This window comes from Sminthopsis crassicaudata, chromosome 6, assembly GCF_048593235.1.
Source record: "Sminthopsis crassicaudata isolate SCR6 chromosome 6, ASM4859323v1, whole genome shotgun sequence".
NCBI lineage: Eukaryota > Metazoa > Chordata > Mammalia > Dasyuromorphia > Dasyuridae > Sminthopsis > Sminthopsis crassicaudata.
In genome coordinates, this window is record NC_133622.1 from 160,703,862 (window position 1) to 160,775,950 (window position 72,089).

Consider the following 72,089-nt stretch of genomic DNA (forward strand, 5'->3'; position numbering starts at 1 on the left):
TAGAAATGGCAAGACTTGACAATTAATTAGATATGTAGGGTCAAAGAGAGTGAGGAGATAAAGACTGAGATTATGAACTAGGGAGACTGGAAGAATGATGATGTCTTCGGCAGAAATAAGGAAGTTTGATAGAAAAGCATAATTGAAAGGAAAGATCATGTTCTGGATAGGCTGAGCTTGAGATCCTTCTGTCATATCCAGTTAGAAGTGCCCAATGGGAATTTTATGATAGAGAGCTGGAAGTTGGGAGAAAAATCTGGAGATAATTATCTGTAAAGAGATGGTAAATATATAAGAACTGACGAGTGAGATAGTGCCAAAAATGAATGTATAGAGAAAGAAGAGGAAAAAAGATAGAATCTTGGGGTATATTCAGTGAGGTGGGATATGTGAAGAATGAGTCAGCAAAGTAGACTGAAGAGTTAGACCGTTAGATAGATAACAGGAGAATCAGGAAAGAATAATATCATGAAAACTCAGGGGAAAAGTGGTCAGCAGTCAAAAAAGTAAAGAGATCAAGAAGGATGAGAACTGAGAAAAAACTTCAGATTTACCAATTAAAACATGGAGAGAATGACTTAAGTTGAAAGACAACGTCAGAGCCAGATTGCCAATGGTTGAGGATTATGAGGAAAAAGTTATGAAGACAGTAATTATAAACCAAATACAGACAACTTCTTCAAGAAATTTGGCCCAGAAAGGACAATCAATTACTTGAGGATATTTTTTTAGGTTGGGAGAGAGTTGACTTGGAAGAGAGTAGGGCAGATTGGAGGAGACTGAAGATAAGAGAAAAGGGATTGTTAAGGAGATAACTTGTTGGAGGAGAGTTGGGATGGAGGAATATCACATCAAAGGGAAGGACTTCATCATTATCAAAGATTGGAGAAAAAGAGGAGAGAAAGGTTTTGTCAAAGGGTTTTGAGATGAAGAGAAACAGAAAAGAGAGCATTACTGTCAAATAACTGATTTTCTCAGTAAAATAGGAGTCAAAATGCTAAACTAAGAGAGGAAGGGAAAGGGAATTGGAGAATGCTTGAGAAGAGAAGAGGTTTGGAACAGCTTCTATGGAGAATAGGATAGGAAATGATTGAAGAAGGTAAGCAAACAGCTTATCTTTTTGCAATGAAGTCCCAGTTGAGATGAGATAACATAAATTTGTAATTCAGCTTGGTTTCATAATTCCCTCCAGCTCCTTTCTGCAACATGTGGAAAATTCAGACGTTTCCGTTCTAGTTCTAGTTGGGGTAGCTAAGTAGTGCACCAAATAGAGTGCCAGACCTAGAGTCAGGAAGACTTAACTTCATGAGTTCAAATCTAACTTCAGACAATTACTGTCTGTGTGACTGGGCAGGTCACTTAATTTCATTTATCTTGGAGAAGGGAATGGCAAACCACTCCAGTATCTTCACTTAAGAAAACCCCAAATAGATTCACAGAGAGTCGAATTGAAAAATGACCCAACAATTAAAAGTTCATTCCTCTGTGACTACTTATGGGACTTCTTTGGCCTTTGAGAGGGAGGGAGGGAGGGAGAGAGAGAGAGAGAAAGAGAGAGAGAGAGAGAGAGAGAGAGAGAGAGAGAGAGAGAGAGAGAGAGAGAGAGAGAGAGAGAGAGAGAGAGAGAGAGAGAGAGAGAGAGAGATTTGTGCTGTGGTTCCTTTCAGCTCTAAATTGAAGTTGCCATGATTTGGAAGAGAGAAGTTTCATGTTAGCTGTATTTATAAGAAAATGGATAATTAGATTTGTCTTTTTTGACTCGAGGTTTTAACTAGGAAAATACCAGTAGAAGTTGCAAAGAATTTCATCAAAATTCTATAGTAATTAAAACCTTCCTAACCATTTGAGGTATCCCAAAGTGGAAGAAGCTGCCTCTAAAGGTAATAAATTCCTTCTCATTGGAGGCCTTCCAACAGAGACTGTATCAGCACTTGTCAGGTTTGTCACTGTGAGGATCCCTTCTATATACTAAATGATTCAGAGCTTTTTTCCACCTCTCAAATTCTATGATTCTGTAAATTCTATGGGCCTGTTTGTTAAAATTCCAGAGAAGAAGAAATGACTAATAATAGACTGAATAAATATTTTTGAATTGATTTCCTAAAGAATAAATAACACAGAAAGAATTTCACACACACACACACACACACACACACACACACACACACACACACACACAAACACTGTGGCTCCCTATTATCTCCAGAATCAAATATAAAAATAAAATCATGTTTAATATTCAAGGACCCCTTTCTACCTTTCTAGTCTTCTAACCCCTTGCTGCTTTCCTAAACACACACACACACACACACACACACACACACACACACACACACACATGTACTTGTTGGTCCAGTGACAATGGTCTCCTTGCTGTTTCTACTCAGATGAGACATTCCATCTTGACTCCAGACATTTTCACTGGCTGTACCTCGTGCCTGGAATTCTCTCCCATCAAAAACACCATCATGATCAGTGTCTCAAGGGTTAAAGCTAGTTAGGATTAACAGAGGATAAAGGCTAAAACCCAGACTTTGACTATGGTGACAGATTTCTCTTCTTCTGATCTCTCCTCGTCTTCCTAAACAAAAAGGTATTGAATTCTAGGGTAGCTTTGCCTTGGGTCGGTGGACAAGAATGTGTTTATTTTCTCATCAGCATAACAACTCAGAGAGCAGTTAATCTGCCAGCTGGGTATCTCAAAGGTGCTATGTATTTCTGTATTTCTGTAATAGCTAACACTAGGGAGTTAAATACTTTGACAGGGGGGAAGCTGGATTGCCTTTTGAAAGATCCTTCTGCATCTTTGAAGTTTTCTCTCCATGAAAACATAAGCAATTATTTCTGGGATTAATACAGACTGGAATTCACCCACCTGTCCTATAGGTTCTTCCTAGAGATTGTTTGTTTGACAGGGAAGAGTAAATAAGTTTCTTAAAAGACTACAAAAAGAATTTGCTTCTTATTCCTCATTAAATTGAAGAAATTGGAGAAGCTGCATGGATCCAGAAAATACAGATTCAAATTCCCTTTCTGATCCTTTCTTGCAGTGCAGATTTTCTGGGAGTCTTTGTTTTCAGTTTTTTATTTATTTTATTTTTAATTTGTGGAATAAAACAAGCATTTCCTTAACAGTATAATTTTTTAAAAGATGACTGCACATGAAGCTGCAAATCTTTTATGTACAATTTGTTATTCCTTTTAAATATATAATCAAATTAGGTGATTTTTTTTTCTTTTTTAAAGAGTCTTTTAACCATTTAGCCATTTTTGGCCTGAGTTTCTCATATGTAAAATGAGGAAGTTGGAGTAGATGATCCCTAAGGTACCTTCCAGCCCAAAATTTATGATGATAATTTCCTGAGATTGAATCTCTGCATTGATTTTTTAATACTTTGCTGGAGATTTTAAATACCTAGAACTGGAGATTCACATACCAGAGAAGATCACTACAAGAAAGGAAACAGAAGAGAGAAAGGAAAAAGGAAAAAGAAATAAATTTTTAAAATACTAGAATAATGACAAATGTTTCCACTGCACACCAACAATTCCATGTCTGAACTCCTGGAAATCACCTAGGGAGTTCAAAAAATTCTTCAAAAAGTTTTAGAATTATAGAATCATAGCTGGAGAGTTCTTTTTTCCCCCTCTTCTTGATTATTGTGACAAACATTTCTTGTACTGATTTACTTAATTCTGATTTCTCTGCTCATTTTTATTGTTGTCATTCAGTCCTTATAGGCATGACTTCATTCAGGGTTTTCTTGGTAAAGAACCTAGAAAATTTTGCCATTTCTTTCAGCTCACTTTATAAATGAGAAAATTAAGGTAAAGAGGGTTTAAATGATAGGCCATGGGTCACAGAACTAATGTTTAAAGCTGGATTTGAACTCAGGAAGATGACTCTTTCTGACTTCAGGTTCAGCACTCTATCACTGTGCCACGTAACTGTCTGTTTTTACAATTTACTATTATAATGATAGGCCATATATTCTTCTTACTTTTAAATTTTTTATTGATAGCTTTTGTTTTTATATTCTTTATATTTCCCATTCTCTTTCTCTCATCCAGAAAGATATTCCTTGCAACAGAGAATTTAAAAAGAGAGAAGAGAAGACAATTTTCTTCTTTCCTTTCTCTCTTTGGTGTAGAGACTTAGTAATGATATCATGAGGTCAAAAGATATGCACTGTTAAATAGCTTTTTGGATATAATCCCAACCAAATTGCTTTGCAGAATGGTTGGAGTAGTTCACAGCTCTACCAACAGTGTATTAATATGCCTATTTTCTCACAACCCCTCCAGCACGTAATTTTCTATTTTTGTCAACTTTGACAATCTCACGAGTAAAATCTGAGTTGTTTTAATTTGCATATCCACTGATTTGCATATGTCTGATAATTGGTGATTTATGGCATTTTTAACATGATTACGGGTAGCTTAGATTGCTTTTTCCTCTGAACATGCCTATTCATGTAATTTGATTGATCATTTGTCAATTAAGAAATAGCTTATGAATTTGAATCAATTCCCTCTAAATCTTAGAGATGAGAGTTTTGTATATGAAGAAAACTTTCCACAAAGATTTGATCCAATTTAGCTATTTCTCTTCTAAGTTTATTGGAATTTGTTTTGTTTGTGCAGAAACATTTTTTATTATGTAATCAAAATCACCCATTTTACTTTCTTTGATCCTTTTTATCCCTTGTTTAGTCATAAACTCTTCTCCTATTCATAGATCTGACAAGTAATTTTTCCTTGCTCTATTAATTTTTTATGATGTCACCCTTTCATCTTTCTTAGTTGACATTTGTTTTATTTAGGGCTAATCTCTTCCTTAAAATGTTCTCCTTCTCCTTTCCCCGTTTTTTTTTTTTTTTCTCTCCCCTTCCTCTTCTGTTTTCCTATTTAGTAAAAGGTATTTCTGAGAGGGTATATGTGTATACATATACATACATGCATACATACATACTATATATAGATTTTCCTCCTTTTACCAGTTCAGATGGCAATGAAACCCTAGTGTGAACTTCTCTTACCATGTCCTCATTGTTTGTGTAATCTTCTTGTGCACCCCAATTATGTGAGATAACTTACTCCTTTTCTTCCTGTTTTCCTCTTCCCTCCCTTTTCATTCTTCTTTTAAAGTCATCAAAATGTAACAAAACCACTCCCAGTCCTTCCATCTAATTAGATTCACTCACTGACACTTAATAATAGTGTTTTGAAGGGACACGTGTATCATTTCTTCATATTAGAATGCAAACAGGTTATCCTTTAGTCCCTTGTAATTCTTAACTCATGTTTTATCTTTTTATGTTTTTCTTGACTCCTGTATTTATATTTCAAAGTTTCTACTCAGCTCTTTTCATCTGCTAAGAAATATTTTGTATTTTCTTTTCTGTTTTTTTATTCTTATAATTTTGTTTTAGAATTTCTTGTTGCCTCATGGAGTCACATTATTTTCTATTTGATCCATTCTAGTTTTCAGGGATTTTGCTTCTTAGATGAAGTTTTGTACTTCTTATTCCAAGCTATTAATTCCTCTTCCAATTTTTCTTCCACAGATCATTTTTTCCTCTAGTGCTCTTATTTAACTCTTCATTAATTCAATTCACTCTTTTTTTAAGGCTTTCCCTTAAATTTGTGCCCAATTATGCTCCTCTTTGAGGGGAGGAAAATGGGGGAAGGAACTCCTCTGTACTTTTTTTTCTGCCATTCCATCATCTTATATATATATATATATATATACACACATGTATGTGTGTGTGTTTCAATTTTATTTATCTGTCTGTTATATCTGTCCAAAATTAAGGAATATTAAAGCTTCCAACTATCATTATGTTTCTATATAGATCTCATGGAAATTTATGATTACATTAATTTTTTCTTTATGAATTTAATTAATTTGGTCTTTATGAGTTTAACATTAATATCAGTTTGTTGTCTATGGCCTCTTTCACCATAACATCTATTTCTTTTTAAAATTTCATTATGAATTTTTAAAATTTTCTTTGTCTGAGGGTATGATGCAACTCTTGCATCTCTGGATTTACCTGCCGCATAACAAGTTTTTCCTAGTCCTTTAATTTTTTTTTTTTTTGCATTATTCTACTGTTAATGTAATTGCCTTAGATATCTAAAACTTTTTATATCTCTGTTGTTGCTGTTGTGGTTCAGTCATTTTTCAGTTGTGATGTACTCTTTTTGACCTTATTTGTGATTTTCTTGGCAAAGATACTGAAGTAGTTTGCCATTTCCTTCTCCAACTCATTTTACAGATGATAAATTGAAGAAAAAAGAGTTAAGTGACTTGCTCAGAGCTACACAGCTAATAGGTGTCTGAGGATGGATTTGAACTCCTGACTCCAGGCCTGGAGTTCTACCCACTATGCCATCTAGTTGCCCTTTCCATCTCTAACAACCTATAATTTGAGGTGCCTTTTGCAGGCATCAAAAGTGTTTTATATTATGTTTATTCATAATGTTATGGTTAATTGACTATACAGACATTCTGGCTGTATAGCAGAAATAGCAATTGCCCATATGGCAAAATGAAAATCTTATTAACTGAACAGGTTTAAAAGTTCAGGCATTCAGACACATACCGCACTATAATTTAATTTAAGGAAATGATCCATTTTAAAAAGCTTACATCTCAACTTCAATTCTTTGTCATGAGGGCATGAAGGATCAGAGAGGAGGGGTGGAAATGGTGGAAGAAATTTCCTCTTGAAGCAGTTTGTTCTACTTTAAGATAGATTTGATTTTTAAAAGAATCTCTCCTGCACATCAAGTCATCCACTGATTCTAGTTCTACTCTCTGGAATGAATAGAAAAAAAATTTCCTCTTTCAGAAGCTAAGGATTAAATCATGGATTTTACTGAGAAATACAAGTCTCAGATGAAGAATGTCCCTCTATCAATGCAAGTTAGCACCTTATCTCCAACTTATGGTCCTAGAAGTTAAGTTCTTGCCTGGGTCATATAGTCCATGTCAAAATCAAGATTTGAATTCAGGTCTTTCCAGTTACCACATAACAGCTCTTTGTATACATAAAAATAACTATTGTGTCTTCCCTAAGTCTTTTATCAATTGAAGAAGGAAATAACAAACCACTCAAGTATTTTTGCCAAGAAAACCCCAAAGGTGCTCATGAAAAGTCAAACATGAATAAAAAGATTCAACAACAATAAAAAAGTTTTTTTTCTTTTCTTCTCTAGGACAAATATCCCCAGATACTTCTACTGAATCTCAAAGGACATGAAGTCAAGAACCTTCACCATTAAGGTGAATCCTCCTGATTAAGATGATAACCTTAATGGCTTCAGGACCTCTTTACCCTCTTAAAAATTGAGGATCCCAAAGACCTTTCATTTATATAGATTATATATATATATATATATATATATATATATATATATATATATATAGATAGATAGATAGATAGATAGATAGATAGATAGATAGATAGATATGTATATATATAAATATTTGTCATAGTAGAAATGAATGTCTTAAACTACTGTCCCTATTTCAAGAAATAAAGTATTTGAAGGCCTGTTATGTAGAAGGACCAACCATTGTTTTGCTTAGTCCCAGGGAGTAGAACTAGAAATCTGAACATGGAAAAGAAGCCAGTTTAGACTTGATGATGTCAGGGAAAACAATGAGAGCTGACCCAAAGGGATATGGGATGCTTGAAAAGGTAGTATTCTTTATCTCTCAGGAGGTCTTCAAACAAAGGCTGAGTGGACATTGAATAATGTGTATTGGCTAGTCTAAACAATTGTTCCAACTCTCAATTTCTATGAAATCTCTTTGGTGGTTTCATTTTTGGGAAAAGCATTTAATAGAAACTAAATGGCATCCAAATATTTCAAGCGAATTCACATTTTCAAATTACTTAAATCATAGATGAACTTCATTAAAATGGGAATAAACTGGTTAGGCATTTGCACAAACAAAAATCCTACTTACAGAACACAGAATTAGGGAAAAAATATTGATACCCTATTCTTTAGGAAATAAACTAGCCATGATCATTAAGATCAAGAAAAACTGGCCTTGTTGGCACATACTTTAAATTGGGAGTGATTGTCAATGACATATTCTGATAAAATATTCAGGACTCATAAGTATATACTAAACAAGTCATTGCTTAATTTCTAAATGTCAGGTCTTTCAAAAGAAGTATGAGGGGAAATTACTAGGAAGAGAAATTCAATGAAGCAAAAATTTTTTATTTAGTATTGATTGCCTTTTTTTCAATGTGCTGAAGATTTACAAATAAATTCCAGCCAAACACAAATTTACCTTTCTGTGCATTGATATAATAAACAGTTTTCGCATATTTTAAGGTCATTCCCAAACTCTTTGTCATTACAAAAAATTCAACTGGCACAATCAGTACAAATGTTTTGAATGCCATTTTGATGTTGGCAAGGGTATTTACCTCTCATCCTCGGTCCTCTTCCATAGGCTTTATCTGAATATGGTGAGCAATAATTTTTGCCAAATCCAAACATAAAAGGTCATCTCACAGAAAGGGCACCATCATATTAATGCAAATTATTGTGATTGATATATTGTCCTCGAATGCAAAGTCAGTGTGTCTGTGAATACAAATGCAGAGCTCCTAGATTTTTCAGGGGATATATGAAAACCCAAGAGACTGTTCACATTTTTAAAAAGTTGCCTTATTTTAAACTGGGGAAAACAAAATTCCACAGAAACAAAAACAGTGACACAAAATTACATGGATGCATGGAATGCACTTCCTGAGGTTGCCTTATAGTCTGTTCATCTCCTCAATGAGTCTGCCTAATGATTTCAAACAGATGGGCTTTAGTTCACTCCCAAGGTTTTAATATTGCCAAGATTATGGGCAGGAGGACATAGCCATTATCATTAAAGATATCATTTGTAATTTATACTTTTATATCATATTATATTTTAAATTATATTTATATTATATTCATTTATATTTATACTTTAAGATTTTCAAAGTGCTTTATAAATACTATCTCTTTCACTACTCATATCAATGGCTGGGAGAGAGTTACTATCATAATTCCCATTTCATAGATAAGGAAACTGAGAATGAGAATGTTTGCGGGACTTGCCTAAGATTACACAACTAGATAATAGCTGAGGCTGTGTTCAAATCCTACCTTAGATATTTTTCAGCTGGACGACCTTGTACAAGTTTTTTTAGCACCTACTTCATTTGATCATGATGATCAAATGAGACAATATTTGTAAGTGCTGTTTGCTAGTCTTAAAAACACTGTATAAATACTAGATATTATCACAGAAATTCTTTAAAATTTATTTTAAGGATGCAGATTTCAGTAATGTACTCTATTCTTTAACTAAATGTTCCTAATTCAGTTATCACAAAATATAGGTAATTTAGTGTGTCTATAAAAGACATGCCCTTGGAGTCATTCAATCCAAACAAAATATTCAGATATTAAATATTTAATTTTCCTTATGACTTCTGTAAAACTAAATTTCTAATAACTCCTGATCTGTATTGCTGAAATGCCTCCTCATCCATCATTCAGTATCTATGAGCTGTATTGCTGAAATGCCTCCTCATCCATCATTCAGTATCTATGAGCTATACTTTGGGAAAATCAATACTGCCCTTAGAGAACTTACATTCTACTTCTCATTTGTCATCATTATCATCATAAAAAATATTTTTAAGCACCATTTTATGTGTGACATCATGATGGCTTCATAACCAAATGAATTCAATGGACCTCATCAAATGCTACCAAAGGAATAAAAGCACTGAATTTATCATCAGAGGTTGGAATCATGGCTTTGCCATATAAACCACTGGGGTGACCTTGTCATATGATCATTTAAATTTCAATAAACATCAGTTTCTACATCTACAAAATTAGAAGAATGGATTTGCTAAGGTACCTTAATGGGTTAGGGAATGGTCTTGTAATTCCATTGATACAAAGAACACTTTATGAGGAAATTTCCTTTACCAAAGCAGATTAGCACTTTGTCTTGCAATTTATCTCCTTAGAGAGTTGCTTAGAGCATAGAGAGGAGAAGTGACTTTCCCAGATTCACTTAGTCTTTATGTGTTGGAGACCCAAGCTCCAAAGCCAAGCAGTTAGTCCAATCCATTTTCCTTTCTCTTTGTAAGGTACTTTACAATTCTGAATCTATGATCCCATTATGTCTTTCTTTAACAATCTCATTATTTAACATTGTGATTTAGCTCTCCAAGATCACATTTGCATCTGACAAAAGCCTGGCTTTTGGCAGGACTTTGAAACCCCTTTTCACCTGTCTCATCATAATGACTCTTGAATCCAATTTTCCAAATTACCTCCTTTTGTTATGGCTTGCTATACTTACTTTGATGACTGATTCATCTCAGAGATTTACTATTCAATAGATACTCTGTAGTCATTAAATGTCAAAAGAAATCTCCTAAAACAAGTTGGAACTACCCTATCCCTTAGTGGCAGCATGAGGAAATAGCTCAATAGAGTGAGTTGGTATTACCCAATATTACCTTTTGTGTTTTTCCTATTTTTGTAATAACCAGAGATTTTTGGCAAATTTTAGTAGGGAGTTGGGGAGAGCCCCTCAGGAATAAGGTGCTCCCTAAATCACTATATTCTTTTTCTAAAAGTCCTTCCTGTAATTCATCATTTAAGCCTCTTAATTTTTATTTCATGCTTGCTGGAGGATAGCAGGTGACCACAATATGATGTATCACATGAAAACTTGTCAGTCCTTTGGAGAAAAATTCATGGACTTCCCCACACTTTCCCACGATATAACATTGATATCTTCACTCAGCAGATATGAAGAGCTTGTCCTAGGTGTTAGGGACATTCAAAGATCATGACTGAGAAGTGGCTGGGGGTCCTACCCAAACTGAATTTACAATTCGATTTTCTTTTGAAGTTGCAGATCAGTTAACAACAAAAAAGATAGTAATTCTGTGAGTGGTCATTTTGGAATTTATTAATATTTAATTCAAGTGAGCAAGTAGTTATTAAATGCTAGGCCTAGTGCTAAGTAGCTTGAGGAACTAAAGATAAATATGACAGTGCATACTGTCATTCATTGATGAAAAAAACAGGCAGAATATTATAAATTCATAGAAAGGGTACAAGTTGTTACAAGAGTTCAGAAGAAGAAGGGATTACTTCTGGCTGGGGCTTGGGGGATAAAGAACGACTTCACCTGAGCTTTGAATGATGGAAAGGATTTTAAAAGCTTGGGGAAAAAATATGCAATCTTAATTCTCTTAAATTATGACTCTGTAGTCTCATACTAAGCCTCAGAGCTCATTTAAAAAAGAAACATGCTAAACTGGAACATAGTTCTATAGTATGAATAATATTAATATCTATAAATTTTAAATGCTATATTTTCAGGAAGGAAATGAACATTTATTATAAATTCTTAAGGAAGGAACAAGCATTTGTTAAGTGCCTACTATGTGCCAGGTACCAAGCTAAGTGCTTTACTATTATTTCATTTGATACTCTCAATAATCCTGGGAGATAGGTGCTGTTGAGAAAATTGAGGTGGACAGAAGTTAAGTAATTTGCTTAGATATAGCATTGTGAATGTCGTAGGTGAGATTGAAGGAATGAGCCATAAGCCAATCTATGTCTGGGAAGTCTTTTATACTGCTCTATTTAAATACAAAATAAGTTTGTGTGTGCACCTGGAGGGTCCATGTGTGTGCACAATTGGAAGTAGGGTTCACATCTTTAAAGGAAACCTTTCTTGACCCCTCTTTATTTCCTTTTTTTTGGGATTATGGCTTGCTTTGCATATATTTGTTTGCCCTAGATTGTGAGCTTTTTGAGGACAGGGACTGTTTTTTGCCTCTTTTTGTATCACTAGCTCTCCTCTATAACAGGAGCTGGAGAAGCCAATAGCAAACCACTCCAGTCTTCAATATTTATTGAATATGAATGAATTACTTTCTGGGAGGCTACTTGCAGGATGATGCACAGTTAAGTAAAAGACTATTCCACAATAATATATAGAAAATTAAGTGACTCTATAACCCGTAACTTTCATTTACATTTATATTACATAAGGTTCATAACATTCAATCACATTATCACATTCACCTTTAAAAGTCAGAAAATACTTTATGCTTTTGTTTTAAAAGATACTCTGGCATCTTAAATAAATGTTAGAGATATGGTTTTATAACCTTAGTTATAAAGTAATGATCTAGTCTGAGGCTGGAATTGAGTAGAGGTCAGAAGTCTTTAGTTGCAGTCTGAATTGACCCACTTTACTGGCCTGTGGGAAGAGTTCTCTCTTCATAAAGTGGAGATAAAAATATATCATCTTTTTTTTTTTCTGTTCTTTCTGCCTCACAGCAATATTATAAAAACAAATGAAAGAATAAATGTCCACATGCTTGGAACTACAAAGGCAGCCAGCTAAGTAGTATAGTGCATAAAGGGCTGGACTTGAAATTTGAAAAACTTAAACTCTAATCCCAACTCTGAAACTTATTTACTATATGACCTTGGCCAAATTACACAATCTTTGCTAAACTCAGTTTCCTTAGTCTGCAAAATAAGCATGCTAATAGTAGTGTGTTCCTCACAGGGTTGAGCATCAAATGAGTCATAAAATGCTGGCTCTCATTATTACTTAGCAAAATTACCAACATTTCCATCTGTGGAAAAACAAAGTTACATAAATTAATTCTTCCCTGAGCTTTTCAGAAATTTCTATAGGAATTCAATGACCTATATAGATCTATTTTTAAAATACAGGCTTTAGAGAAATATAGAAGAGCAAGTTACTTTAAATGAAGTCATAAAGAGTGATGATGAAATCTTTATCAGACAATAAACATTTATTAAGCATCTACACAATGCCAAGCATTGTTTATATAAAATAGAACACATACTGCATTATTATAGGGTATTTTTATTCTTTTGTTTAATAAAAATTGATACTGAAATTGAAGGAAGGAGGCAGCTAGGTAGCATCATGGATAAAGAGCTGCCCCTTAAATCAGAAAAATCTGAGTTCAAATGATGCCTCTAGTTACTTGTGATCCTGGCAAATCACTTACCCTATCTGCCTCAGTTTCCTCATTTGTTAAATGAGCTGGAGAAAGAAATAGCAAGCCACTCCAGTATCTTTGCCAAGAAAATCCCAGATGGAGTCATAGTCAGACAAGACTGAACTACTGAAATTAATGTTTGTTCTAATGTACTACCCTAAATTTATAAAATTCTTCTTTGATGAATGACAAAACACAATCCCTAAACTATTTCCTACATCTCAAGAGATCCCAGGGACCTACAGGAATGTAATTTTTATTAACTTTTTATTTCAACAAGATCTATAAGCAAACTTTCCATATTTGTGTTTAAAATTGTGTCTGGCCAAGTTTTAGTTAGTACTCTTTTGTCTGAATTTAGTAAACCTGTCTTTTATAGATTTAAGTGGTTAGGTCAGTCAAATTATAAGAGAAAAAAAAAGAATTGAAAGGAGTATGATTAAAAAAATTTAGAATTCTTTCTAAAACAAGTTATAGATTCGAAGAATTCCAAAACTGAAACAGCTTTTAGAGGAATTTTTCAATTTACAAGGGAGGAAATTATAGCCTGTAGAAGAGGAGTAGCTTAACAGGGGCAACAGTGGATAGAGCTCCAGACCTGGAGTCAGGAAGCCCACAGTTAAAATGTGAGACTTGGACACTTACTGGGTGTGATCCTGAACAAGTCAATTAATCCTGTTTACCTCAGTCTTTTGTAAAATGAGAAGAAAGAAATGGTTTTTCTGTATCATGCACCCCTTTAGCAATCTGCTCAATCCTATGGACCCCTTCTTAGAAAAAAAATTTTAAATAATTGATAGAAATGCTACATTTCAGATAGAGGTCAAAGAAAAAGAAGTATGGTATTCTTTTCCCCAAAGTTCACGAGGCCACATTGTGGGTAAGGTTTGTCCTCTCTGAACCCTCTCCATCAAGGTTAAGTAATTCAGGATTAGAGAGTCGCAGAATGAGAACTAGACAGAACATTTGAAGGCTAATTCATCAACATTTTTTGTTTAATTGTATTTCAGCCATATTCAACAGTTATGGGATTTTCTTGGCAAAGATACTAGGTTCACCATTTCATTCTCAACTCATTTTAACTGATGAAAAACAGTCAAACAGAATTGAGTGATTTGCCTAGAGTCACAGAGTTAGTAAGCATCTGAAATCAGATTTGAATTTAGGAAGATGAGCCTTCCTGGCATTCTATCCACTGGGCCACCCAGCTGCCCTCAATTCTATTTTACAGATGAGGAATTTGAGACTTAAAGCAGTGAAATGTTCAAGGTCACACATGTAGCAAATGGTGGAGCTATGATTTGAATATCGATCCATTAACTTAAATATAGCGATTTCTTCACCTACCTCCCAGGACTGTTTGGAGGCTCAGATGAGAAAATATTTGGCTTGGCATAGTGCCTGGCACATAGTAGGTGCTTAAGAAATGCTTGGCCTGGTCTGTGCTGTTCCTTCCCCTTTCCTTTTCTACACTTCTATACTCCTTGTGTAAGTTTATTTTAGTAGTGAGACCAAACCTAGAAGCCCAGCCTTCTGACTCACCCCTGTTCTCTTTCTAAGACACTACTACCTTCCAAACGGACACTTTCCAGGTTATCTAGGCTTAGGAAAAGATGTGCTCAGATCTGAATAGCAATTGAACTACCTCATATGTTAGTTTTGGCTTAAATTGTGATATTGATTTAAGTTATTTAGTGACTTATTTATTGACTTAGTGACCTGAAAGAAGCTATAGTGTTCTCTCCCTCCTCCAGAAAAGGGGGAGGAGAGAAAAAAGAAAAAGAAAAAAGAGTGAGAGAAGCCAAGAAATAGAGATCTTTAAATTGGTAAAGATAATAGGAAGTTTAGATTGGGGAATTTAGAGACAAATTAAAACTGGGCAAAATCTAAACTATCCTTATCCATACAGCAGAGGTCATTTTACACAGATGGTCAAGTAAGACCTACTAAGTGCAAGGCTCTAGGGATACAGATCAAAACATTTCTCAGAGAAGAGACAATTTTATATTGCTAAATATTCACAAAATAAATTCAAGATGAGTATTCTCTATAGAGAGCTGACATTGTAATTGATGGGGGAAACTGCTTTCAAGTCTGACCCCTGACACCCCTGCCTGTGTACCAGGCAAATCTTAGGACTATAACCTGCAGAGCAGGTGCCAACCTACATCGGTAGACAGCTGTTTCCTTATTGGGAGCTCTCCATAACAATGAAGTCACAGGTAAGGCCAAAATATAAAAAATAAAAGGGTCCGTTTCTCTGCCCCATTTTCCTTTCATTTATTCTTCATTTTAAGATTACGTTTGGAGTGGAAATAGCCCTTAAAGACCACCTACTTCACTCTTCTCTCATTCATAAATCAATCATAAGCAATTCAAGCCTATTAGGTACCAGGAATTGTGATAAGATTCTGAGAAGCTGAGGAAAGTAAGACCTAGGGAAGAAGTCTAGAACAAAGACTCTTCCCAAATGGGAAAAGTAATTTGAAAACGATCAGAGTGCTAATCGTCGTCTTTCATGTTCGTCTTCTAATTTAGAAGAGTGGTCTTTTTAGAAGTAGGGTTTTGCTTTTGTTTCTGAATGGTTTACAGAATGCAACCTTTCCGAGCTCTTAAGATCAAAGTATTATTAGCCATTAAAAGAGGAACTAAATCCGAAATCCTCTCCCCCAAACACACACACACACACACACACACACACACACACACACACACACACACACACACACTTATTTATTTTTTTATTTATTATTTATTATTGATTGATTGATTGATTGATTGATTTTTTAATTTATTTTGCTTTTTCGTTTGGAAAAGTACGAGTAAAGTAACTACATGGGGCCATAAGAAATGATGAAATGGACAATTTCAGAGGAAGGCCTTTATAAAATGATGCAAAGGGAAGTGAGCAAAACCGGAACAATTTTATACCGTGATAAAAATTGATGTATTGATGAGTAAAATTTTGAAACACTTTAGAATACTATCAATGCAAAAGAATGACGGGGAAATACGCCACTCCCCTCCTGACAGAGAAGTGATGAATTTAAAGAATGCAAAAAAGGTCATACATTTTTGGACACGGCTTATAGGGAAATCTGTTTTGCCAGACTATTTAAATACTTATCGTGGTTTATTATAAAATTATTGTTTGTTGGGGGGTAGGGGATATTGCGAGGGGCAGATTTATTTTTTTTAACTTGTTAAAAAAATCAATTAAAAAAGGAAAAAGTTACAGGCAAAGCTACCCTTTGGTTCCAAATTATGCTACTAGATACTGCATTACTCGTCTAGCAGGTCAGCTCGGAGAGTCTATACTCCTTTTCGGGTACACCCAGGCCAGCAACAACAGCCCGAGGCAGGTATATGGAAGAGGAAGTGCACACCTCCAGCAGCAAACCCGGCAGAAGAGGAGGTGCTTTCGGGACGCCGCAGCGGTCCAGCCCAGCCCTCAGCACCCCGGATGGAGCCCAGTCTCCCCGTCCGCTCCAAAGCGGGGCCGGGCAGCAGGCAGAAGGTTTAGGGGGTGGTGTGTGTTAGGGAGACGCTCCCTCCATTGGCTCGGCTCCGTCGAGGGGCGTGGAGGGGCGGAGGGAGCCGCGGACCTACCGGAAAGGGGGGGCGGGGTGCGCGCTCGGACTCCGCGGGGCTGGTGGACAGTCTGGCATCTGGCTCTTGGCCGCTCTCGGCGCGTCCGCCTCCGCGCATTGTTCTCGGGATCGGGGGCTCCGAGTGTCTGCGGCTAACCCTCACCGGGTGTCCGGGACCCGGTCCCTGTGGCGGTCATTCCCGGGGGAGAAGCGAAAGCAAGGACAGCCTGGGCTTCCGTGCTCCCTGCGCCCCGGCGGCCGGAGCGAATGGAGGGGCTTTGGGACCAGCTCCCTAAGATTACGGTCGCTTGACACTGCAGCCTGGGATTGAAACGGAGCAGCAGTGGCTCGAGAAAGGCGGAACGGAGAAGTAAACTGGTTTCTGCCTGGCGGAGAGCGTCACGCCCCCTCCCCCTAAGAAAATCCCACTCTAAAAAGAGCGCGCAGACTGCGGCGCGGGCTGCTCCTAGTGGGAAGGACTGAGGCATCTGCTCACCTGGCCTTTAAGGTTAGTTCAACTAGATTTGCTTTATTTCCCATCCCAACAGGTGCCAAGTGCTGCTGGCCTCGACCTAATAGGCAGAAAGCCGCTTTCGGGGGTCTCCCACTCTGATCTTCCGTCCTGCCCCACTTTGATAGACCGTCCCCCTTGGGTCCCCGGGACATCTGCACTGTTTTTGTTTCTGTTTTGGCACGACCTTCCCCTCCTCTCCCCCCTCCTCTCCCGCCCTCAGCGCAGCTGCCCACCTCTCTCCCTTCTTTCTCTTTGGTGGGTGGTTGTTTAGGTCCGGTTGCGGAAGACTCAAAGTGCCATTATCTGGCAGGACAAACAACAATGAAGATGGATAGGTAGTCCCGGAGAACCTTGGGAATTGGGGAGCTTCCACTCTGGCTAGTGCTCTGCCCAGGAATTAACTATATGGTCGATTGTTGGTGTTCGTTTTTGAATTCGGGTCGGGGGAGCAACCGATTTAGGGTGTCCACCTCTGACTATAACCCAGAATGGGCGTCTCAGGTGTCATGTGCCCCTAAGATGCCTCATAGTTCGGAGATCTGGAAAGGATCTCAGAGACCGGCTAGTTCTCCCCAACTCCGCCCCCCCCCAACACTCCTTACCCTTACACACACACACACACACACACACACACACACACACACACACACACAAGGTAACTCAATTCCTCAACCAAGGTCACCCAGGTAATAAACATTCTAGGTAGAACTAGAGCCAAGGTCATTCCTTTTAAACTCCAGAGCTAGCGCTCCTGCCACTGTGCCACACCAACTCCTATGTGCCTGCTGAAGAGTGGCCCGAATGCTAGTAGAAATCTGACTTAACTGTGCAAGCAAAGTAAACAATGGCTGGTACCAAACAGAGGTGAGGAATGAAGCCCAGGAACACATGGGGGATTCTTCCAAACTCTAAGCCCTAAGCTGGGTGAGTTCAGGTGAACTGCAACTCTGCCCTTCTTTTTTAAAAAGTCATTTCCACTAGATGCTCTTAAGTGCTGGAAGCAGGTCTCGAGAGTCCGAAGGAGAGGGCAGGGAGCTGAGTCATGCACTTACTACTCCTTATGTGTAACATGCCCATCTCCACGGACTCCACTGGCACCTGCACTAAACAGTGTACACATGTACTTACGTGCTCTGTATGTCTGTTCTGTGGAGTCCTAGTTTCCAAGGAGCTTATCTCGTGTGTGTACATAGAGATTCAGTGCTGGATGGGATGTAAAGTATGTGTGACCAGGGTGTTAAAAGGAAAGAAGTGGGGGGATGCTATTGTGTTCACCTTTGGATGGTGATATGTTAGATACATTATCAACAAGCAATTTTTCCTACCTCCACAAAAATAGTGCTTAGAGCAAAGCATGTGATGATCACATTTGTTCAGAAGCTAGGGGAAGTTAGACTGTGGTGCTATTTGTGTTCAGAGAAACAGGAAATATTCTCAATTGACAAATAAAAATATCGGAGAAAATGATTGTCATGATTTGGGAGGAAAATGACAAGCAAAAATGTGATTTACAAGTTCATGGAATCATAGAGTTGGAAGAGAGTCCAGAGGGTCACCCTGTGTATGAATTCCTTGGATATCCTGAACCACTTAGAGGCTAGGTTCTCCCTCTCTGAACCCCTACCTTAGAGGCAGCCTATTCATTACTGGAAAGTTCTATTTCAAAGTACTTCTACGGTGGACTTGAGTTTCAGAAGCACTTGCTGCTTCTGAGTTTATATTATAATATAAAAGAAGTTGAATCTGGAAGATTTTGAGGGGACATTATTATAAGGTGGATGATTGTGACCCGTGAAAAGGTACAGAGCAAATCTGAGTTCCTAACTATAAGCTCTGTGAAGGCTGGGACCTGCTTCTTATTTAAGGCACTCTATTTTTAGCAAGATGGTTGCAGGCACTGAGAATTTTTCTTTTAATTGAGTTAAGTAAATGTTTCCTTGCATGGTCTAATAACCTTTTCTTTAGATTATAAAGCAAAGATCAGGAAGGTAGTCATTGATCAGTACATTTCTTATTCTCTTATTTCCCTTGGATTTGGTGACATTTCTAGTCAGTAAATTTTGAAGCTTCATTGGATTTCTGTTAATTCAGGACTAATATTAACTTCTTGGCATTTACCTTTCACCACATTGCTTCCCATGTCCTTTCCTGTTTTAGTCGCTGATTCCATTAGAATGTCATGGTATGCATATTTCCATCATAATTATAAAAGGCATTTATTAAGCTTCATTGAGGTGACAGGTAGTATGTGTAACTTGGAAGAATGACACAAAGACACAAGATCTTATCTAATAATCTGTTCTATTTGAGACAATAAAAAAAAATACATTCATGTGACCAAAAAAAAAAAAAAAGGAAAAATGACATAACTTGAGAATACAATATTTTCAATATTTGACAACAGGAAAAATAGTACAGCCTGATGTACCTAGTATTCAATTCCAGTCTGTTGTCAGAGAAGATAGAAGAAAAAAGAATACTCTCATCTAATGAGATTTCTTATAAAAAAAAAAAATAGGATTTGAATGACAGATGTTGAGCAGAGGAGGATTTGTAGGAATTGAACCTTTGAGAAGAAATTAATAATTTTCTAATGACTCAACTTTTGTCTAGGTTTTTACATTTTACAAAGAACTTTCCTCACAATAATACTTTAAGGAGGAGGGTAGTTTCCACTTTAAAGTTGAAGACACTATGTGGGATATGTGTGATCAAAAAGCTCATAAGTGGCCCAGCTGCTAAGTGTCAGAGCTGTTTCTGCCCTGATCTGATTCCAAATTCAGTGCTCTTACCACTGGAGTGCAAAGTCTGAATGGTGTGCAAGTCCCCTGGTTGGAGGGCTTTAAGGCAGAGTAGGCAGGGTCTGTAACTTGATCCAGAGTACAATGAATGGAAGATATCAGTAGGATAGTTGGTTGCTTGATTAGTTTTTGGTAGGGTCTTAGGTTAAATGAACCCTGTCTTTTTAATTTGTTTTAAAATTTATGATCTTTCATATAATTAGTGGTTGAATCCAAGAGCTTTCTCTTTCCTTCTACTGTTCTCCCAAATATTTAAAGGATTAATATTCTCCAGTTTTGAAATTTTCAAAATGATAGATAAAATAATGATGATATCACGTGATATAGGAATGACAGACAAGAAGAGAAAACACCATACCCAGGCCATTTGACTTTAGGGCCTGGTCAATCAAGCAAACCCCCAAAAATATTTGCCATCCACTAATTGTGTGAGTAAATGACTGAACAACTACAAAAAAAACCTGTGTGAAGCTGGGCACAGATCACTTAACTTCTCTTCTTGTTGCTCCCTCTTCTCTTTGTGAAATGAGTTACTTTGGACTAAATTAGACCCTTCTGGCTTTGTGATCCTGGAATCCATTTTCCTTGCTGCCAACTCATACATTTAGAGGAGTTAGAGTGGGGGTCTTAGGGAACCTTGGTTTGTTCTGGAGAAAAGAGAGAAGGCAATAAATACTAAAAAATATAGTTGTCCAATGACTTTGTAGATGCATTATTTGTTTGGGTTTTTAAACTTATTGATTTTTTTTTATTTTTCAAATTTTATTTATCCATATGCATGTAAAGGTAGTTTTCAACATTCACTTTTGTAAAACTTTGTGTTCCAAATTTTTCTGCCTCCCTCCTTTATCTCCCCTTCCCAAAAACAGCAAACAATACAATAGAGTTTATATATGTGCAATTTTAAAAACATATTTCCATATTGGCCATGTTGTACAAGAAAAATCAGATCCAAAGGGGAAAAACTATGAGAAAAAAAATAAGCAAACATCATTTGTTTTGGTTTTAAATGAGTAGAAGAGAACAGAAAAAAGCAAATATGTTAATATTTTAATATGAAAGTTAAATATGTATCAATAATATGTAAAACTTTGGAAACATGCCTTCTTCTTAGCTGCCTTCCCTCCTCCTGAACCCCCATTTTTTATTCTGTAAATACATTTAAAAGAGCATCTCAAAGGTCAAGTTATTTGGAACCTAATTTTATTTTGGTTTGTGAGATGTTGAAAGCATTTAACTTGAGGTGCTCTTCAGAATACTAACCTAAATTCCTTATTCAGTGATCACTGTTGTTAAATTTAAATATGAAACATAATTTCAGTAATATAATTTATATATCTCCAATATTTGGATATTATTCAACTGTTCCATGTAGAAGGATTTTTTCTTAACATTAGATTATTTAAAATATGTCTTAAAATCATAATTCATTTGGCGAAGCATTACATTGCAGTGTTCTTTTAGAAAAGGAAAAATGTGTGATGTTTATAAATTTTTATAAAATGTGTGAGCATAAAATTTAAGGGAGAGTAAACAGGGACAATTAATCTTTAATTCAAGAACCTTCTTTGGAGAATGTATTTTAAACAGGTTTCTCTGTGTTCTGGCACTGTAGTAAGTGTTACATAATACAATGGAAATAGAAAATTCCACCTGCCACCAAGAGCCATTACTGACTTTTGTTTTCCTAGTATGATGAATAGTCTTTAGAGAAGAATTTGTTTTATCAAAGGGTGTCATCATTGTGTTATTTTTTTCCACATAACTATTCTGGCTTGAACCTTTCACTGACTTTAACTGTTGTCTGAAGTACTTGGACCCATTTTTAAAAATCAAAAGATAAGTTATTCTCCTGAGAGAATGGAATATTCCACTCTTGTAAAAGATGGATATCCAGTGAGAACAAAGGGTTAGTGACTGTCCTCACCCAGTGTACTTTCCAAACAATATATCATGTGACTTAATTCTTTCATAAATACTCCTTAAGGGCACAGAAGGCAATTTCCAGAACATTTGATAGTGAGATATGATTACTTGTTTTTGCTTTTCTAATTAGCATGTTGCAAGAGTGAAACTCAACATTTTGAAATGATGAGGAGGCAAAGATCCACCTAGTGAAGGAGCCTGGATACTGCAATGAATTTGAAATTGCTTAAGACATTTTAATAGTCTCTTAGAGTTTGTTAGTTGAACTGAAATAAAGGATTTACTCTTTCTTACATTGGTATGAGCAGTGGAAAGAGCAGTTATTATGCCTTTTCTACATATATAACTTTGCTTAACTCTTAATCATCAAACATTTACTAAAGCCCTACTATGTGCTAGGAGGCAGTTTGATAGTTCACTGGTCTAGAGTCGAGAAAACCTGCAAATTTGTCCTTCAGAGACTTACTAGCTGTGTATCAACTCACATTGCTTTAATCTACTGGATTACTACTTTAGTATCTTTGCCAAGAAAGCCCTGTGGACAGCATGCTCCCTAGGGTCATGAGGTGTTGGTCAGGAAGAATCAGACATGACTGATGACTGAACAACAAACAAATACTATGTGCTAATTCTTGAATTGAGGTTACAAATTACAAATACAAAGAATAAAGAAATTCCTACTCACAAGGAATAGGAGAAAACAATTACATATTGTTACATAAATATAGAATCAGTAAGAAAAGAACAAATAGATAAAAAGTAACCAGATACAGGGGTTTTGTGGATAAGAGTGCCAGGGCAAGAATCAGGAAAATCTAAATTTAAATATCCCCTCAAATACTTCCCAGTTGTGTGATCCTGGGCAAGTCACATAACTCTATTTGCCTCAGTTTCCTTATCTGTAAAATGGACTGGAAAAGGAAATGACAAACCATCCTTTGATAGAAATAAGAAAATATCTGTTTTTGCTATTGGTGACAATTGTTAATCCTATTGTGGTTGTTTTCTACTTGTATCACTAAAGAAAATTCTAAATGTCAGCAAAAGAGTTTAGTTAAATACTTTTTTTCCCTCTATCCAAGTTCATGAAACAGGGCTTTTTGGACTCATTACCTCTGATGTATGTCTCACTTGAGTTGTGTCTTGAAGAAAGAGTGAGACTGTGAGATGGAGAGGAGAAAATGAGTGTGTTCCAAGTCTGGAGGATAGCCAGCAGGGAACAGAATGATAAAAGGTAAAGGGTTGCATTTTGTGCAAGAGAGATCATTTGAGCTGGATTGCAGAGTAAGGGAGTGGAAATAATGTCTACTGAAGTTAGAAAGACTAGTTGGGGTCTAGTTGTGTGGGAACAGGTAACCAGTGAAGTTGAAATTAAATGGATTGCAAATTTATTTGTTGTTGTTGTTGTTTTTCGTATAATGGCTTGAGTTGAAAATTACACAACCTTTTAACATAAATCACCAAGAAAGAAATTAGACCTTCCTTAAAGACTGTAAAGTTTTTGACCCTTGATGGAAACTGCCAATATTATCTGGGAAGGGGGTGAAATTTCAGAAGACCCTCATAAATTTGGAGGAGTTCCCAGAAAGTCAGGCTTAAAAGTTGACCAATCAGTGTTATTTATGCTACTATCATGGTGCATTTCTTTCTTAGAAGATTGACAAGGTATTACATTTCTTCAGTGCACTATACCACTATATCATGGTAAAGGAAACGGGAAAATAGCATCTTTTAGAACTTCAGGTCTTCAAGGGACTGCATTTGGATTATGTTAGTCACTGCGTGTAGAGTGCTGGAAAGAATACTAGAGCTGGGCTAGATGATTGCCACCTACTACCTACTTACCCTTGTGAAACTTAGTTTATTTCCCTTAGCTTCAATTTCTTCCTGAAAAATTGGGGTTTTCAAATCCACCAGTAAGGTTCCTTCCCAAAATAACTCCTATAAAATGGTGGCAATCTATTAAAGAGTAATTTGACTTTCACTTTTTTTCCCCTGATGGAAATGTATAAGCAGTTAAAAAGTAGCATTCCTTAATATCCTTAATTAGGTATAAAGATGAACAGAGTAAAAAAAAAAAAAGAAAAGAAAAGAAAAAAGAGTGTAACTAGGAGAAAAATTACAAATTACCCAGCAAAATGGTTTGATACTTCAGCAGAAAAGTGATCTCACAATTTTCAGTCAATAAGCACCTACTAACAATTAACATACAAAGAAAAGAAAAGGGCATCCAAAGCTCCAAGGAGCTCACAGTTTATTTTTTTATTAAAACTTTTTATTTTCAAAACATATGCTTGGATAACTTTTCAACATTGACCCTTGCAAAATGTTCCAATTTCCCTCCCCTTCTCCCCATCCCCTCTCCTAGATGGCAAATAATCCAATATATGTTAAACATGGTAAAAAAAAAATAAATAAATATATATATATGCTAAATCCAATATATAAATATATATTTATACAGTTATCTTGCACCAAAAAATCAGATCAAAAAGGAAAAAAATGAGAAAGAAAATAAAATGCAAGCAAACAACAAAAAGAGTAAAAATGTTATGTTGTGAACCACACTCAATTCCCACAGTCCTCTCTCTGGGTGCAGATGGCTCTCTACATCACAAGACCATTGGAACTGTCCTGAATCATCTGAGAGCCAGGTCCATCAGATTTGATCATTATATAATCTTCTTGTTGCCACGTCCAATGAGCTCCTGGTTCTGCTCATTTCACTCAGCATCAATTCACGTTAAGTCTCTCCAGGCCTCTCTCAAATTATCCTGCTCATCATTTCTTATGGAATAATACTATTCCATAACATTCATATACCATAAATTATTCAGCCCTTCTCCAATTGATGGGCATACACTCCGTTTCCAGTTTCTGGCCACTACAAAGAGGGCTGCCACAAACATTTTTGTACATGTGGGTCTCTTTCCCTCCTTTAAAATCTCTTTGGGATATAAGCCCAGTAGAAACACTGCTGGGCTACTACTGGGATTATATCCCAAAGAAATACTAAAGAGCGGAAAGAGACATATATGTGCCAAAATGTTTGTGGCAGCTCTTTTTGTTGTAGCTAGAAACTGGAAGATGAATGGATGTCCATCAGTTGGAGAATGGTTGGGTAAATTGTGGTATATGAAGGTTATGGAATATTATTGCTCGGTAAGAAATGACCAGCAGGAGGAATATAGAGAGGCCTGGAGAGACTTAAATCAACTGTTGCTGAGTGAAATGAGCAGAACCAGGAGATCATTGTACACTTCAACAACAATACTGTATGAGGATGTATTCTGATGGAAGTGGAAATCTTCAACATAAAGAAGATCCAACTCACTTCCAGTTGATCAATGATGGACAGAGGTAGCTACACCCAGAGAAGAAACACTGGGAGGGGAATGAAAATTGTTAGCACTAATATCTGTCTGCCCAGGTTGCATGTACCTTCGGATTCTAATGTTTATTGTGCAACAAGAAAATGATATTCGCACACATGTATTGTACCTAGACTATATTGTAACACATGTAAAATGTATGGTATTGCCTGTCGTCGGGGGGAGGGAATAGAGGGAGGGGGGGTAATTTGGAAAAATGAATACAAGGGATAATATTATAAAATATATATATATATATAATAAAAAAAAAAAAAAAAAAAAAGAAACACTGCTGGATCAAAAGGGTATGCACAGTTTGATAACCCTTTGGACATAGTTCCAAATTGGAGCTCATAGTTTAATGAAGGAAGAACATGCAAACTGTAAAAAAAAAAAAAAAAGAAAAGAAAACTACAGATAAGATAAATTGGGAATGATCTCAGAAGGAAGGTACTAAGATTAATGACTGGGAAAAGTTTCTTGCAGAAGGTATGTCCATTGCAACCTATTTATGCCTTTTCAGCTACTATTGCCCTACCTTCCTCCTCCTATCAGTTTTCTACCATCTGACCCCAATGTCCAGGAAGGCCTGCTTTGGATCTGTTGGAATCATATCAACAGCATTGGATTATACACTAGTCTTCCCTGCCTCTGAGCACATGATCAACTCACCTTTCTGGTAATACATCTTTCTGACCTACTTTACGCTAATTCTATTCAAAATATTGCAGACTTCTTAGGTCTCTTATGTACCTCTCCATTGCCTTTTGGACAACCATCTACCCAAGGTAAATGTCTGAAAAAAAATTCCAAATACTGCTATAAAAGAAGAGTCCTCTCCTAAGCTATGCCCCCTTCCCCCCAGAGACACAGTCCTTTTGGAATCTAGCCAGGGAAGTAGAAGGTAGTAATTTCAGGATGTTAGGTAGGATTTCTTTCATAAAACAAATATACTTTCAAAGTTCAGACATGATATTGGAACTTTGTTCACTTTTTGTTTTATTCACCACTGTGACTCTTCTAGACCTTTTCCCACAAGTTCCCCCATCTCTTCATCTTTCCCTTCCTGTCTGCCCCCATATTTAAAGGCTGCTGTGTGGGGTAATGAGTGCCAGATTCAGTCTTTCCTCAGATGATCCCTTTCAACCTCAATTCTATCATCAGTCAAATAGAAATAATAAACACCTACCTTATAGGGTTGTAAGAATTAAGAATCAATATATCTAAAGTATTTTATAAATCTCAAAGTACTTACATAAGACTAAGTTAATATTGTTATTAGCTGATAACAGCCTCCTTTTTCACTGAGAAAATTAAGGCTTTCTTTAAAAAGTTCCTTCAACCCCCTTTCTCCAGACTTCGCATTACTTCATTTATTCTTTTGTCTTTGTCTTAGGGGAAGAGGTTTGCCTGCCCTTTGCTAATCTCTCTCTGCAGGTGCCCTCAATTCCTTGCTGTTTCCCTAGGACCTGGAACCAATAGTCTCAGCTCCTCTAATTCATGAATCTTCCATCTGGCCCTTCCTACTGGTTCCTTCTGATCTGCCTACAGATTTTCAGACATCTAATTCTGGAGGAGGTGGAGGAAGGCAGCAGGAAGAAGAGGTCCTCTTTCTCTCCTTTTCTCTTCTCCCCTTTGTGGCCATAATTCTTGAGAAAGTTGATTATGTTTCCTGCCTCAATTTCTTCTCTAATTGACTTTTGAGAAAAAATGAATGAGGAAAAACCACGTGTAAAACCCATCCAAAGGGCCAGATACAAAGATTTTCCTTAGGTAACAGAGCAGAAAATATAATGTCCATAGATGTCTCTTTGAAATCAATCTTTTCCCCTTGGGAGTGGGGAGGAATGGTAATCCACTCAGTTTTAGAACTCTGCCTGGAAAGAAGCGTTCCTAATTGGTGGATGAGGGAAAACTCACCTACCACTAAACCTCACTGAACCCAGACCATGCTTCATCTCCAAACCAGGTTTCATTTTTATCTTAGACATCACATAGGGAAAATGTTAGTATTTGGCCCTCGGTAGGCACTTGGTAACTGCTTTTTCCATTCATGTTTTCTCCAAGGTCATCAGTGGCCTTTTATTCCTCACATTCAAAACCTTTTTCATACCTCATTTTTCTTGACCCATAGTTGAAAAGGACTAAGATGTCCATAAGAAGGAAAATATTCATTAGTCATCTAATCCAAAGAGTCTTTTTTGATGAGTACTCAGTTTCTCACTGTGACATTAGCATTCTTAAGCATCCATGAAAGAAAGAGAGCAAAGGGAAAGAAATCATTCATCTTTTAAAATTTAGTCAGAAGGAATACTGTCATATAATTAGCATTTTATTTTCTACAGAATTTGACACTATTGACTACCTCTTTCTTTTTAGTAATCCCTTTTTCCTTAGCTTCAGACTTACCTTCATTCTGTTTTAGTTTATTTTTTATTTTATTTTATTTCTGCATGGTCCTTTATCTCTATCAATTTGCTGACTCCTTCCTGGTTCCCCCAAGATGCTCCTGATGGCTCCCCTTTTGCTCTCGTGGTTTGGTTTATTCCTACATTACCTAACCCTTCTGTGCAGTTTCCAAATCTCTATGTTTAACCTTGATCTCTTCTGGGTTCTTCTAGCTTTATGTAAAAAGCTATCTTGATAATACTCTAATATTTTTATTAGAAGCTCTTTTTAAAACCAAAAACTCTTTTAAGCAAAGACTTGAGTTGATGTTCACCAAGACTTTATAGGTAAATAAATTTTAAAAAGGGAAAGGATAGGCTAGATTAAAAAATTATGATAGTATTATATAATTAGGGGACATATAGTTATGAAGCACTTTGAGGTTTATAAAGGATATTCTTCAGCACACTTCTATAAAGTAGATAGAGTAAGTATTATCTTACAGTGTATAGTGTAGATGTACAGTGATTTGTCCATGTTCATACTTATTAGAAAGCTAATGTGGTGCAATGGATAGAATACTGGACCTAGAGTTAGGGAGATTTAGGAGTGTTTAGGCTAGCTGTATGACTCTAGCCAAGACACTTAACGTTGCCTCAGTTTGCTCATCTGGAAAATGACCTGGAGAAGGAAATGGCAAACCAATGTCATGAAAACCCCAAATGGAGTCACAAAGAATTGAAAATGACCAAAATGACTAAACAACAAAAATACATGTTTGAAACTGGTATTTAAACCCAGGTCTTTTTACTCCTGAAGTTCTTAATGCTGAACCCACCCTGGGCAAGCTTCTCATTAGAATAAATGCTCTCCCATATTCCTTCCAACACTGACTAGACTTTACATGATTTTAGAAAGTATGGACAGGATATTAAAATATACTTTGAATCGGCCCCCGTGTCTCTGTTTTACTCATTCTCTTTTGCAATTTGAATCGCCACCTGAAACCTCCTTTTCTTTCTCTACTGCACCTGCTTGATCATAAATAACATCTTAGCCAGTGATTTAGAAGAAGGGAGCTTTTCATCTTTGTTCTTCAGCTTGTCTGAAGCCATTAGGCATGGCTTTCACATCAATCTGTCCTTTGAACCACAAAAAAGTTTGCCTCCATCACTCCTGAATCAATCAGGCTGAACCTAGCAAAACAGGGTCCAGGAAGGGCATGATCTCTAGCGTAGGTGCCCTTCTGAGATATTGTTTTCTACTTAAGCAAGGAATTTCTCTCCTAAGCTTACCATATTGCTAATTAGAAGGAAACTTGTTTTTAGTTACCATAAGGAGAAAATTATAGAAAGATCAATAGGACCCTTAAAACTAGAAGAACTAGGCATGTCAATTTTTGCAAAACAAAAATCTATAATTTTACTCTGAAATACAAATCTTCATCCTTCTGTCTCTATTTTTCTTTGTCTCTTGGATTAAAAAAAAATGTATCAATTGACACAGAGGTCCTTAGGTATTCTTCAATTACACCCCTATTAGTATCTGGGGGCGGGGGTTCCTTTGTCACCCTATGAATTTTAGTATTTGAAAACATGATTCTGAGGAGTCCATAGGCTTCCCTAGCCTGCCAAAGGAGATTCTATGATAGCAGAAGTCTAATACAAATAAATGTGTAAGTTTAATACCTTTGTCTAAAAGACAGTCAATTTAGTGTTTCCCCTTTTTTGAACTCTATTCAAAAAACCTTTCAACCTGGATTCTTGGATGTCTCTTTGTTGGAAACTGACATGTCTTGGCGCCATGGATTTTAATGGATTCATTAACATTTCCTTTAACATCCCACCTTACAAATGCCCTGGAAATGTCAAGAGTCAGTATTCAGTTTTGCTGGGGCTCTATCTCCTGCCAAAGCCCGGAAAATAAGCATCCTCTGAACCTTTGGATATGGTATCTTCCTTTTCTGTTAATGAAGGTAATCTTTGAACTTGGATTGGGAGGGGGGAGAAAAATGGGAAGGGAAAAGATGTTTTTCTGTTTCTCTTTCCCTCATGAAAACTAACTATAAACAGGCTTTTAATAGCTTAAAACTACACTGCAACTTTCGGGACATTGTGTATTAACAACAATGATGTTTGACTAAATTATATGTTACATATATAAGCTTTTGTGAAATGATCTGTGAAGTTAAAAACCATTTAGCTGTGGTAAAAAATGGGCTCTGGGTTTTAAGTTGTTTACAAACTTTTGAAATACAATCCATTTGTTTGGGGACTAAATATACAAGAATAGCCTCTAGAGTAGTCACTTTGAAAGTAAACCAAATGAAAGATTATCTTTGATTTTTGTATAGTACAAATTCTCACTTTCTCCAGGAAAGATTGTGTTGAACCATTGTGGAAAGTGAGTATTTAACTTGATATTTTGATCCTGTCAAAGAGATCAGGAGTTCTTAACCTGAGATCCACAGACTGCTTGGGGGTTCATAAATATATTTCAGAAAAATTCATGAACTTGGAACTTTTAATATGTTAATAAATATATTTAAATATAATTCTTTCCTCTGTAATGCTATTGTTTTATTTTATTTTGCTTAAAAACATTATTCTAAGAAGGCCTTCTTAGATTTCACCAGATTAACAAGGGTGTCCCATGACCCAGAAAAAGTTAGGAATCACTGATTTAATCAGAAAGGTTAGATTGTTTTTTTTACTCTAGGGAAAAAAAAAAAACAGTATTAAAGATAGACTGGGATAGGGAGGGATAGATATTAAAAAGTTAGAAATGGAGAATAAAGCATTTTGAAGGATGAAGAAACAATGATAAAGGAAAGGAATCTAAGCCATTAGGGTATTTACTAGTTATATTACCACAGATGCCTCCTGGGAAACCAGAGAAAGTATAATCTTAAGGACATATTTGTGGTGACCTTTTGACAGTCTGAATTGCCAGTTCTGTAATGTACTCTATACTTGAAAATTAGACCCACACAAGCCAACATACAAGATTTTTCCAGGGACACACACAACCACGACAAAAACCAGACCAGACCTTTCTAGGGCTATATTGCTGTAGGCTAAAGAAGTCTCATCTAATTATTCTCACTTTCTTGTCACCATAATCACTAAAAAAAATCTCTGATTGTGCTAATATTTGGGAAATAAAGCCCCAATCATAGAAACAGAGGCAAGAGGAATCAGAACACCTGAGAAAGGTTTCAGAAACTTTGCTGAGATACTCAAGAGACATGATAGAGATTGCATAGTCTGGAATTCTACATACTGGTTATATGATATTGGCAAAGAGCTCTGAAAGCAGTTAAATTCCAGATTAAATCTTGATTTTTCATTTGTAGAGGGAATTCCTATACTAGTGAAATTACAAGTCCCTTTACTCCCACCAGAAAAAGGTGGGGGAGGGAATAGAGAAAGTCATAGAGAGTCATACCAGAGAATCATAGACCCATATAACATTTAATTCACTGATCTTTAATAAATGTATTAATATAGTTTCTTTTTATGAAAGAAAATTTTGATTCTTGATTTATTTTGATACCTGGAAATTATTTATGAAATTTACATTAAAGCATGTTATATCTAATCGTTTCTTTTAAGCTCTTATCTTTTTTGTTTTTTGTTTTGTTTTTTGCTAAGGCAATTGGATTTAAACGACTTGCCCAGGGTCACAGAGCTAGGAATTGTTAAGTGTCTGAGTCACATTTGAATTCAGGTCCTCCTGACTTCAGAGCTGGTGCTTAAACTCTTATCTTTAAGGAAAAAAACAGATTTTTAAAAATTCTTTCCAGGATTCTTTTTTCTGATAAAAGTTGTCCTTTTTAATTTTAGGATAAACTACCTGAAGTGTTACTTTTAGTTCTTTGAACATTAACATATTCCACAAATTCCTTAAATATTAAAATATTTATTTATAAACTAGCACCAGGCTGGTATGTAGGCTCTTAAAATACATCTAAGTTTTGTGAGTCCGGATCCAAGGCAGGAACAAAAAGGCTTTATTTAAGTGGATATTCTCCAAGATTAGCTAGGTAGTTCAATAGATAGTACATTGGGCCTAGAAGCAGGAAGCTCTGAGTTCAAATGCAGCCATGAGTGTTTATTTAACTATGTTTCTGAGCAAATCACTTAACCTCTGTATATCTGTTTCCTCATCTGTGAAATGAGGAACATACTACATCTACCTTCTAAGATTGTTGAGAGCGTCAAATAAGTATAAAATGTTTAGTAAAGTTCAGGATTGAAGATACTATATAAATGTTAGCTATTGTTATTATCTCCTATTCACACTATTTATATTCTGTAAGTTTATTGTTCTGCCACCAATTAGACTGTGAACTACTTAAGGGCAGGGACTATGTTTTTCCCTCTTTGTACTTAAGCTCAGGGCCTAATCCATAGTAAGCACTTAATAAATGCTTATCTGAATGAATGCTGAGGTAGGTAAAGTTAATACTGCAGCCTTTCATGATCACTACAAGTAAAGGAATCCTTTTACTTGAAAAAATAGAAAACGAATTCTCTCTCCTATGTTTTTAAGCAATCTAAGTGTTCAACAATAGAAGAATTATGAAGTAATCTATGGCATATTAATGTAATAGAATATTATAATTCAGTTAAACTCACAAATAGTAATACAAAAATCTTGACGGGAAAAAAGCAGATTTATATGAACGTCATACATAATACATTCCCAAAAGCCACTTCGACTTCCATTCACCAATTTGGCTGTAATGGAAGTCTAGTAGTATAGTAGAAGGATATTCATTGGGTGAGAAGGCAGCTTGGAGGTCTTGAAACATAAGCCAACTGAGTATATATTGGGTTAGACCAGAGAGTCACCAAGAGCCCTTTAATTTTGTGGTCCTCCTCTATAGGGAGCTGATTATTAATAGCATTTAAGGCTTAAATCCATCAGAAGTCAAATTTAGGTAAGAAGAGATTCTACCAGGGATTCTTACGAAGAAACAATCTTTTGTCACCTTTCCTAAATCCCTCCCCTATGTAAAGACAGAGCCAAATGCTTAGACTTTTTCTCAAAGTAAGAGCAGGATTTCTTCCAAATAATTTCTAAAAGAGAGCATTGAAAGGACCACAAGATTCAATCTCTTGATTCAATGCATAAAGTTATTATTCTTTGCCCAGGTTATCTCTCAGACTTAGAATGCTTTCTTTCTCACCTCTGCTCCTTCAAAGCTCAAGGCAAATACCTCCTTGTATATGAAGCCTCTCCTAATCCACCCCAGCCCCCCAGCTGCTAGCATTTCCCCTAAAATTATCTTGTGTATGTTTTGTATATAACAATAACAAATAATATTAACAAATACCATTTGTTCATGAAATATAATCATATATAAATTATGTAATCTAGTATATAACCATAAATTATATATTGCACTATAATAGCATATAATATATAATCACATATTATTATATTATGACATAATATAATAATAATAGCATTTATGCAGTATATATGATCTTGGTGTCAAATTCAAATAGAAACAGCATCTGCCAAACTGTAGATAAGGGAGGTCTGGGGGTAGGTTTCAGAATCTATGAACTTCAATTGGGAAGTAATTACCTCTTTATTTTCACTAAACTTGGGGTTTCCTTTGCAATCCTCTGGAGTTTATTTTGTAAATTTAAAAACATTATTTTGAGAAGAGCTAGAATGCCAAAGGGGAAGGGGGAAGTCCCCGTGACACACAAGAAGGTACAGAACCTTTGGTCTTCTTGTGCTTTGAATTCCTTGCTGTTCAGATCCTTCAGCTGTTGGAATCATCCCCAGCTGTCCCAACAATGATGACCCCGGGCCAGGCTCCTCCATGTGGGGAAATTCTCACCAAGGCCTTGCCTCCTATCAGTGGTCCATTATCTCCTATTGAGTCCCCCCCCCCCCCCCAGCTTTAGTTAGTGGATGGTCAGGAAGGACTGCCCGCTTAATCTTTGGTCTCCCTTTTTGCTCTTGCTTTATTTTTGTAAAAGAAACAGTGTAGGGCCGCATCCTGATGGACGTTTTCATCCGCCCATTTGGCCCTCCGCTGCCTGGCTTTGCCCACCCGTGGCACGTGGTCTCACCATTCTGTTCTTTTTACCACTCTCAACCGTCATTTGCTTCTCTGTAGGGAATCAAACTCAGCTTGAACAGATGCAAGGAGTGAATTTTCAGACAAAGTCCCCTGACTTTTCTCCATTTTGATGCAAATCTATTTTGGCAATTTTGAAAGGGGGCGTTAGTACAGGTTGCATTCTCCGCGGGGCAGCCCCCTCCCCAGCTCCTCTGCCCTGCCTCCCCTCCCCACTTCTGGGCCCTGCCTGGCCCAGCCATGGTGGACAGCTTCCCCACATTGTTTACCTACTCAATCGCCCGGTCTTGTGCGGCTCTGAATATCTCCATTGTCCAGGCCTGCTGCCAGGAGCAGAGAGTCTGTGCTCTCTTTGGGCAGGGCATTATGTCCTAGGAATCTCACTAATAACTTAATAGCCCTAATTCACCCTGAGCTCTCTCTGAAAAGTGCTTTGTGAGTTTCCAGGCACACAGATGGAGAGAAGCTACTTATCTCAAAGATGTCACATTACTCCTTGTTCCTAAAATAAGATGCCTTCATAGACTGGTGTTGACTGAGGACTGGGGCTTTCAAGAGACTTTCTTCCCAATAGGATTTGACACAAAGAAGGGAAAATCAGTAGCATCTGGTCTTCCAATGAAGACCAGAGGCATTAAATCTTTTTTTGCTGCTAGACATGTAGCATCTGCCCCACTGCATGCATGGACAAATTAATTTTCTCAATTTAGTCTTTTTTTTTAAAAACCAACTAATTTGCCCAAGCAACTAGAAGCTGAATCATTTTAATTGATTTTTTAAAAATTTCATAACTGGGAATATACATTTAAATTGGCATTTGTACCATTGGGTTAAATAAATATTTTCTTATATTTGATTTAGTGAGCTTAAGTTATTAAGGGCATTTATGTGTAGGTTTGTTTGTTTCTTTTTGATAAACTGGAGGGGGAAAAAATATTATCTTCCTTGTTCCAATCCCTTATCAAAGTTAAAACTCATCTTTGGAAGTGTTTTCTCCTTCCCTTCCCATTATTCAGTAAGTACTAAAGATTGTTTTCTCTTTATTGCATATTACTGATAGTTGTTTTCCTCCCTCCTCTCTATTTGCCCTCAGGAAAAAATGCCTCAGACTCCTCCCTTTGCTGTGATGTTTGACAGCGGTGGATATAACAGGCCCCTGTATCAGTCCAAAGAAGATAGCTGTGAAGGATTGTATTACCATGACAACAATTTGCTATCAGGATCCCTGGAAGCCCTCATCCAGCACTTAGTACCCAGCATAGACTATTATCCTGATGTAAGTATCTGAACACCCCTTCCTCTCCCACCCTTCCCCCAAAGATGGGAATAGAGAAACTGCACTGATATCATAGAATTTGAATCCCTATGACTGAGAATTGTGCCACATTCATTCCTGATAATCTAATTCAATACCTTGAGACTAAATTGACAATGTGTATTTGAGTTCATTTTAAAAATTGTCATTATTTCATGTATAAATTATTCATTATTCAAAAATATTTGTTTTTTATCTCTCCCATTTCTCTCTATCCCCCCCCCCCAGGAAAGAAACAAAAAACCCTTAACTCACAAAAATATAATAAAGCAATATACATACAGGAGGACTGAGTTCAAATCTGGCCTCAGACACTTAACACTTCCTAGCTGTGTGACCCTGGGCAACTCGCATAATCCCAATTGCCTCAGCAAAAATAAAAATAAATTTTTAAAAATATGGTCTTACAAGTATACATATATTGTATTTAACTTATACTTTAACATATTTAACATGTATTGGTCAATCTGCCATCAGGGGGAAGGAGTGAGGGGAAAGAAGAGGAAAGTTGGAACAAAAGGTTTTGCAATTGTTAATGCTGAAAAATTACCCATACATATATCTTGTAAATAAAAAATAAAAACTATAATTAAAAAAATATAGTCTTATTCTGCATATTGATCATTGTCATGAGATTATCATGTTTTTGATTTATTTATCAAGTCCTCTGGAATCTGATTTTATAGTTGATCAATATCTTTCAAGATTGTTTTTTTATAATATTAATGAGAATATGATAATATGAAGTGTTCTTCTGGTTTTGCTCATTTCACCCTGTATCAGTTCATCTAAATCATTCCATGTCACTTTGAAGCTTTTTAAAAATTCATTTCTTTTAGCACAGCAGAATTTTCACAGATGTTACTATATTTCCAATTGTTAAATTTACTAAAGTCTTTAAAAGACCTCTAGTTCTGTTGTCTTGCAAATGGAGGCTCTTTCTGACTCCTGTCAGAATGGCCCTTGAACATTCTCTATCTTAAGATTTTGGGGCCTAGACCTGTGGTGTCATTGTTATAGGGAACTTCCAGGGAGAAAGCCCTACCCATGGACAAAACATTTTAGAGAAGTGTCTAATGTATAGTTAAACGACTTGCCCCTGGGTTATTTGTGTTAGAGATAGGCGAGATTTAAATCCAACTCTTTCTAATTCCAAGGTGTTCTCTCTCTCTCCTCTCTCCCCCTCTTTCTCTTCTTCTCTCTCTCTCTCTCTGCTCTCTCTCTCTCTCTCTCTCTCTCTCTCTCTCTCTCTCTCTCTCTCTCTCTCCCCCTTTACATTCACTGATTCTCTTTTGGACTATTATCATTTCATTACTGTTCAGCAAGTCCTAGCATTGTAACCTTATGTGTGAAATATTTTATATATATATATACTTCATTGGTGGTTGTATGGATCTTTGGCCAGCTTTTTTCTCTGGCCCTCTCATTCTTTATAATTATCCTTAGAATTGGAATGACTTGCTGAGAAACTCTTTGTGATTTGTGGGAGGGGGTATTTGGGTAAGGAGAGGCAGGGTTATTAAGTCCTCATTAAAAAAAAAAAAAAAAAAAAAAACAACCACCCACCCACCCCAATTGGACATTTTGGTCATTTTCAATGCTTTTTTAAAATGTGATAATCCCTAATAAAAGATTCCATGAAAAGAATAGCCTTCTTTTTGCTGTAATGACTATTGCTAAGCTATGTGTGTTTATGATTTCTTGTAAGGTCTTTTCAGAAATAATACCACATGGTTACTTATAATCAAAAGTAAGAAGGATTTCTTGTTCAATTCCTTAATTGTTTATGAGCTGCTTGAGGGAAAAAATGAAACTCTGTGGGGTTTCTTGGTTCTGAAAGGACTCTAACAAACAGTCCTTGCCTCATTACTGGCTTCTCAGGAGACAAGAAGTTTACAGTAAAGTATAGTGGTATATTGTACTCAATCAAACTCAGTTCTTGAGCAAACAAATAGATTACTTGACAGACCTGCTTTCAAATGTTCTAGCTCAAGCATTCCTTTCAGTGTGCTGCTCATAGGGTGTGTTGTTTGTTTTTTTTTTTCCTTAAGTTTAAAAGGAGTTAACTTATTATATTGTAATAAAAAAAAAAAAAAAGCTCAGTGCATGTTGGGTTGGATTTTCAATACAAGTCTGGTGACTTATGAGGAATGGATGATATGTCACGTTGCTTATTCTCACTTATCTTCAAGAACAAATACAAATGTCTGCTGGATAACCTTAAGGAGCCAAGCTCTCAACTCTTACCTCCTTTTTGAACGCAATGAGACTTTCTCATGTAATCGTGTATTTATTAATTACCTACTGGGTACCAAGCACTGGAGCTACAAAGACAGAAACAAAACTGTCTGGTTTTCAAAGAGCTTATTTCTACCCACTAAGACTATCCAGTGTATAAACACAACTCTTATATTGAGCTAATTTAGCTGTAATAAAATATGTAATTCCATCATGCGCAGTACCTCTTATTCCAGCTTGAATTCTATAGTTAAAAATTCATACATATATACTTGCATATACATGATGTTTATAATATATTGCAAAGTTACTACTGAATTGATGGAAAATTCACTATGTAGGAGACAAATATTTTGGCAGGAATGTGAACTTAGGATTTCTCTTCATTTATATTTACCTTTTTCTTTTGCCCACAGAGAACATATATATTTACCTTTCTACTCAGTTCTCGTTTGTTCATGCATCCATTTGAACTAATGGCCAAGGTTTGCCATTTGTGCACTGAGCACCAGAGGTTAAGTGATCCCACCTTGGACAAGGTAAGGATGAAATCTGGAAATATTAATTCAGTTTTGTTGCCAAGTCCTGTTATTTCATAGTGTGACCCTTCAGAACTTTATGTAATATTAAGAACTTAATAGTTCTTAAGCTAAGTAGACATATCATGGAATTCATTAAAAGCAAATATCATCTCATTTGATTCTTACAACAATCCTGAAAGATAGGTACTATTATTATTCCCATTTTATAGATGAAGAAACTGAGGTGAACAGAGGTTAAGTGACTCGTCCAGAATCACTCAGCTAGGAAGCATCTGAAGCTAGATTTGAACTCAAACCTTCATGGCTCCAGACTCATCGTTATCTATTGTTCTACCTAGATTCTCCAGTTAATTAAATTAAAATCATTAAGATAGCATTTTATGTAATTAACAAAATGCTTTTTTTAACAACAGCTTCATGAGTGCAGAAATGTTTCTCCTATTTCACAGATGAGACAGCTATCACGCCCAATCACGCAGCTAGTAAAAGGTAGATCTGAAACACAATTTAAAGTCTAGAGTTCATGCTGCCATATTGCATCTCATCATGAGCCTGCATAGATTACAAGGAATGGTTTAAAAAAAAAAGGAAGGAAAAAAAGCATCTTAGATTGTTTCTGGTTGTATCCCTTTATTTAATTATCCATTTGAGAGTGATATGACAAAGGAAACCATGGAAACATAGACTCATCCTCTAATTTTAGTTTCCTCTCACCTACATTCCCAGCCAATAGAATTTTTATTTACATGATTATTCCTTAGTAGCCTTCTCTGGTGGAAAGTAGTGATATGGTTTTTCTTTTTTCTTTCTAGAGCCAAATTCGAAAAATCGCACCCAAAATTCTTCAGCTCCTAACAGAATGGACTGAGACATTTCCATATGATTTTCGAGATGAAAGAATGATGAGGAATTTGAAAGACCTCACTCATCGAATAGCCAATGGAGAGGAGGTTGGTGACCCTAGTCTGTTAATTTGGCCCAACTAGATCAAAGAAATGTGGGAAATTGTGCTGAATGAGCATATTTAACTCAATGAGCTATAAGGTATAGACAGGAGGGAGTGTCCAGATTTTCAGTATAAGCATTTACTCTTCAATTACTACAATAAGGGCTTGATTTATTGTTTTCTTGATTGTCTAGACTTAAGAAAGTGATGAGAAAATATTAATAATGCAAATTAAAAGTGTGTCATGTGTATATCCCCAAACCGGTTATTAAATATTTACTGACTCACTCTTGGGTCTAGATTCTACAGCTCTAGAATGTTTAGTCTCTGCTAAACTTGTTTTATTTTTGAGCAAGACTTGAAGTATGTTAGAGTTTTGCCTTGTTTATCCAGTGGAAAATGATTGTTTAAGGTATGGGGACTGAACCTGAGATTTCATTGGTATAGAAAACTGTCTAGTAAGGAAATTTTTTCTACCATTAAGAGTTGACATCTTCATAACTTGTAGTATCAAAAATCAGCCTAAAGCATTAAAAGTTGTCCATTAGTTAAAAAAAAAAAACAAACACTACTTATTTATAAGTGCTTATTATGTGCCAGGCACTGTGCCTAAGTGCTAATGATTTTTTTAAAAAAGGTAAAAGGCATAGCTTCTTTCAACAGAGTGAAATAGATAAATTTGGGGATAAGTCAGGGCTGGATAAGCTGTGATTAGTGAGGGGCAAAAGATGTAGAAGAATTAAGGAAATTTCATTTTCTGAAATTTGTAACAGAATAAAAAAGAAAAAGAAAAACTTTAGCAAAACCAACCAACATATTGGTCAACTATGACAGCATATGATTAACGTTCCACAGTGCCTCTAACATTGATTATGTAAATGTTTTTCATCATCATTATCAATATCTCCTTTTGTTTTCTTCCAATTTTTAAAAATCATATGAATTTTAACATATAATTCAAGTATCCATTTGAAAATATTGTAGCATTTGGTATTTAAAAAAAAAAAAAACTTCTCCTAAACATATTATACTAAACTAAAACATGGTGGGGGCAGGGAGAAACTATAGTATAATTTTTATTGAAATTCTTGCCAGAAGGAATTTATGTTACTAGGTTTATCCATTGCAAATTGAGTTATTGAGTTCAGTTTTTTGTTTGTTTGGTAATTTTTGTTGTTGTTGTTGTTTTGGGGGGAAGTTGCTGATTTTTATCCTAGTTGTTCTACTGCTCTTATTTACTATTGATTAAAGCTGGATCATGGCTGGGGCAAAGGTGAATTGGGCAGAGGATCACACTGCCACTCCATTAAATTATCATTTTAGACTTTCATTATTTTCTCTCTGTGTTACCTTAGAGTCAATAAAAACAATGGCCCGGCTTTGTTCTTGTGCTATCCTTGCGACTAATTTTGTGATCTTAGGGGTGACTATTTAACTTCCTAGACCTGATTTTTCTTCATTATAAAATGAGAATTGTGGCTAGCTAGTTTCAGAGCCTCTTTCAGGTCTAACATTCTAGATAGCAATCATTAGCAGGTGTCAGATTTTTCCCTAGATTTGAGATGAGACTTTTTACTCATCAGTCATGACAGTATCTTCAGATTTTTTTTCCTAGTAAATTTTTCCACTAGGACAAGTCTGTATAATTGGGCTTAGTGTGTTGTTGTTTTTTCCCCAGTGAGATCCCTTGTAACCAAAATATGAATTGAAGCTGATCTAGGTGATAGGAGTTATTTTTATATTTTAATTCTGAGTTGATTTTCCAGTTAATTGCTGTCATCAGTATTTAAAATTGGGGGGAGAGTAAATATTTGACAGTAAAAAAATGAACATAGAAAAATATTTAACAGGGGGTTAGGCTTCAATAACTGAGCTCTGTAGGAACAGTAATTATTCAGGAATGGAAATATAAATGTTCTCTAGTTCTTTGTTCTCTGAATGGCCTTTGATGACTTTCTCCATGTGTTTCACAATGCTCTTCATTTTTATTCTCCTTCTCTCTAAGCAGCACATTAGCATTCTTTTCCATCTCAGATCTTCATTTTACCCCCCTTGACTTGGCTCTTCCCCTGACCTTTGCACACAGATGAAAGATCCTGTACCTAATACTATGAGTTCCCCTTTGGATGTGTTTACTGTTCATAAGAAGTGAAGGAAGCAGTAGGAGTTATTCCTAATTGAGTCCAGCTCTTTTCTTCTGGCTGTCCATTGCCCATCTCCTGGTACACTCAGCTGATGACCTGCTGAGAAGTTGCAGTGGGCAGGTTATTCAGATTCTAATTGCCATTCCATCTGGTAGTCCTAGAAAGCTATTTCTGCACGTGGGCAGGGGCTGGAGTATGAGCCAGAGAGGAATCCTGAAAGGGCTGTTGATGAGTGGAATCATTTCTTAAAGAAAGTAGCAATTACCTTTCCCTAAGAAGATGACAATAGCCCTTCTACATACCCAACATGTCAGTGACCCAAGAAGGTCCTGTCTTTGGGGAAATTTCAAAATGAGTATTTTTTTAGAGACAGAAGATTAAGAAGTTTTCTCAGGTAAGTAGAGTAGTACTGCAGGATTGGGCATTAACTCCTCAGAGACACTGGAAAAATAATTTAAACTCTTTATATAGACGGCACTCGGTGAATATTTTTTGAATGAACAAACAAAGCTGTGTAAATTGTTAGATTAAATTGGTTCCTTTAATGTGAAAACAAATTAACTTCTGTATTGAAAGGAAAATTGTCTTGTGCACCTCAGGCTAGTGTATAAAAAATTCATTTTCTCTTTGTCTTGCCTTATTTGGGCTCCTTCAGAGCTGCTATGATGAACAAAGCGTCTGGTTTGGTTGGGGAGAGGAGTTGTTTCTCATCCTAAATGTTAATACTAGTTTTGGGTGGTTATGGCAAGAAGGAGGGAATGGCAATGTTTGGTGAGAAGATCTATCAAATGTTACTTGTTCCCTGTTCAATACTAGATCATACTAAGGAATGAATTTACCTGTTCCATGCGTTATGTCCTCCACACTTGAGATGGCCTAGAGAGTCTACATTAAGTAATTTTTTCCTGACAGGTCTCACTGCAGACCCAGGACCAGGAACTGATGATAGAGAAGTTTCAGTTCTTTCTGCCATGTCCCTGGGGCCTTCAGCTTGAGTCAAAGTCGCCAGAGAGCAGGACCAAATAAGCTCTGGTGATCATAACAGACCTGTAGTATGGATGTTGCAAGACAGCCATGTGGACTCTAACATTAGCATTGTTTATATGTTTTAAAAAGATCTGAAACTCTTTGCAGTAATTTCTCTTTTGTGTCATGGCAGACATACAGGAAGACTGTTCAGCAGATGATACAGAGTCTGATCCGAAAGCTCGCTACTCTCGGCCAGTATGAGGAGGTCCTTGCAAAAATTAATGCAACGTCCACAGATCGGCTTACAGTTCTCAAGTCCAAACCGCAGTCAATACAAAGAGATATAATTACCATCTGCAGTGATCCTTATACCTTGGCACAACAGTTGACTCACATAGAACTGGTAAGGTAGCTGCTTTTTCTCCACTTTACACCCAGTCAGTCAACAAGTATTATTAAATGCCTACTATGTGCAGACACTATTAAAAGGCATGCCTTCCCTCAAACTTTTGATTATTCATAGTAATGGTAGGAATCTGAAAAGTGAATAATTCAAAATGGTAGCTAGTCCAGAAAACTTTTGTATTTAATTTTTATATTTGCAATCAAGAATAGATGTGTCAATTTCACTTCACCTAATCAATGAGGAACTGCAAAGTTATCCCATTTCCTTCTTTATTCCTTCCTATTATTCTAATCCCAGCCAGGTAGGCTGCTTCATTCTGGACCAAAAAAGATTTTCTAGAGAAGAGAACCATTTCCTTCCAAATAAGATGTCAAAACAATTGAGGGAAAGCCTTTCTCTCAGGACAACTTAAAAAAACAGTATAGTTGCCAATAGTCAATGCTTTTATTTTTGAATCAGTCATGGCATTGGTATAGGGAACTTCAAAGTGAGGAAACTCCCTCTACTCAATTAAATCTGCACCCATACTAAACCCATAATCTTAGAAAACTGTACAGGGAATTAGGTGGTTAAGTGACTCGCCTAGGATGGCCATCCTTATGTGCCGAAGATAGACTTCCCCCCACGTCATCCTGATTCCAAGGTCAGCTCTCTATCCACTAGGATACATTGCTTCTCCTGTTTAATTATGTAGTTGGGAAAATTGCTGATTTGCCATGGTTTTGTTTGTTTTTAAAATTTTCAGGAGAGGCTCAATTATATTGGACCAGAAGAATTTGTCCAGGCATTTTTGCAGAAAGATCCTTTGGACAATGACAAGGTAAAAGACCATTGCAATTACTCTCTAAGATGCTAAAATTGCACCCTGTGAGCCTACTGTACTGAACTCTATAGAATAGAATCTTGGGGCTTCTAGGAACTTCCTTACCCCAGTTTTCTGTGAACAAATTTAATAAACAATATTTGTTTAGTTTTTAATTTGTAGCAGTAAGTGCTTTTCCCGAGTGCTTTAGCTCATCATGGATTTGGGGAGGGGGCCTTTTTCTCCCTCCTGGGGAACTTTGGTAATTATAATTTTAGATTTTGATGCTTTGATAGATTTTGATGGGGATAAATGTCATGGTTTTAGCAGCTTTGGTTAGAAAACAGAAGCCACTTACCTTTAGATCCAATTAAAAGGACAATGTAGGGAAACTTACCTGGCTAACAAATAGTTGTGAGAAATGTTTTTTCTTCCCTTAAATGTGGTTAGATCTCCTTGTTAAATGATTTACTTATTGTCAGGAAGAAGCCATTAAACATATAAAACTTTCAAATGCTTCTCCCTATCTCTAAAGTTGCAAGACACATTTTTGTTCATCAGACAGTATGTGAACATTCTGAACTCTCCTAGAATTCACCATCCTGAGAAAGCAAGGGTAACAGCTGCCTTTTGTCCTTATTATTCTCCTCAGTACAGGAGCTAAAGATCAGATTCATCAATTTAAGGCTAAAAGGGGACTTTCCAGAGGGAAAGCAAAGAATAATTAACCTGATTTGGAACTTTGCTTTTGAGCTAAGTGCCCTGTGGTCTCTAATGATTGTTTGGTGAAGGCTTTTCTTTACAACCTTAAAGATCACAAATTTCAACATTTCTGCTTCTCCCTTATATTCCTTCCAGCTTGTCATGTGTTCCATTCAATAAAGTTTTATACAGGGTGTTCCAAAGGTCTTAGTGAAGGTTTACTCTATTAAAATTTAATAGGTTAAAATATGGACACCCACCCTACCTCCTTTAATAATTTTAAGCCATTAAAACTTAAAACTGTACTAAGACTTGTAGGACAGTGTCTGTAAGATTATTTTTAAAATAATTTTAAGCCATCAAAAATTTAAACAGCCTTAAAACTCTGGGGACACCCCCATGTATTCAGCACTTCCCACGTATAAGGCACTGGGAATGGAAGAAACTGCTTTACTTTGATTGAGTCCCAGAGATGGGGAGGACATTGAAATCTTCATAGCAGTAAGAGTAAGAGGCACCATGGGATAATGGAAAAAAACCATTGAGATAGACTTTCAAACTTGTATCAGATCCTACCTACATCACCTACTAAGCAAAGTCATTTAACATCTGGGAGCCTTGATTTTTTATATGTATTATACAAGAAAGTAATGAAGAGAATTTTAGTAATGCAGCTTAAACCCCAAAAGTGCCACGTATTTTTTTCTCTAGAGATCTGATTGTTAAATTTTTAACCATCATACCCTTGAATAAAGGCAAAATATTTTACTGTGTCATTTCCTCTAGATTTTCTGATATTAGCCTTTCCTTTTCTCTAATAATTAGTAATAATAACTTCTGTTCTTTTTGGGTTTCTTCAGAGTTGTTACGATGAGCCAAAAAAGACACGAAACCTTGAAGCTTATGTGGAATGGTTTAATCGACTCAGCTACTTAGTTGCCACTGAAATCTGCATGGTGAGATTCAGATCCTGTCCTGTCCTCTAGCAGCTAGCCCTCATTGATTTCTCAGCAGTCACTGTATTGCATTTACATCCATCCTCTGGTAGCCCTGTTCAGTAGTCCTTGTGTTGCCTTTCCAGCCTTCTTTTTGTTGATCTCAGTAATCATTGCATTGGCTTTCCAGCCTGCACTTGCAGGCTTCCTCCTACTGGTTGTCTTGGCTTTCTGTCCATCCTCTGGTAGGTCACAATCCATTACCATCTTTTTTCAGCCTGTGAAAAAGAAGCATCGAGCAAGAATGATTGAATATTTCATTGATGTTGCCCGAGAGTGTTTCAACATTGGAAACTTTAACTCCTTGATGGCAATAATATGTGAGTATGTTCAGAAGGGATCTTGACATTTTTCTCATGATGGGGACTGATGGAAAACAACTGTCAACCAAAAATGAGCAGAAGATGAGGGTTTTATAAATCTTGCCAGAATGGAACCCTTAAGAGAAAAAATATATAAAACACCTTTTAAAGTCACAGAGAGGCAACTCTGTTTGTTAGACACCTGTAATACATCTTGGAACTTGGCAATCCTCAGCTTGCTGGCAGTGTAATTGGAAGGGAAAGGAAAGGGAGATGATATATTTCTAAAAGCAACATTTTCAGACTTCTCATTATTTGTCTAAGAATATTTTTACATAAGCTCTTACTATCATCTCCCATTAGCCTTGCTCCTTTTGTACAAGTACTTTGCTCTCCCTTTAGATCATGGCCTCTTTGAGAGAAAACTGTAGTTGCCTTTCTCTGTATCTTCTATGACATAACACAATGTCTGTTACACAGTAGGTGCTTAATAAATGCTTGTTGAATAACTGACTTTTTAAAAAATAGTAATTCATTTTATTTTTAATTTATAGAATAAAACAAGCATTTCCATAACAGCATAATGAAATTGTGCATAAGAGTACATAATAGATGTACAGCTTGCTATTCCTTTTAAAACTATAATGAAGTTATCATGTAATTTTTTTTTCTTTTTTCCTTCCTTCCTCTTCCATACTGACTGACTGATTTTATATTATTAAAGACAACGGAAGCAGTTTTTATAAGGGTTTGGAAAGATTGTATATGAGGTGTAGGGTCTTGGACAAAAATAGAGTCCAAATAGTATTTGAAGAAGTTATAGATATGGCTGACTTAGATAAATAAAATTAGACAAAATGGAGTTATGTCTGTAATTTGGGTCTTTTTTTCTCTCTCTCCCTCTGCCATTTAAAAAAAATCTTTTAACACATAGTGACAAAAAAAATCTAACAAATTTCATTGCCACTTTGGCTGGAGAATTAAATAGAAATGAGAAAAAAATCAAGTCACTCATTTAAACTGGGGGTCCTTAATAATTTTTGTGCCAGTCTGGTGAAACATATGGACCCTTAGACAGAATAATATTTTAAATGCATGAAATAAAATATATAAGATTATAAAATATTTGTAGCCAGGCACTATTGTGCTAAGTGCTTTCCAAAGATTATCTCATTTCATCTCCAACTTGTAAGATAGGTGCTATTATTATCCTCATTTTACAGATGAGGAAACTGAAGTGCAGAGAGGTTAAATGATCTATGGTCACGCAGCTAAGAAATATCTGAAGTCACATTTGAACTCAGGTCTTCCTGACTCTAGGTCCAGTCTTAACATTTTTTTGTACCAGTCTATAATTTTCTTTTTAATAAAGGGGTACCAGAGTATCTGTATCTCTTTCTTAAAGTATGAATAACAGAGACCTGAAATCAGTTGGGCCATTGGGAGCAATTTTCCTGTTTAATTCTAAGGACATTTGCATTTAATTTATTAAAACTAGATTGAACTCCTGCTGTGTACCAAATAATAGAGCAGGCACAAGGTGGGGGGTGGGGGAAAGAGGGGAATGAGGAACAGAAAGTATGGTTACTAGAGTTTACAATCTGTAGTTTGCAGAAGCATTATTGATAATGGGCACTTTTTTTAGAATCAGAATTTAGAATAGAGCTCTACATTTGATTTTCCTTTTTCTTTTTTAATTTTTCATGGAAAGTTGGTATGAACATGAGATTAAGGAATAGAAAGTATAGTTACTAGAGTTTACAATCTGTGGTCATTGCAGAAACATTATTGATAATAATGAATCAGAATTTATAATGAAGTTCTGCATTTGATTTGTCTTTTTCTTTTTTAATTTTTCATGGAAAGCTGGTATGAACATGAGCCCTGTCTCACGGCTAAAGAAAACCTGGGCCAAAGTGAAGACTGCCAAGTTTGACATTCTTGAGGTAAACATACTTGATGTTCTCAAGGGATCCCAGCATCCTTGGGCTCTTGAAAAGGGAAGCAAATTTCCCATCTTCTTGGATGGATCTGGCTTTAGACCACCAAAGAGACCCAGAACAATCATCCTTTAAGACCCAGGGTAAAGAGAGATGTAATTAGAGGAGATGGGAGCCATAAACAAGACCCTGGATTCATCATGAGTGGGCACTTCTCCCTTTTTAAAAAAGATGTTATCAATAGAATTAACTTGTTCAACCATATTTCAACTAGCAGCATTGGGTATAAAACTTGGTGTGGCAGAAGGAGAGAAAGTTTGCAAAATTTTAGGACTTTAAGAGAAAAAACTGTCACATAACTCTCAATAACTATATAGTTACTATTATTAATAATGTAAATCTCAAAGCATTATTTTGAAATAATGACTGGTTTTTATAGCACATAACCTCAAAATAACCTTGTGGAGTAATAGTGTAGGCTTTGTATATTCATTTTAATAAAACCATATACACATATATGTATATAAACATATATATACTATTCCACATATATACTCATTTTAATAAAACCCATTATATATTATATACAATAGTATATTGTATACACACATACATAAACATATATATTTTATAACTAGGAAACTAAAACTTATTAGAATTTCCCAAAGTCATGCAGAATGCAAATATATTAGATGGGATTAAAACCCAAGTTTCCTAATGTTCCATTCCCTTAACATTATACTGTATTCTTCTCTTTCTCCTTCCTTCCCCCTCCTTCTTTTCCTCCCTTTCTCCATCCTTTTCTTTATCTTTCTCTCCCTCCCTTCTTCCCTCTCTCATTCTTTGATCTCTTTCTCTCCCTCTATCTTTCTCTCTTCCCCCTTCTCTCTGTCTCTTTGTATCTTTATCCCTCTGCCTATTTCTCTTGGCTTTATCTCTTTGTATCTCTTTCTCTGTTTCTCCCTCTCCCATTCTCTGCATCTCTCCCTCTCTCTCTCTAGATCTGTGATTTGTTTGATACGGAGCTTCAAGTTTAGGAAAACTCTTCCCAGTGCATGCTGGTAGCTTTTCTGCAACTTAAGATTTTAGAGAGTTACTCAGGAATATTCAAAGGTTAAATTGACTAGTGTGAATTGGGAACAGGACTTCCTGACTTGCACACCAGTAATCCATTCACTTCCCCACTCCATCTCTAGTCAAATATCAGATGCTGTTGTTGTTTTGAATAGTTAAGATTCAATACCTTTTCTTCAATTTTTAGCCTTAATGCTTAAGCACCAAAAAAATTCATTGCCTGATCCAAGGTCACACAACTCATATGAGCCAGTGACACAAATTTAATCCAGTGCCTCCTAGATCCAAGGGCAATTTTCTACCTCCTCTGATAACAGCTGCCTTTTATGGATAATAACATGAAATTACATGAGGGAACTAGTTGTTTCTTTATCTAGATATTTTCTCATCCTTGTGATAGTACCTTGGATTATTCTAGATGATCATGATAAATGAGTCAATTCTAAAAATCCAAAAAAGAAATATTGTTAAGATTACTTAAGTGACTTCATATTTACTAGCATTGCTCTAATAGGTCTCATTTCATTGCTCCTTCAATGGTTTATTAATTTTTAAAAATAATAATAGCAGCTTTTATTTTTTCAAAATTACACACAAAGATAGTTTTCAACATTCACCCTTACAAAATTGTATTCCAAATTTTTCTCCCTCCTTCTGCACCTCTTCCCTCCCCTGATCAGCAAGTAATCCAATATGTTAAACATGTGCAATTCTTCTAAATGATAAATTCTTATCATGCTACACAAGAAAAATCAGATCAAAAAGGAATAAAAATGAGAGAAAAAAACAAGCAAACAACAAACAAAAAAAGATGAAGATATTATGCTGTGATCCATATTCAGTCTCTATAGTCTTCTATCTGGATATGGATGGCTCTCTCCATCACAAGTCTATTGAAATTGCCTTTAATCATATCTCATTGTTGAAAATAGCCAAGTCCATCACAGTTGATCATCACATATTCTTGTTGTTACTGTGCACAAGGTTCCCCAGGTTCTGCTTACTTCACTCAGCATCAGTTCACATAAGTCTTTACAGGCTTTTCTGAAATCAACCTGCTTATTTTTTCTTATAGAACAATAATATTCCATTACATTCATATACTATAACTTATTCATTCAATGGTTTATTAGTGATTTTTTTAAGAGATACAAATAGCAGTTTATCTGCAGAGGCTGACAGAATAAAGCTTCGTTACATTTCTAACCAACTTAATGCTCACTATCCTTTAGATCAAGGGTTCTAAAATTTTTTTGTAACATGGACCCCCCCTGGAAGTCTGGTGAAGTCTACAGATCTCCTCTCAGCATAATGCATAAAACAAGATATCTGGGTATACAAAAAAAAAAACTGATTGTATCAAAGTAGTCACCAGAATTTTTTTAAGTTCATGGACCCCAGGTTAAGACTCATTGCAAAATTAGTCAGTAAATTTTTCTAATGTTATTTGATAATTACCAGTGGTTGATTTATTTCCAAATGTTAACTTTCTATGAATTTGGACTACTCAGCATTAAAGCTTATCAATTCCTACAAATATTAAAATCTATTGCAAACATCTGAAAAGGTTTATGCTTTACCATCTGTCTTCTATGTTAAAAATAAACTCTACCCCTAATCCGAGTGCCTTCACAGAAACTAGCTAGCTATTTTCAAAATTATCATTTTTAGACAAAATATAATTGTCTTTTATTATCAGGAGATGCTGAGTAGCAATGTTATTTCTTTTCTGTGTGCAGCATCAAATGGACCCTTCAAGCAATTTTTATAATTACCGAACCGCTCTCCGAGCAGCAGCACAAAGGTCTTTGACAGCTCACAGCAGCAGGGAGAAGGTAGGTTGCAAAAATAGACTGATACAAGAGACTTTTTAAGTGTGAGATACCACATGTTTTGTTCCAAAATGAAAAGTAATGTCAGTTCTTTTATTGTGCTTCTCATTTTTCTTTTTGGACACACTAGAGGAGCCCTACTACATTCACCTCCTTTAATACCTAGGAGGAAAAGATACAATTAAAAGAGAGTGGATAGTAAATAATACCATGAATTGACCATGAGTGGGAAGCCTTTCTATTTTTTGTTAATAGTTAACTTGGTAACCATGCCTTGACAACTGCATTAAAGTTTTTGATATACTGCCCTACTCTCCTTGTCTTGATCCATCTGTTTCCCTATTGAGCTTTCAGAAGAGTCCTATGTGAACATGGAAGAAGATGGCCCAAACCTTATCTTTCTCCTTGGAAATAAGAACTATTTATTTTTAATTATTGTATTTCCTGGTGCTATTATATTTCCACTGTGGTTTACCAAGGCGAATTGAGTTATCTTCAAAAGAATAAAATAAAAGATTGAGGAAAGATTACATTAAAAAAATTAATTTTAAATTAGCCCTCTTGAAAAATCAAAGAAGAGATTGACAAAATCAGGAACAAGAAATTGAACCGATCAATTAAACTAGAAACTGATCTTGAAAAAAAATTTTAAATAAAGGTAAATATGTCATATGGTTAAAAAGAAAAAGACAACTAAATTTTTTAAAATTCTCAACAAAAGAAAAGAAAATAAAAGGAAACTCTCAGAAACTAATATACCCAATTATATGGCAACAAAATTTTGAAATAGGTGAACATCTAAGATTACTTTTAATAACTCAGTTCTAGAAAAATGAATTGAACAAGTAACAAATGAACTCTCAAAGAAAAAAACCCCCAGATCATTGTTGTTCTTCAGTCATGGCTAACTCTTCATGACCTCATTTGGAGTTTTCCTGGCAAAGATACTAGAGCCATTTTTTTCCTCCAGCTTACTTTACAGATGAGGGGACTGAGGCAGAGAGGGTCAAGTTCTTGCCTCCAAGATCACAGTTAATAAATGTCAGAGGTTGGATTTGAACTAGGAAGAGGAGTCTTTCTGATTCCAGGCCTGATATTCTACTCAATGACCCTAACTAATGATGTAGATATCATGCAAAAAGTCTCCCTGATTTTTTTGTGACTGAATGGGGGAAAAAATCAGTAACAAATTACCCACTGTATTTTTTTTTAATTTTTTTTTTTTAGCTACAAATATGATAAATCAGCCCAAATTTGAAGAGTCTATCAGAGCTCCCCACCAGCTTGCTGGTAGCTGAAAGGCTAATTGTGGAGGTCTGTCATTCCACAGTTAGAAAGGAAATGCTTAAGGCAACAACCTTTGCTTAAGATAACTAATTCGATCACCCTAGAGAAGTAGACAGCAAAACTGTGACCTGCAGGCTGCCTGTTTTTGTATGGCCTGAAAGCTAAGAATGGTTCCTGGATGTGGCCTTTGGGCCATGTTTGCTAACCCTTACATGAGAATATAATCAATATCAGATGTTTTCCTGTTTGCTTAGGGAATAGGAAGGCACTAGTCATATGGCAAATGGGGTGAAGGAGGGGACCCCAAGATGAAAAGGAGAAGATAAAGGCAAAACAAACCTCACTAAATGAAAGTCTCTTGCCTGGTAATATAACATTGCCTAGGAAAAATTGTTACTATTCTTCTTATAATTACTATTAAGATCTTGATCTCTTTTCGTTATTGGACAAATTTCTTTGCATAAGAAAAACCAGAAGTTTATGTTTTCTTTAGATTGTGATACCCTTCTTCAGTCTTTTTATCAAAGATATCTATTTCCTCAATGAGGGCTGTGCAAATCGCCTTCCAAATGGTCATATTAACTTTGAGGTGAGTGGATTAAATATTCATTTTATATTCATTCACACAGCTAGTATGGTTTGAATTCAGGTCTTCCTGACTCTTATCACTTCCATCACTTTCTCCACCAAACCACCAAATTCCCTGTGTTCTTTTGCTTAATCCCATGTTCTTAATTGAATTACCACCAAATAAGTACAAAATGATTAATCTGTGGCACCACCTAGTTGCCTAGTAAACAAAAAGCAATTTATTAAAAAGCAGGGTAATGCAGCATCTTATCAACCAACTTATGTGTCTCTCTTCTAAATTCATATTCATATTCACAATGGTGCCCCTGAGAGATATCAACATCAGGCTTTTCCATGCCTTCTGAATAATAAAAAGAAAGACTGAATTTTCTTTTGAGGTACTTTTATTGTTGACTTTATTTCCTTGTACCTCAAAACTTTGAAAATGCGTTGTATAGCTACCGTGGGTGTTAAAGCTTTTCCCAAATATGGGAAGGTCTGTCATTTGGAAGAGAGATTAGATTTTTTTTCTGTAGGACTACATATATAATGAGTTGATTGTCTTGAAGGTGACAGGGAAGGAAGTTAAGTATATCAGAAACACAAAGTGACAAAACTAATATACAGGTTCTACAATTCAGGAGTTTGATTCTTACAGAATTCTTTATGTCTAGTAATAGAGCCTTTATGGTAATGGATAAGAACCCCTGGGAAATCTCACAACACTATTTTGAAGTAAAAAAAGAATGATAACACTCACATTGATAAAATACTTTAAATAGAATTGTTTCCTTCTTACATTAGTGAGGACCTTTCAGATTTGATTTGTGTATTTCCTCTTTTCCCTTTCAGAAATTTTGGGAGCTGGCCAAACAAGTAAGCGAATTTATGATATGGAAACAAGTAGAGTGTCCCTTTGAGAGAGAGCGGAAAACATTGCAGTATCTGCTCACTGTTCCAGTCTTCAGTGAGGATGGTGAGCATCATGTTCAGTTGAAGATATCTCTGACATTGCACTTAGAATTATCAGACTGGCTGTACATGGTCTTGGTTCCTCCTGTCCTCTGATTACCCATCCCCTTTATGATCTTCAGCATGAACAATAGTTTATTCTAGTTTCTGTTTTTTCAGTTCAGTGAGCAATAATTTTGGGATTTGCGTTATTCAGGGTTAGCTGGTACTTTTGAACTTTCTCTAAAAGAGATAACTCTGGATAGTGTCTGATGAGTGAAGTGAGCAATGAATGATTAAAAATTTACAAAACTGAAAAGTCAGCCCAGTAATGTTACTTCCTTATTAGTTTAAAGAAATTTTTTATTGTTTTTTTAATGTTGATATGTTTCTTGTTATCTTTTTTATTTTAATAGTATTTTATTTTTCCAAATACATGCAAAGACAGTTCTCAACATTCACCACTGCAAAATCTTGTATTCCAAATTTTTCTCCCTCTCTTCCCTCCTTCCCCCTCCCCAAGAGAGCAAACGATCTGATACAGATTAAACATGTGCAATTCTTCTAGTTTAAAAAAGTTTTGGAAAATCAAAAATTGGTTTTTCTCGTTCCCCCTTGGCTCTGATTCTTTGGGTATGCATGCAGCATGAATTCTCTCCTAAGCATTTTAATGAGCTCTGTTCTGAAAAAGCTTTTCTTTCTGAACTCAGTCATCACATTATCAGAAGTGAATGATACCTATATTCTTAATGGAATTGGGCCTCCATAAATCCATATAGTGGTACAGCTGGGTAATTGAATGTCAGCAATGAGCACAGCCTACTTTGCTAATATCTCTCTTTTTCTTAATTGTAGCTCTTTACCTGGCTTCCTATGAAAGTGAAGGCCCAGAAAATAACACAGAAAAGGACAGATGGAAGTCTCTAAGGTATGTGCCAAAGGTTATTGCTTATCAACAAATCTAAGCAAGATGATAGTCTAACTATAGTCCCTCAATAAAAGACAAAAATGAGATCGTCTGTCACTCTATATGGTTCTGCGAACTCTCCTAAAATTTTCAGTGTGACCCACATGAACTCCCTTCTTTATATTGCCTCCCTTTCAATGAACTCCACTAAGGAAGAGGCAGAGTTTGAATGTACCTCAGTGGCCATATTAGTCCACTAAGTTTCAATGGTAAAAACCTTAAGAAAATTGCCAACATGATGTCACATGGCAGCTAATTGATCATCTAGCTTCTCTACTTGAAATCCTCACAAGGGGACTCTTAATTAAAAGCTTCTTGCCACCAAGCTGGCCTTGTGCACCAATTGAATTTTTGTTTTTTGGCTGGGGCAATTGAGGTTAAGTGACTTGCCCAGGGTCACACAGCTAGGAAGTATTAAGTGTCTGAGATCAGATTTGAACTCAGGTGCTTCTGACTTCAGGGCTGGTGCTCTATCCACTGCACCACCTACCTGCCCACAGATTGAATTTTAAATGAGAAAAAATAAAACACATTGCAAAAATTAAAGTGCCATATTAATGTAATCAATTATTAGTTGCCTGTATGATGTGGATTTCAGCAATATTGGAATAAGTGACTTCTGCTTCATCTCTCCAAAAAACCCTCCCTTTCCCTGATGCCTCAGTGTAAGAGATTTCAACATGCCTTTGATTTCCTATTTTTTTCCTGAAAAAAAATATGTGCTTTTGAAAAAGAAAAGATATACACATTGGAATAATTCACACTAAAAGTGACTTAATCTGAGTTTTCTAATTAACAAGAAAGATTTAAAGGCACAGAATTGGGGTGAAGGAATGGAGTTTTAAGAAAACTTCAGAAGGAGAGATAATGTAGTGGCATAAAGACCCCAACAGGAACCAGAAAACCACTGAATAAACTGGTCAATTAACTATTTGTTCTCTCCTAACATTTGGCTTGCAAATTCTTCCCCCCCCAAAAAAATTGGGTTTTTTAAAATAATAATTCTATTAATTATTGCTTCATATTTTTTTAGACCTACAAGCTAAATGACAAGAAATTAAGAAGCTTGTAATTCTTTAATGTATCCTCAATTGGCAAGTGTCATATTTCCATCATTATTTTCCCTTAGATCATAGAAAAAGTCTGTCTCTGTTCAGTTTCTGACATGAAACTGCATGGAGTAGCCTCTCTTGAAGATTAATTTAATGATATCCCTTTTCCAATTCACCTTTATCTAAATTTGTTTGCCTTTATGCTTATGAAGGAAAGCATCATCTAATATCGAGAATAGATTCATTTTAAAAAACACAATCCTAGGACCTTTTCTTTCATTTTCTAAGTATGTAAAAACAAGTTACAGAACAAGTATAAATCAGGCTCACCCCTATGATCCATGATATCCTCTAATGGATGGTTTAATTTCTTTTTCAGATCCAACTTCTTAGGCAGAGCATAATGTGAGAGATGTCCATTGCTGTAGCTAACACCTTCGCTGCTGTGTATTAGCTCCTTCAGGAACATATCACGTCATCATTGTTGTTTTCAGCATCCAGTGGTAGGAAAGTGATGGGTGCCCTGAACCCAGCAGATGGAAGAGGAGCTTATGTGAATCTGGAAAGCAAATTTATTTGAGAACAAATGGAGAACAGACTTCCCACAGATGACAGATTAAGTCATCATGTGTGAGACTCAGACACTGACTGAAGACAACTTTGACAGAATCCTTTGAAGCTATTGGAACTGCCATGTAATCCATCTTTCTTGGACTCTCCGTGGGAATGACTCACTCTGTATCTGAAGGAGAGAGAGAGAGAGAGAGAGAGAGAGAGAGAGAGAGAGAGAGAGAGAATTTTTGTCCATGTATACATGCATCCTTTTGCATTATTTGGGCTGGAGATTTGCTGCTAATGGAACATACTAAGACTCAGTGCTGACTCATAGAAAATTGTTCACTTAGAAAAAAAAAAAAGAGGACAAATCCTCCAGTTAGAAGACTATGCTCAATAATCCAAGAAGCTCAGCTTAATCAGTATTGGCAGAAAAAGACTGATCCAGTGCTGTTTACTGAATTTGTTTCAATTGAGTGTATGATGTGATATGTTGTCCCAATCCCCTAAGGTACTGAGTTGGCTGCTGGTTAGCAAACTCATTTTTACTAATATAAATTATTTAAAATAATAATGAAGTTTAATACTGTGGCATGGAAGATGGCCACTAGAAAACCATCGTTTGAAGCTGGACCATTTGATGTGCTAGAAAGTAGTTTTATGTTCTTCTGAGCTGTTTACAAATCACCATTGTGTTCTACTGTTATTTCTTCAATAGTCTTTTGTTAATCACTATTTTCCATGATAGCTATTTCTTTTCTGGTGTAAATTCAAACAATTCTGCTTTTTTGGAAGATTCTCCCGGAATACTCAATACATCTAAAATATCCATTACCTCACTTTTCTTGGTTATTTTAAGGGTAATATGCACATAATCAACATACGATGTGTATAACATCAATATATTATGCTCATATGATCTAGTGACATAATGTGTAAGTACATGATCAGCCCATGATGTGCACATGTATGAGAGTTAGCCTAATGCCCCACTCTCAGTTCAAGTTCAGTTTGAGGACAAACTCATAGTCACTGAAAAGTTAACAAAGAGAAGGTTGACTTTGTCCCATGCACCAAGGAGGCCCTGAGCTGCAGCTTTGGTAAATATCTCCTCCTAAAAAACCTTAAAAACTCATCTGGTCAGCATCAAGATAAACACGGGCCCCCAGGGGGCTGCTTTGTTGTCCTTGGGAAAAGTTAATCCCAGTCCTAAGAGATAAGCCCAGGTCCCCGTCTGCCATGTTGTGGGAAAACTCTGACAAACATTAGTTCCATTACATAGCACCCTCTGGTGGCAAGGTTCTTAAGATCTTCCATGGGACCTTCCATCACTTCAATGCTATTAGGGTTTTTAGAGGACAGTCTTCTTGACATGGGCTGTACTAAGGAGAAAAGGGGAGGAGGGGGGGAATATATATGTGTATGTGTGTATATATGTTTCTATGTACATGGCTATATATCTGTACATGTATGTGTGTATGTATACCTATGTACACACATATATGTATATGTGTATATATACACACACAAAAATAACAGTTCCAAAGAAATTACCTTAATTAGGGAGAAAAAGTTAAAAAGGGAGGTGAAAGGGTAGAGGAGAACCAAAGGTTCAGAGATCCAAGGTTTTTCCTCCTTCAGAAGGACCAATTCTCACTCTCACAGTCAGAACCATGTGCTGGGTAATGGCCACGTCTTTGCTGTCCACAAAAGTTCTTCTAATTCAGGATGGTGAAGATGAACCAAAGCAATACAAGGAACATCAGCATCACGAGACAGAGAGTGGTTCTGATGCCATCACAGATTTCTTCACCTAGTGTGAGGTACTCATGATGAGCTCGAGAAACAAGAACTACAGCATGGACACTTCCAGCAGCGATGTCAGAGACATGGCTGACATCTCTACTGAAGTGACTAAGGAGACACAAGCCTCTTACAAACAACCTGTGCTGGAATCTCTTTATTAAGGTCTATTTATATCACTCCCTTCCACTTAATATTCCCAACCAAAACATCCCCCTTTGGGGGGCAGCTAGGTGGCGCAGTGGATAGAGCACCAGCCTGAATTCTGGAGGACCCGAGTTCAAATCTGGCGTTAGACACTTAACACTTCCTCACTGTGTGACCCTGGGCAAGTCACTTAACCCCAATTCCCCCAGGGGAAAAAAAAAAACAAAACTTCCCCCTTTCCTGTAAGGGCATGATACCATGAGGTAGCTCAATGGATAGAGTGATGAACCTAGAATCAGGAAATCTTGAGTTCAAATTTAATCTCAGACACTTGTGACCCTGGACTTAAGGTTAATTCACTGGAAAAGAAAATGGCAAACCACTCTGGTATTTCTGCCAAAAATCAAAAACTCGTAAACAGTATTGGTATATTATGGTCCATGGGGTCATGAAGAATTAGATATGACTGAATGCCCAAGTAACAACGACCTTTAGAGACCCCTTTCAAAAGGGCTGGATAGGGACCATCTTTCACTTTCTTCCAGGGACTCACAATTGCCAATAAGAAGGCTAAGTTATTTCATTTTCTTCCATGCAAATTCAATCACCCAGAGTTAAAGACAATTTCGCATTTCCCATATCATTAGGTGATTTTTTCAGTAAGTTCATTCAACAGATCTCCTAAATCCTGTGGGAAGAATCGTCTAAATCATCGCTGGGAGAAAGGAAATCTGAAGCTGTTTCCCCAGAGTGTATTAGAGAACCCTGAGGGAGCAGTAATTGTGAGATTCAGCAATTCAGTGCCAAAAGTGCTCATAAAGGTATTGACTTACAGCACTTCATAATGTCCATTTGCACAATACACCCTGATTAGCCACTATTACTCCCCATCTCAGCCACCTAAAAAGGAATAAAGAGTGATCGCTGTCTGGACTCTAATTGATTTAGTTGACTTCTCAGAGAGTTCCCCAAGTCTGAAATTCCACTGTAGAAAATTTCTTCATTGGCTCCCTTAGATCTCACTCTCAGGTGGCACTTGCCCTAGCCACTCTTCAGGGTACTAACTGAACTTTCCTAACTCCAAAAATTTCCATTTTACTGGCCATTTCCAACCTCTGATCCACACAGACTCCACCCAGTGGAGGAAATCATACTCTGGAGTGTAGTCAAAGAAAGCTGGAGCTGTATTCTCTGAGGTCACAATACCTACATCTTCCTCATTGCTATGATCATTCAAGTTGTTTCTGCTTTCATCACTGTGCTGTAAGACTTCTGGGTCAAAGACTGTTTCCACCCCTGAGACTGTATTCTGACTATATACTATTGGTCCTTACCCCCTTCAGGTGAGATCAGCTCCATTAATTATCCCTGGGACTTCGGTGGATGGTCTTTGAAAGCTTCAAAAACTGAGAATTGTCTCTAGTTGCTCAAGTGCACTGGGCCAGTTACATTCACTCTTAATTTTGCAGGCAGTTGGATAGACTGCAAACCTATAGGAAGGGCAACCATGCTGGACCCAACATTCAATACCCTCCCTGTCAGCCCCCTCTAGTATCCAACTAGACCAACTACTCTGTATCGATAGGAATTGAGATAACACATAACCAAAAGGACTCAAGCAAATGGGGATCACTAGGAGGTGTCTGTACATCCAGATTTGTTGTAAGCCAGGAGACCATCTCATCCCAATTTGCTAACTATTCCAATGTGAGAAGCTGGCCCAAAATTATCATTCTCTTGCTTCAAGTTCAATTTTTGGACAAAATAAGGCATTCATAGGTAAGTCATTGACCTATTAACAAAAGGTAGGTTGACTTTGCCCTAACACATCAAGCATATGCCAGAATGATACAGTGGCCCTTAGTTGAAGCTTTAGTGGACTTGATTCACCTCACCTGCTTAAGAAAACATGTTTGGTCAGCAGGTCAGCCAAGGTATAGGGAGAGACTCGCATATCTCAGGTATCCACAGAGTTAAAGAGGTAGAAGCCACATGGCTCATGTTTTTAGGTGACCAAGAAATTGCCAAAGCCCATCTGTTTCTAGAGACAGGAGGCTTTGTTTCCTTGTAGTGAAAACTAATCCCTGTCCAACAAGGAAGCAAAAGACGCTAAATCCTAACTGTGGAAAAATGTTGGTAGATATCCAGCAGTCCAGAAGAGATTCTGAAATTCAGACCTAATGTTTTCTAGGAAGAAATCATCTCCCACCTCTATCCATCCTGGAAGACAGAAGCTAGAACAAGTGTAGAACCCATGTATATGGATCCATGGAACAAAGGGGGAGGAAGGAAATAGACAAGCCAGAGGCACTTACTGGGGGCTTCCCCTAGGTCCAAACCCAAAGATTCGGGATGACTGGAATCCTAGAGATGTCCTCTCTTAGTCACGCTATGTGGACTGGGTTGCATGCTAAGGTCAAGGTCACATCTGAATTAATGATAGCATCAGCATAGACAGATGCATAGGGTTCCAAGAGATTGCACTTGCCAGGAGGGGATGTCTTTCAATGTCATTAGTGCTTTGAGATCTACCCAGTTCTGTTGTCCAAGTGGCTGGGAAAGGCTGGTGCTAGTGTCCATACGATGGATGGAAACTCAGTAGAATGAGCAGGTTTCCAGAGACTGTGAATAGATTCCTGGGCAGAGGTCAGAAGGTGGGTGAGGTTCTAAGAGGCTCGGTTCAGGTTCTAGCTCAATGGATGGGCAGTGGTCTTAGTGACTGCACTGGAAGCAGGGTCTAGTGTAAACCTGGTTCTGCTCACTTCACTTTGCATCATCTCATGAAACTCTTTCCAGGTTTTCCAAAATCATCCTGCTTGTCATTTCTTATAACACAATAATATGCCCCAGCTTTTTAGCCATTCCCCAAGTGATGTTCCAAATCTTAATCATCATCATAGGAGTCGTTATAAATATTTTTGTACATGTGGGTCTTTTCCCCTTTTTTTGATGTCTTTGGCATATAGACCTATTGATGGTATTGTTGGATTAAGGGCATGCACCATTTGTAGCCCTTTGGGTATAGTTCCACATTGCTCACCAGAATGGTTAGATCAGTTCATAACTGCACCCACACTGCATGTCCCAGTTTTCCCACATATCCTCTCCAGCATTTATTATTTTCTTTCTCTTTCATGTTAGCTAAACTGATGGGTATGAGGTGTGGTACTTTAGAGTTGTTTTCATTTGCATTTCTCTAATAGCGATTCAGATCTTTTTTTTTTTTTTTTTTTTTTTTTTTTTTTTTTTTTTAACTATTGAGAAATGTCACCTTTATCAGAGAAATTTACTAACTTTTCCTCAGTTTCTTGCGTTCCTTTTCATTTTTCTAAGATGAATTTATTTAAGTATTCTATTTCCTCGTCTATTATTCTGGGCACTTAATATTTTTGTAAATATTCATCCATTTCATTTAGATTCTCAGTTTACTAGCATATAACTGGTCAAAATAACTCCTAATAATTGCATAGATATCATCTTCATTGGTGCTGCATTCACCTTTTTCATTTTTGATAATGGTAATTTGGTTTTCTTCTTTCTTTTTTTTATTAAGCTAACCAATGTTTTATCCACTTATTGCATTTTCCCATAAAACTAGCTCCTGGCTTTATTTATTAGCACACTTTTCTTTTACTTTCAATATTACTAATCTCGCCTTTGATTTTCATCCAGGATTTCCAGTTTGGTGTTTAATTAGGGGTTTTTAATTTGTTCTTTTTCTAGTTGTTTTTTTTTTAATTGTATGCCCAACTTGTTGAGCTTCACTTTCTCTTTTGTTGATATAAACTTAGAGATATAAACTTTCTTCCAAGTACTGCTCTTTGGCTTTATGTCATGAATTTTGGCATATTGTTCATTGTTGTTTTTGGTGAAATTATTCATTGTTTCTATGATTTGTTCTTTGATTCATTCATTCTTTAGGATTATTTAATTTCCAATTTATTTTAATCTATGCTTCCATATCCCTTTATACATTATGATCCCAAAAGGGTATATTTAATATTTCTGCTTTTTTGCCTTTGTTTATGCTCTAATACATGGTCAGATGCCATCTACAGATAAGAAAAGGTATGTTCCTTCCATTCCCATTTAATTTTATTTAGAAGTCTCTCATGGCAAATTTTTCTAAAATTTTATTCATCTCCTTAACTTCTTAGTTATTTATTTTATGGTTAGATTTACCTAAGTCTATGAGGGTAAATTTAGTATTGATATCACTTCATTGTCTGTGCCTCTTACCAAGGTTCCTTCCTAGAAAAGACAAGGCTTGAATTTTGGAATCTTTCCTTGCCTGCTGGATAGCTAATAATATTTTTCCATAATAGGGTTAGGAGCCTTCTTCTTCCTCCTTGCACAGCAATTAGTTTTCACTAAAATGAGATCATGATTGCTACCCCTAACTCTGTTTTGCTTCAGCTAATCTTAATAGGTTCTGCTCTAGCCTCTTATTTTAACTCGGTATTTTTCTGTTTCAAGTGTGTTTCTTATAAACATGTTGTTGGATTCAAGTTTCTAATCCATTTATTTGGTTATTCATCTTCATTTTATGGGTGAATTCATCCCATTTGCATTCATAGTTATGATTGCTAACTGTGTATTTCTATTATCTTCTCTTCTATAGATCCTTCTCTTTTTTTAAATCCTGTTCTCTTATTGAAAAGTCTGTTTTGCTTTTGATCACAGCTTTCCTTAATTTATCCTCCTTTTTATCACTCTGTCCTTTCTCTTAGTCCCTCTCCTCCTTCTTTCCTATTGGGTAAGATGAATTTCTAATTCCAACTGTGTATTTGTCTTGTGTGTGTGTGAACAGGCGCGCACACATACACACATACACACACACACATATCTATGAATAGATATAGATAGATTGACAGATTCTTTTCTCTTTGAACAGGTTCAGATGGAAGTGAGGTTCAAGTGTTGTGTACCTCTTCCTTTCATTTTCTCCTGTATTATATAAAAATCTTCCTTATACATCTCTTTTATGTGAGATAATTTCCCCCATTCATCCTCTCCTTTCCCCCTTTCTCCAATGTATACTTCTTTCTCATCCTTCCATTTTTCCTTTGAGATCATTCCAACATAACAGTCTCTCAGGCCTTCTAAATAGATTCTTTTTAACTGCTCTAATGATGATAAAGTTTTTAGCTTACATGTATCATATTCCCATTTGGAAATTTGAAAAAAAATATGATTTATTAATCATGTTTAGCTTTTTATGTTTCTCTTGAATCATGTATTTTAATATAAAATTTTCTATTTAATTCTGGTCTTTTCATCAGAAATGTTTGGGAGTTCTCTACTTCAATAAATATCCATTTTTTTGCTTTAGGATTATACTCCTCAAGTTTTGCTGAGTAGATTATTGTTCATTGTAATCTTAGCTCCTTTGTCTCCGGATTATATTCCAAATTCTTCTCTCCTTTAATGTGGAGTGTAATGTTCTTCTCCCAATTATAATGTTCTCTGAGAGCAGGTTTCTTGTGGGGCTTCTGGAGGCAGCCTTAGTTTCAGGTCAGTGTAATAATCACCTCAAATGCAGCCAGAAGTTAAAGTCCAAATCCTTTATTGTTTCTGTCAAAATCTTATCTCCTTTACTTTACTTGATTATTAATGGATTTTTTTTCAATTTCTATTTTGCTTTCTAGTTCTAAAATATCTGAGCAGTTTTAACTTTAAAAGTTCTCAAATTATGTTGTGTATACTCTTTTTAAAATTTTCTAGTACTTCAATAATTCTTAAATTATTTTCCCTCAGTCTACTTTCCAGGTTACTTGTTTTTTCCAATGAAATATTTTACATTTTCTTCTTTGTGTTATTGTTTCTGGTTGTTTCAGAGAGTCATTAGCTTTCACTGGCCTAATTCTAATTTTTAAGGAATCATTTTCTTGACAAAATTTTGTATCTCTTTTACCATTTTGCCCAATTCTGATTTTTAAATAGCTTTTTAAAATATATCTTATGCATCTTTTACCAAGCTATCAATTCTCTTTTCATAATTTCCTTGCATTGTTCTCAATTCTTTTCCCCATTTTCCTTCTGCAACTCTGACTCATTAATTTTTTTCTCCTTTTTAATCTCTTTCTTTAGCTCTTCTGGAAATTCCTGTTGGGCTTATACCCAATATCCATTTTTCCTTTGAATCTTTGCTTGTAGATGTTTTCAAATAATTTTCTTCTTTTGAGTTTTTCTTAAGCTTCATTGTTACCACCTTAGCTCTTTATGGTCAGTTCTTTTTTTTTGTTATTTGCTCATTTTTCCAGCCTATTTCTTCACTTTTGTATTTGAGTTGGAATATGCTTATTTCTGAAAGTGAAGGATGGTGATTATCTTAAGCTTTATGTCTTACTGTTTTCACAATTATATTTCACAATTATATCTAGGGGCCTGTAACTTTTTCGGTGCTTCGAAGGTGCTGTGACCTGAGAGAGTTTTGATCCCTGCCCTCCTGGTCTGTGCTTTAGTCCTTACCCATATAGGGTCGGTTTCTACTCCCTTAGATCAAAATGCCTCTCCACTGTGGAACTGCAACCCATATAACAGTGGAGCCCCTGTTCTCTTGAAACCACAAGCACTCCTCTCTGCCCCAGAACTGTACTTGGACCTGGGTGGTAGACAGTGGAGTTGCCAAATGATGCCCAGTCCTACAGCCACTTCTAGCATGGTTCTCCCCTATAATCTTTCTGACCAGATGTTTAATCTTCTTACCATCTTTGGGTACTCAGAACTTTGCAGTGTTGCCATCACTATGACTACCTCCTAGTCCCACAGCTGGTGTCACTCCTGCCATGCTGTGCTTCCAAGCAGCCTCTACCACAATATCCCAAGCTGTCCTAAGATATTAAAATGATTTATTGTGACTTTTCATTGTTTAACTTACTTAGAATTTGATTTGACATATTTTAAAGGGAATTTTGGGAGATCTCAGCAAAAATGCTCACTTCACTCCAACATCTTGGCTCTCCCTTGCCATCCCTCTCCATCCCCTCAGCTATACTTCTTAAATAGGGCCCTTCCAGCCAAGATGCTGCCAAGCTTCTACATTATATTTTGTATGAACTAGTACACCATGTGGTATGGATGAAGACATGACAAACACTTCCTTGATAGAGGTATTTATTTCATCAGCAGAAATGGAGACTTCTTACCAATAAGTGATACTTGACAGTTTTGGTGGAGAACCAGCCCAATGTCATTTTATTAGTCCTTTTTAGCCTAAGATTCTTTCGTGGTTAATAATAGAAGCTGCTAAAGGAAGGCAAAGGTTTGGAGGAATCCTACTAAGAAAAAGATGACTATCATTGCCTTATCTGTCCTCAGGGAAATGGGTAGAAACTGAAAAATAATCACAGGGTAAGCTTTTTGAATTAGCAAAAGGAACAAAGGAAAAACAGGATCTTTCTGTCCAAGTGTTCACTGTAGTCATTCACATGACATTTTTTTAAAATTACAAAAATAAAAATTGTATACCACTTTCTTAATCTTTTTTTTTTGGTGGGTGGGAGAGGAGAGAGGAGGGAGAGAATATCATGGACCTTTCTACAATCTGATACAACCTGTGGATCTTTCCTCAGAAGCATATTTTTAAATTCATAAAATGGAATACGTAGTATTACCCAAAAATAAAACAAAAACAAAAAACCAATAATACTAAATAATAAAATAAATGGTAATTGATATAATAAATGATAAAAATCATTTAAAAATTTTTTATATAATAAAATTTAAAATGATAAAATAAAAAATAAATGAGAAAGTATTTTTAAATGAAATAAAGATGTAATTATTTTATCCAAGTCCATAGAAATCCTTAAATTTATCTGTGTGCCCTAGATGAAGAATTTCTGTTATATAAGATCTCAATACATCATTTTGTTGGGCAGACAAAAGACTCAATCTGAAAAAAACCTCACAATTAATTAAAGTGAGCAAGACCTTGGGAAGACTGTTGGGAAAGTGATTCGACCCCAATTGGGTGTTCAGCCTTATTAGGTCATGTTAAAATAGGGGAAGCAGTTTTGGCTCCCTGCACCTGAGATTTAAAAAAAAAAAGTGACTGGAAAATAGGTCATTGTTGTGTGGGAAGAAAACACCTGCCCTTTGCAGAAATAAAAGGAAAAAAAAGGAGAGAAATCTTTCCAGCAGTTTTCATTATTTTAGTGAAACAGAGAAATATGTTGTGTTATCCTGATACAAATTAAAGTGAAAGCAGTTTAAAAATACAATTCTCATTGCAATCCCACATGCAAATTCAATTCAATAAACATTTATTAAATATTTACTATGTGTGTTACAACAGCTAGGTGGGGCAGTAAATAGAGTTCTGGGCCTAGAGTCAGGAAGACTTATCATATGTTCAACACTGATCTCAAACACCTTCTAGCTGTGTGACCCTGAGTAAAACCACTTAACCTTGTTTGCCCTAGTTTCCTCATCTCTAACACGAGCTGGAGAAAGAAATGGCAAACCACTTCAGTGAAAATCCCAAATGGAGTCAGTCATGATAAAATGACTGAATCACAGCAACATATCTACTGAAAAACATAATTCACAAGTTCTTGCAAATGTTAACTAATCGACCAGAGGTCATGATTAATTCAATTAAGAGCACCTAATGAAATAATATAAAAAAATAAAAAAATTTCACTTATAAACTTGGTGAACCTATCACAAATATATCCTAAGTGTGAATATGCATATATAAGTATGTATTTATAAGTACATATAGACATATCTGTATACATATCATATATGTGTGTACTATGTACATGTGTGTTTATGTGTATATCCACTATACTGTTCTTCTATTTGTACAAGTAATTATGTTACTTATGTCAAAAATGCAATGTACTGAGTCCATTTACAATACTGGTAAATATGCATATATATGTATTAATATTCTACTCACACCCTAGCCACTGAATACTATTAACTGTATCTCCCCCAGCCTTCTAATTTTGTACTTCCATTTCTCACCATTTTATTATACACCTTTCCCCATTTTTCAGTCAATTCAGCACCACGCTCAATTTGTCCTTCATTTTCTTAATTTTGGTGTAAGACTAAATTGATCAGCCTTACTTAGCTTCCTCAGATGAAGAGCATAGCTATGAGATTGCTTTTGCATATATACAACCCTTCCTTTGAAAAAAGTAATAGAGTGTGGAGGCTATTCCAGAAATGCAATATCCTGAGTCATTTCTTTAACCCTGGTTTAAAAAAAAAAGTAATATTCTCTTTCAATTCAAACTCAAATAATTGTTTCAAGAGACTATCAGAAAGTTATTGTCTTTGGCTTTGAGATAGCTCCACTGATGGTTTTTAACTTTCCTTAATTATTCCTAGCTGAATTAAACATTAGGACTACTGTGACTTCTTGGACTGTTTTAGGGAGAGCAAAACTTTTATGGACTAGAGTCTTCCAAAAGAGAGAGAGCTACAAAGGGACTTTTAAAAACACAATGTCTGGCAGATAGTAAGGGCTTAATAAAAGTTTCTTGACTTTTCAACTGGACATAACAAAAAGCTGTCAGGCATAATTAGCTATAGAGAGTACACTCTGGCTTCACTCCCCCAAACTGAGACCTCATATATCTCAGGGTTCTAAGGGTACCCCTGAGGAGTTTAGAGTTTCCTGTCATTACAGCCATTGATTTGAACCTCCAACAGTTTATGTTCCCCCTACTGTTAGGTCCCAGCAACTAAATAGTATACAATTCTACTTAATCACCTAACATCAATTAGCCATATATGAAGGGTTAATTACTTCAAAGATAAACAATTGCAAAATCTAAATATTTTCTTCCTCCCCCCGCCCAATTCAACAGTCTCAGAGGCCCAGTCTCCTCTATACCACTTTGGTCTCTGAGCAGAATGGGCTAGATAGTATTATCTCACCAAATTTAGATCTAAAAGCACATTGCTAGTAAATAAATCTTTATCAAAGCTGCCACTAGGTTGGGTTCCAAAGAAAACTTCTTATTGCTTGGGACATCAATGTCGAGTTAGTTGGGGAAAAAAAAAAAAGCACAAAGTCAGATTCCCATAATCCTAAATTCTTAGAGAGGTTCACACTTTTGATCTTTGGAAACTCACAAAGTTGGAGCTCCCAGATTAAATCTCATTACCTAAAACAGCAAGACAAAAGTTTATTTTCATGGGGCCACATGCTGCTTTAGAGGAGAGGCAGAAAACTTCTTCCCTCCCAGCACTCTCTCTCCCTCTTGAAGAAGGAGTCAAACCAAGATAGACATCCACCTCCAAGAGAACAGCTGGAGGGAGATTGACTGATTGCACACAACTGCAATCTAACAAAGAGGCTGTCATTCACCATATTGGTACCAGCAACAGACCATATGAATGCTTCAATATCTTCCCAAGATTTTACCATTACCCCTCATCCTGGCTCTTCCCCAAAGCAGGAAGATTTCCATCCTCTTCTTGAGGAGAATTACTGTCAGAGGTCCTATTCACATGTGCAAGACATAGCCAATAATCACAGTTGCAACATGTCAAGTGCATTTTGATTCTCCAAATATAAAACTGTAACTTGAAAAGAAACAAGGAAAGAACATCAAATTGGAACTCCAAGATGTGGATTCTAATCCCTCCTCTTTTGATAAATATATTTTATCTTTTCCCAATTACTTATTGAACAATTTTAGTATTTGGTGTTTTCTTTTTTTGCTTTGAGTTCCAAATTCTTTCCATCCCTCCTTTTTTTTTCTTTCTTGAGACAGTAAGCAATCAGATATGTTATACATGTGCAATCATATAAAAGATTTCCACCTTAGTCATTTTGTATAAGAAGACTCAAAAGAAAAAAGAATGAAAGTGAAAAAATAGCATGCTTCAGTCTCTACTGAGAAAATATCATCTCTTTCTTTGGAAGCAAATAATATACTTTTACCATTTGTCCTTTGAGGTTGTCTTGGATCCTTATATTGTTGAGAATATCTAAATTATTCAGTCATTCTTCAGGCAATATCACTGGTACTGTGTATAATGTCCTGGTTCTGTTCACTTCACTTTGCATCAATTCATGTCTTTCCAGGTTTTTTTGAAATCCTCCTCTTGTTATTTCCTATATCACAATAATATTCTGTCATCATATGCTACAGCTTGTTTAGCATTTCCCAGCTGATGGGCAGCATCCCTTTGATTTCCAATTCTTAATCACTCTAAAGAGTTGCTATAAATACTTTTTTGTATAAATAGGTCCTTTTCTCCTTTTTTGATAGCTTTGATAATTCCTCCTCTTTTATTCATTTTACTAATCTATACAGTAAGGAGATTTATTCTAAATAAAATGTTAAGATTCCTTTCAGATCATATATTCAATGATGGGCTCACTGACCTTGATTCTTTGGGCAACTTTTCTGAAATTTAATTTCTGAACCCTAAGACTAGAAATAATAATGTTTGCCTGAATATCTCACAGAGCTAGCTTAAAAATCGAATGAGATACAATATCCAAAAGAGAAGTATTAAGTATTAGAGATATTTTAAAACTCAATAATATTCATATCATTTTTATTTTCTCTTATTGACTTAAATAAGCAACTATTGGTTTAGGGGGTCTATCAGTCAAACAATAAATAGTTATAAAGTTCCTACTATATGCCTGGCACTATTTTAAATGCTGGTGTTAAAAAAAAGTTTCTGCCCTCAAGGAAGTTATATTTTATAAGGGAAGACAATATACATATATATAATTATAGGCAAAATATATAGAAAATAAATGTAAGGGAAGGGAAACAATAATAAATGTAAGGAAATAAAGGTAACAAATGTACATTAACATCTGAAGAAAATACAGTATAATTGATTATAAGTATTTTTCTTTTTCCTATTGTATGCCCTTTTTTCAGGCACAATTCTCCTGATAGTTTTTTTTTCCCAATTAATTAAGCAACAAGTATTTATTAAGGGCCTTGTGGGTTCCAGGATTCACGAAGCTGGGGATACAGACAAAAAAAATAATAGTTCTTGCCCTTATAAAGTTTCCATTCTATCATGTAGGGAAATAAATGCACATATAAACAAATAGAAAAGACATACAAATTAAATACTTTGTAATTTCCAGATCCACTAGTCTCTGGGGATAAAAGAAAAGGCCTCAGAGAAGAGCTGACTTCAGATCTGAGCTTTGAAGAGAGATAGGGATTCTAAGAGGTCTCTATTTTTTAGGTGAAGCATAGGAACCAGCCTATAAAAGGCATAAAGATAGAAAATCTAATGTTAGGAATAAAGATTTGTAAGTAGGACAATCCAAGTGGAACAAAAGGTGCATGACAGGGAATATTGTGTAATAAGTTGAGAAAGGAAAGCCAGAGCCAGCTTGGGAAGCCCTTTGAATGCCAGGAGAGTGGATATTTTTATCCCCGAGGCCATAGGGAGATGCTGATGTTTTTTTGAACAGAGGGCATGGTGTGATCAATCTTGTGCTTAAGAACTTAGCTGTGGTAGCAGCATGAAGAAGAATTGAAGAAGAAGGAGACTGGAGACAGGCCCATAAATTAGGAGGCAGGCAAGAGGGGTTGAGAGCCTGAACTGGTGTGGTGATTACATGAGCAGAGAACATCAGTGCTGTTGTGGAAATGGAACTAGGTGTGTTAGCTGGCTGGATATATGAGATGAGAGTGTAGAATTGAAGATGACCCTGGGGTTGAGAACCTGAGTGACTAGAAATATGATGATTTCCTCAAAAAAAAAAGGGGAAGTTTAGAAAACAAGTAGGTAGCAGGGAGATGGAAGAAGAAAATAATGAGTTTTTCTACTCATGTAATTCAAGGGAAAATATTTCCCATGATGTCCCAAATCATGGGAAGAGGATAATTTCAGAAGTCAAAACTGTAGATGTACAAAGGGCAATGGAAAGACACATTTGAGACATAAGTGCACTGCAACATAATAGCACTGAAAAATATTGTATGAAAAGTAATTTTACTTTTTTATATTTTTTTTCAGTACTTTATTTTTTATAAAGCTTTTTATTTTCAAAACACATGTATAGATAGTTTTCAACATTCACTCTTACAAAACTTTTGTGTTCCAATTTTTTTCTCCTTTCCTTCCCTATCCTCTCCCCTAGATGGCAAGTAATTCAATATATGTTAAACATGTGCAATTCTTCTATACATATTTCCATAATTATCAAGCTGCACAAAATCAGAAAAATCAGATCAAGAAGGGAAAATATGAGAAAAATAAAATACAAGCAAACAACAACAAAAAAGTGAAAATACTATGTTGTGATCCACACTCAGTCCTCACAGTCCTTTCTCTTCATCACAAAACCATTGGAACTGGCCTGAATCATCTCATTGTTGAAAAGAGCCATGTCCACCAGAATTGATCATTATATAATCTTGTTGTGGTGGTGTACAATGTTCTCTTGGTTCTACTCGAGAAGCAATTTTAAAAAAAAGACATTATAAAGGATATATATGATTGGGGAAAATGGTAGGTCAGCGTGGAACAAAAGGACAACTTAAATCTTACTCTTCTTGACTACCAGATGGTGTTAGAGGCAATTTCTAATTTAAAAAGAAGGTGCCAAAACTAGCCCTCATATACCTATTTCCAACCAGTTCCTGGTTAGAAGCACCAACTTCTCTGGTTTTCAGAGATGGAATGACATTCTATCCCTAAGGTTTGCTTCCCTCTTTCTGCAAGGCAGCATGACCTCACTGTGTTGGAAACTGTTCTTTGACAGGATGTTTGTGGATTTACCAAATCAGATTCAGCTTTTGAGCTCTTCTCAGTTCTAGCAAACCCCACCCACCTCTACCCTGGACTGTCCAGTTACACTAAGCTCTGGTCCTATGATCCTGACATGATGGAGTCAATTTCCAAGAAAAAGGCAAAATTATAATGACTATTATAAAAATTATAATATATATATGATATATATATAAATAGGAAAACTATAATGAATACTTTCCCCCTGTCATAAATTCAATTAAAAATCTAGTGTTTGTTACCTCTCCCAGACACCTACAATAATAATTGTATTATGTTATTTATGTTATGTTTTAAGGTTTGCAAAGTACTTTGCCTATAATCTCCTTTGATACTTATAACAATCTTAGAAGGTAGATGTTATTAATATAGCTACTTTACAGATGAGGAGACTGAGGCAAGAGGATAAGTGATTTGCTCAGTGTCATATAGCAAGTATCTGAGGCTAGATTTCAGTTCAAGTCTTCCTGACTGCAAGCCCAACACTCTTACCACTGCACCACATAACTGTCTTTCTTTCTTTTTTTTTTTTTTTCCTGAGGCTGGGGTTAAGTGACTTGCCCAGGATCACACAGCTAGGAAGTGTTAAGTGTCTGAGACCTAACTGTCTTTCTATGAGATAAATATGACCCTAATACCTAAACCAGGAAGCCATTTGGTATCCAGGAATTCCATTTTGTTTGGTTATCCATCAAAATCTTTTTGTGAGAGGGAAGGGGAGTGAAAACAATGCAATACAATTCCCATTTAAATTTCTATACATTTTTGTAGTAGGGTCAGTCATTAGATCAGGGATTATTAACCCTGGAGTTTGTGAACTTGTTTTTTAAAATATTTTTATAATTGTATTTCAATATAACTGGTTCATAATTCTATATATTTTGTCTTATTCATTTAAAAATATTCTGAGAAATGGTATATAGGCTTCACAAGACTGCAAAAGGGGACCAAGACACACAAAAAGGTTGAAAACCACTATCTTAGATGAAAAGTTTAAGAACACAAGACGAAGGACTCACA

The 72,089-nt window shown here is 36.1% G+C and overlaps 1 protein-coding gene and 1 long non-coding RNA gene across 2 annotated transcripts; one reads left to right on the forward strand and one right to left on the reverse strand.

Moving 5' to 3' along the window:
- The first annotated feature begins 16,732 nt into the window (after nt 1–16,732).
- RASGEF1B (RasGEF domain family member 1B) lies at nt 16,733–56,210 on the forward strand. Its single transcript, XM_074275226.1, has 14 exons — nt 16,733–17,192; nt 34,881–35,063; nt 37,757–37,879; nt 38,695–38,832; nt 42,132–42,344; nt 43,093–43,167; nt 44,712–44,807; nt 45,064–45,166; nt 47,015–47,094; nt 49,902–49,997; nt 51,775–51,870; nt 52,704–52,827; nt 53,658–53,730; nt 55,201–56,210. The coding sequence occupies exons 2-14, from the start codon at nt 34,887–34,889 to the stop codon at nt 55,223–55,225; spliced, it is 1,419 nt and encodes a 472-aa protein (XP_074131327.1). The 5' UTR covers nt 16,733–17,192; nt 34,881–34,886; the 3' UTR covers nt 55,226–56,210.
- LOC141546969 (uncharacterized) lies at nt 44,746–58,484 on the reverse strand. The gene is made up of 4 exons (XR_012483476.1): nt 58,160–58,484; nt 56,931–57,189; nt 55,152–55,563; nt 44,746–45,064 (listed from the first exon to the last, which is right to left on the reverse strand). It is a non-coding gene; the product is annotated as an uncharacterized LOC141546969 (long non-coding RNA).
- Between the last annotated feature and the right edge of the window lie 13,605 nt (nt 58,485–72,089).

What these genes read in the sequence shown, in the direction of transcription:
- RASGEF1B (XM_074275226.1), top strand. Translation starts at nt 34,887, where the DNA reads ATGCCTCAGACTCCTCCCTTTGCTGTGATGTTTGACAGCGGTGGATAT. An exon ending in AGTTGACTCACATAGAACTG is followed by an intron (nt 42,345 to 43,092) that starts GTAAGGTAGCTG and finishes TAAAATTTTCAG; the next exon opens with GAGAGGCTCAATTATATTGG. An exon ending in ATCCTTTGGACAATGACAAG is followed by an intron (nt 43,168 to 44,711) that starts GTAAAAGACCAT and finishes GGGTTTCTTCAG; the next exon opens with AGTTGTTACGATGAGCCAAA.